Source organism: Diadema antillarum, unplaced genomic scaffold (assembly GCF_040938485.1).
Source record: "Diadema antillarum isolate AM-2024a unplaced genomic scaffold, OU_Dant_1.0 seq00001432_RagTag, whole genome shotgun sequence".
NCBI classification, from domain to species: domain Eukaryota; kingdom Metazoa; phylum Echinodermata; class Echinoidea; order Diadematoida; family Diadematidae; genus Diadema; species Diadema antillarum.
In genome coordinates this window covers 234,348-306,436 of record NW_027272183.1, presented here as the reverse complement: position 1 = coordinate 306,436, position 72,089 = coordinate 234,348, and the positions used below count along the sequence as shown (strand labels likewise).

At 37.7% G+C, this 72,089-nt stretch overlaps 2 protein-coding genes across 2 annotated transcripts; both read left to right on the top strand.

Moving 5' to 3' along the window:
* Positions 1 to 4,219: 4,219 nt before the first annotated feature.
* LOC139709413 (WD repeat-containing protein 89-like) lies at positions 4,220 to 29,706 on the top strand (the record flags this gene model as incomplete). The annotated part of the gene is made up of 8 exons (XM_071621381.1): positions 4,220 to 4,291; positions 11,394 to 11,525; positions 15,351 to 15,437; positions 16,970 to 17,014; positions 18,019 to 18,104; positions 18,926 to 19,031; positions 19,845 to 20,006; positions 29,368 to 29,706. Coding segments are annotated over 8 exons (765 nt in total), but the record flags the coding sequence as incomplete, so codon positions are not given.
* Positions 29,707 to 41,376: 11,670 nt separating this feature from the next.
* Positions 41,377 to 69,056, top strand: LOC139709410 (serine/threonine-protein kinase H1 homolog). Its single transcript, XM_071621377.1, has 3 exons — positions 41,377 to 42,455; positions 65,049 to 65,369; positions 68,546 to 69,056. Exons 1-3 carry the CDS (start codon positions 41,574 to 41,576, stop codon positions 68,792 to 68,794), a joined length of 1,452 nt encoding a protein of 483 aa, XP_071477478.1. The 5' UTR covers positions 41,377 to 41,573; the 3' UTR covers positions 68,795 to 69,056.
* Positions 69,057 to 72,089: the final 3,033 nt, after the last annotated feature.

Below are 72,089 nucleotides of genomic sequence, written 5' to 3'. Positions count from 1 at the left end.
AAAAGTGCGTTGCCATGATAACGGCATGTTATTGGTAAAATATAGGGCAAAATGCTTCATGGCAAAACTGCTTCATCAGTGTTCTTCCAATTCTCATGGAATTCATATTGAATGTTTGTCTTAGGATATAGGTCAGCATGACACATTTCTTGACAGTGACAAAAAGTATGTTGCCATGGTAACAGCTCACATATTATGAGCCAAAATGATGGAAAATTTTGTGTTGCAAACTACTTCCTCAGTTTTTGCCCAATTTCCATGAAATTTGGTACAGATGTGTGCCTTTGGTTGTAGATGTGCAGGACGCATTTTTCGACAGTACCCGAAAGTACGTTGCCATGGTAACCGCATATTAATGGCAGAAGATCAAGGAAAGATCTTGCGGATTTAACTACTTCCTCAGTTTTTTGACCAAAGCTTATGAAATGTTGTTTGGCGGGGGGTATAACCAGTCGCTGTAGCGACATTTCTAGTATTTGTGGAGTAATTAAGCTGTTGAAGACTAGTCCTGAGTATACTTGGGTAAGTGTCTATTGGAGAAGTGTTATAGCAAAATCGGCTCATCATCAGTGGGCTAAGGGCCACAGGGCATTAATACTGTATGAAGTCAAGAGCAAGGGCAACCTTTTTGTGCTCACATGACACTGTCATAGGGCAGTCTTATAAACTTTAATAGCATTATCTGGGTGAGATTTCATCTTGTGTTGACTTCTTTGCTTTTTATGCCCTCTAAACAGGACTTACGATAGAAATGAACTGGAAGAGCCATACAACTCTATGTGTTTATTTGCCTGCCTCAGTTTTCTCTTCCTTTTTATCCCCTTCTATCTTCCTATCTCTCTTTTTCTCTTTTATGATATCAGTTTTTTTTTTTCAAATGACAGCTTGTGTGATGTGCATTTGTACCAATCTGCTGCCCATTGTAAATGGTACAGCAATAGGTATGACTTTGCGACCTTGCCAAGATATATCCATCTGTCTATCTGTCCATCCGTCTGTCTTTATCTCTTTCCGTCTTGCTGTGCCTTCCTTCTTCATGTCAAATAATGTTCAGAAGTGCATTACTGCGAACATGCATGTCCCTTAATCCCATCCCTTGTTTCATCTAAATGGATCTCAAGTCACTTTCTCTCTTCTTGTACCTCTCTACTACCTCTGCAATATTCTGTCCCCTCCATCAGTGATGTTCTCATTTGGTGACTATGCTCCCACATGTGACCTCTGTAGTGATTGCAAAAGTGTCCCATTTTCTGGCACACTTCTCAAGTTCTGCCTCCTCCAATTTCTTTCTCTTATTAAAATCATTCCCCCTCCCACCCCTCCTCAGCATCTGTCTACCTCACTCATTCTTCTCCCCTAACTCTCTGCCTATCAAGTTTTCTCTCACTCAAGCCTTATCTCCCTCTCTATCTCTTTATCTATCCACCTATCTCTATCTTCATCTCTTTCTATCTCCATCTATCAAGTTTCTATCTTGCTCAAGCCTTATCTCTCTATCTCCTTTTCTATCTATTCATCTATCTCTATCTTTATCTCTCTATGTTTATATCTCTCCCTCTATCACGTTTCTCTCTCTCTCTCTCAAGCCTTATGTCCCTCTCTCTTTGTTCTCTTTCTCTATCTATCCATCTATCTTTCTATCAAGTTTGTCTCTCTCAAGTCTTATCTCCCTCTCTCCATCTTTCTCTCCATCCATCTCTATCTCACTCTCTCTCCTCTCTCTCTCAATCCATCTATCTTTATATCTTGCTATCTCTCTTTATCCATCCATCTATCTCTCTATCTCTCTCTTTCTGTTTTGTACTTCAAAATAATGTCTACTAATGCAATGTAAATAATGTAAATATCTCACAGTTTTAACATGTTTTTCTTCTTTTGCATGTCTGTTTTTCTGTCTCTTGTGTTCCTATTTCATCAAGCTCAATTCTCTCAGTGAATATGTAATCTCTTTTCATGTTTCTCCTTCATAGTGAATATTCTTCTCTTCCCTTCTCAATCTCGTAGTTTCTTTACATCTATCTTTGTACTTTTGTCATTAATCTATCTTTCCATCTATCAGTCCATATATTTATCTGGTGATCTATCTATCCATCCATATATACATCTGTCTATCTATCCATCTATCTTTCTGTCTACCCATCCATCTATCTATCCATCCATCCATCCATCCATCCATCTATTTATCTATCTCTCTACCTGTCTGTCTATCTGTCTATCTATTTATATCTATCTACCTATCTTTCTATCATGTTGTCTTTCTATTTATACTTGTGGGGTGTTGTTTTTCTCTGTCATGACCTGTTCCTGCCAGATCAAATTTTGGTCTCATTTGTCAAATGCGGATTCCAGCACCATAGTTTCCCTAATTCCTTTCCGGCCAGTGGGTCAGGATGGTCTCATGAAATTAGAGAAATGGCTGACGGCATGACAGATTGGTGGGATTGAAATCCACAGGTGGCTTGCTGCAAGCATCCACAAACATAATTCCCTCTCTGGGTATGATGTTTGATTTCATTTTTTCTCTCTCTCTTTTTTCTTTTCTTTTTGTGCAATCCAATCGTAAGTTGTCTTTTTTTTTTCTTAGTAGCTCCATCGTGAAAGTTTATGGCATATAAGGTTTAATGAATTGGGATGTTTTTGTTTACTCTGAAATAGAAGACTGTATTTGGCACAAGTTTATATTATTTTCTCTTTTACTTTTTCTTTCTGATAGGTGCAAAGGAAATGGCAAAAAAAAATCTAGTTTCATCCTAAATGCAGTGGCGGATCCAGAGGGGGGGGGGGGGGGGGGGGGGGCGCACCGGGCATGCGCACCCTCTTTATTTTTGGTCAAAATGAAAGAAATAAAAAGAAAAAAATGGGGATGCATGCACCCCCTCCCTTTAATTTTGCAAAGGCACCTCCCCTTTACGGAATTCCTGGATCTGCCCCTGTAAATGTGTGCATCAGTCATCCCATCTTTATAATTAAGCTAGAGATTCTGGTTAAAAAATGAAAATCATAACTGTGATTTGTATTTTTATTTGAGCTTCTTATCTTTTCCTTTGACACTACCCACGATTGTTTTTCTAATTTTCATTGGGGGGGGGGGGGGGACTGTCTCCCTAGTCCCACTCATTAAGATTGAGCATTGGTGATGACAGTGTGTTGCAGCCAAACCGCCATGGCGCATAGGCCCTTTTTCTGTGGTGAAAGAGGAGCTTGGTGTACGGAGCAGGTGCTAGCGTGGAGTCCCATTAGACTTTTCTCAACAGACCTTGTGACCTTTTCATCCAATCAGAGAAATTTGTTCGATGGGGAGGAAAGAGAGACGGACAGACAGACAGATAGACAGAGAGTCAGAAGATTGGAGCTTGTCAAAATAAGGCTCCAGACGTAATCACAGACAGACATGTTTGGGTCTATAACTGGTTTTTGATGTATGTTTGTATCACCCGTCAGTTTCTTAATTTTGCTCTCACTGAATAAACACAAAGTGTGTCTAATAAGACGGTGAAATCAGAGACTTATGATCGGCTTTGAACAAACAAAGAAGGCGTCTCCAAGCTGACATTTTATACTTGGATAAATATTTGCCCATATCACTGAATTTTGACATGACAGCCACAATTAAGAGCACAATTAAGAGCATTTGTAACAACTGCAGCACAATCACACATGGTTGTTGGTGTTAGAGTTTGAATGCTGTTGCTAACTTGTTCTATCAGTCCGAAACGTACACTCTGCTACTGTGTGTAAGTGTATGTATATGTGTGTGTTTGTATTGGCCTGTTTTTGCATGTAGGTGTAACGTGTTGTCAATATAAAAGGTATGCGAAGTCGGTCACAATGGTCTTGCAGAGAGTTTCTGGTAACAGACAAAATGGCCAGCACTGGAGGTAATAATTTGTATTCCCCTCCAGCAGGTCACTCGTGAACAGAGACTCCGGATGTGAGAATGTGGGTTGAGCGACGTGCTAACTTATAACGGTGCTGTGTGTGGACAGAGATGACATTTATGAGCATTCGGGTGTATGATTTCACACCAATGTGCTCATATGAATTCTCTATGAACACTTGATATGCCCATCATTTTCCCTCAATGGTCATATTGTCCTCTTTTATTGAATCATGTTTCCCATTTCTCTCTATCTATCCATCCATTTATGTTTCTATCTATCCATCTATCTATCTATCTATCTGTCTATCTAATTTTTTCTTTCTTTCTTTGTGCTTTGTCTTATACAGGGATAGGAGAAGTACAAATCTACTGGGAACCTACAAGGAATGCCATTCCGATGACATCACACAGGTAAAATTCTTTAAATAGCCTACATTGTTATCCATGAAGTAACCACCCAAAGAAGAATGGTTTCCATACTGAATTTTTGGATCTCCCTTGCAACAACTGTATGTTATCTTTGAACAAAACTAGCAGCCAGTTAACACATTCCTGACCTTACTTTAATTTTCATGCAGTTGGTATTTTATGTTTGACATCATGAGACAAAAATTGTGTGTTTCCATTGACTGGCAACATTTCATTGGTAAAAACAAAGATTTATGTGGATAAAACACAACATGCAAAACATTGACACATTTTATATTTACTTTGTAACACAATTTGCAAAATACGCTAACATTTCCACACTGCATTTTTGATTTACCCATAGTTTTTGTGCTCAGTTTTTTAAAGTAATTTTGGTTTTCTTTCATTCTTTGTCTTTTAGTCATTAATTTTCTCTCTTTGCATTTATATCACATGCCATCTTGACAATAACATAATAAAGTACTCTAGTGATTAGAGAATCATTTACTGGGCATGCAGTTTGGTTGTTATCATCTTTTTTTTTCTAAGAAATAAAAAATGCTGATGCATTTCTGTCATTTACAAATTTGATTGGTTTGGAATTCATTTATTGGTCTGTACAAAAGTTTGAAGTCTTTAGTTGATAAGCAGTATTTTAGGCAAGAGCTTGGCATTCATCAGTATGACGGAAAGTTGAGCCCGTCGCTAACCAATACAAATGAACTTTGGTCCAGAGTGAGATTGATAAAGAGTGAATGATTGTAGCTACAATGTTATTGGATTTTCTAAATCTCATATAGTTTGCCTTATTCTTTTTTTCTTTCTTTTATTCCATGTCCGCCATTGAGTCTGCAGTGTCTGCCGTTTTACTTGACCTTTAGACAGTGTTTTGGCTTTGGCTTAATTTTATAGTTACTTACCCATGGAGAATGTCAGGAGTATTATTGTGTGAGATCAAAGGTTGATACACTTTAATAGAAATGTCCACTTGTATCTTAAGTGACCGGTAGATATATTAGTAAAAGGGAGAAGGCTACTATAGGATTACAGATCAGAGTGCCTCAGTCCTTATGAAAATGATATTATTCCAATACATCTTCAATTCTTTGTTTGAAGGAGAGAGGATCTAGTGCAGAAATACTTTTTGCTTCGACTGTTGTTGTGGATGCAGTTAGCAGTTAATAAAAAGTAGATTTATTTACTTGAGTAATCAAATTCATCAATTTGGCGAGATGACACCATGAATAGGCAATTCTGCCTCTCGGAGAAATTGAAATTGTGTCGTAGGTGACGGAAGCACAAGACTGTGACTTGAGAAAGCAATATATATATATATACAGTATATCAGAAGATTGTATTATGCATTCCATCGGCATCGCGAGAGAAGCAATTCAATACGAGTGGAGCCAGGAACATTTGGAGTTTGGCGAGCAGGTTGAACAATTTTTCCTCCGCTAAATGATAGGAAGGGGGAGATCTTGATATGGCAGCGGCAAATAAAATTATGGGAGAATTACCTGCGATCAGATTGAATGCGATAGTCAAGCTCACAAACAAAATGGCCTACACTCGACTGCACATTCTCAAGAAGCCAGGTGAAATAGAGATGGGGCCAATATTGCAGGGAGCGTATAAATGAAGAATCATTTGCACTCGGAGTTCTCATAGCTGATTCACTGTCTTTTGCTTTAGTTTGTTCTGTTCCATATTGAATATATGTCATCCTAAAAAGATATTCATTCCGATTATTATGTGACCAGTAATTCCACATAGCATCACTTGAGAACTAGGATGGCACTATCGCGTTCTAAGATTTGAGCATGAATAAATAAAAAATCTGTGAATTTTTGTGATATAAAAAGTTCATTTTATCTAAAGTGGGTAGATTTATAAGCATTGTTCCAAATATCGAGGTAAATTAGTGCTCTTGTGATTTTAATTGTTATCATTTCATACTGAAAATGAACAACAACAAAAAATAAACACCATAATGAAGAGGAGATCGAGCTGTACAATGTGATACCAATAGCTCAGTACCCCCCCCCCCCCCCCCCCCAAATTGAGATAACGCCCTTCTGGTACTTAGCTAACAATATGTCACTGCTTCATGTAGATTCTGCTTAGTGGAGACACCCCCTCCACACACACACACACACACACACACACACACACACACACACACACACACACACACACACACACACACGTGCACACACAAAATAAAAGAAATGATACCAATCAAAAATAGTGCCGGGTGGGACAGACATCTACTTGGGCCCTGTTTCATAAAACTTGGTGTTATTAAAAAGGTACGTTAGTTATGAGCTACTGAAATCCTTGCATCTGATTGGCTGAGAGCAACTTTGCTGTAGAAATGTGGCAGTTGTTACTGATAACATGTTTTATGAAACAGACGACCCACGCACTTGTAATGACATATACATGTAGTCTTGAGCAAAGGCCAGATTTAGACAATTGGCTGTGAAACGCTTCAGTGATTCACTGGTAGTTACTTTCAGTGCATTTGTGTTGCTCTGTGAATGAAGCATACCAGTGGCTGTGGCAATCACAGTTCAAAACACACTGAAGGTTAAAGGGATGGTATAGTATTGGTGCAGATGAGGATTGGGCATATCACTTTTGGAGGAATACCAAGACACCTCTTTTATGAAATAGTATAGAGCATACCATTCTAAGAGGTATTCAACGTTTTTTTTTTTAATGAAAATCAGTTTCGGAATGGCTGAGACATCCAAAAACAAAGTAAAACAAAGCGATCATAATAAAAGTTTAGTCCCACCTTTTGTCTGGATCGCTCTATTGTTTGTTTGTTTTTTTGATATCTCAGCCATTTCAAAACCAATTATCATTAAATAAACATTGAATTCCTCTTGGAATTGAATGTCCTTTCGCATTTCATAAAAGGTTTCTCATCATCTCACAAAAAAAGAAAAAAAAGTATAGAAACCTGAAGTTAAGTTTCAACCAAAAATACATGAACCTTTTAAGTGTAATAGTGACATCGTATGATATATTACATTAATATTATTTGTGTCCACTTTAATACCTTGCTATATGTGCATTGCTTCTTTTTCTGATTTGTCTCATCAATGGACAGAACAATCCATTTGTCATACAGCAGGTAATGAATATTAATCTTTGTGATATTATGTGTTGTGTTTGATGTTACCAATGTATTGACGTTGCAAGATTGCTCCTGTCTGGCACCTGCATTTCCAAATCAAAAATCTCTTGGAGCTTATCGGAATCCCAATCTGCCGTGACCCTGTCGCTTTGTGATCGTCGCCTGATGCCCCGTTTATCATTTATTGAAATGCAAAAGTGATAAGGTCATTTCACAAAGGAGAGGAGATAAGAAATTTAATTTTTTGGATGGCAGTACTGGAGGTAGAAGGCAAAGGCTGTCTGTGAATACCGTGTGTGTGTATATAAGCTGTGATGGTAGCAATGATTCCAATATCCGGAATTTAGATAGGCTCATGAATCAACTCCCACAAATGTGCTCCCATACATCACGCGAGGGATGGTTTCAATAACTTACAGTACCGGTACCAAAGCTGGCGTGGCACCAAGGACCTGTATTTTATGACAGCTAAAAACAGAAACAGGAAAAAAGAGTGAGTTAAGCCATCTACTCCTGGGGTTATTTTGCAGCAGAAATATATCTTCTCATCACTAAATTGGCAACTCTACATTACACTGCACATCCTTCACTTGAGAAAGATGATGGAACTAATTACTGAGTACGTTCATTAAGTCTGCCCAAATTTAGGGGAAAAAAAATTGAAACAGAAATAGCACCTGTTTAACAGATACATTAACTATTTAAGGGTCAGGCATAGGTTTAGCAATTTAAAGACTTTTGATAATCCTGTGACTAAAATAATTCAAAAAATGGGGCTCAAGTAAAAGCAATGTTTCTAATCTACCCTTTGGAATATCAGCAATTTACGATAAAAATTGAGATTGAAAGAAACAGTACCAAACCACAAAGATGTGGCTTTCAGGGCTCGATTAGTTATGCAACAAAGTATTGGTAGTGCAAAAGGTCATGATGCTTACAAAAGACTTACAATCCAACACACTGATATCTAAAAAAGAAAATGGGGGAAGTTGTGTAGATCAAGTGCAAATGTGTCTTCCTGTGAAGCATGTGCATAGACAGTATTAATGCTCATCAAAATGTTCAAATCAAGATGGAGTTTTCAAAGAGTAAAGAATTTCTCTGTAAAGATAATTATCTTGAATTACAATGTAGATATCATAAAAAACACTGTTCCATGAATAGACTATTTAATTTTATGTAGCAAAAACAGAAATCCCATCAAATTTCCAATATATCACAATTTCTTGCCAGTAAACCTTTTGATGATTAATGTTGCATTCTAAAAACAGGCTGTTCTGATAGCCATGTACACCTCTTGACAAAAATATAGTGAAGAGCACTCCCTTTTTAGTTTGTGGTCATAATATGTGGTAGTAACTTATGGAGTTTGACATTAATGTTGGGGCATTCAGAGTGATTATTGCTCATAAATTCTAAAACCTATATGTAGTTTGAACCATGGTCTGATATTTAGCACAGCGGTTAATGCCATTTTAATGTATGCCAATTTAATGTATGCCAATTGTTAATCAAATGTCACAAACCATTAAAATGGGCAGGAGTTGGGGTATTTTTAACATGATGACATTTCAAACTTTTGAATGTTTCAAGTGTAGTGCTGGAATAATTCCAAGCACAATTTCACTGCTCTCCTACGTTGAAGACATCAACTATGTTCTTTAAGAAATACTATCTGGATAATATTCTATTCTGGTTGAAAGTTCATTTTGTCACAATCAGTCACAAATTACCTTTTCTTGATGAGACTTTTGCCTACTGGGTCTGTAGGCTTCTGCAGATCAAACATTGTGAGAGTCTTCCCACATACCGATGAATATTCTATTCTGTATAAGCATGACTGCCTATATATTGGATGATTAGATTACTGTATACGCTATATATTTCGCGGGGGTTTTATTTTCGCGAATTTCGCGAGTCGGGAGCTATTCGCGAAATTAACAACACGCGAAAATATTACCTTCCAAAATGAATCCCTTGCCTAGATGATACGAACATTTTAGTACTAGAATACCATGTCACGGCTTACCGAACAGACCATTCTGGCTAAGCTTGTTTACGCACGTCCACGTCTACTTACGAATACTGTAGAGAGCCAATCCATTATAGCAAGGGGACCACTCGTCAGAAATCTAGCGCAATAGACTTTCCACTTCAAAAATGTTGAATTCTAACTTACTAGTTCGCAGAGTTTGGCAAGTCTTTTTCATGCAGTGTATAACTAGTATCATTCTTATATGCTAGTAAGTTGAAAATTCACACTTTCTTTGCCACTTGTTTTCTCTGGTCCCCCAATCGCGAATTTAACCACTCGCGAAAATGTGTGACATCGGCAATTCGCGAAAATTTATGTACGCGAAAATTATAGCGTATACAGTATGTGAATGCTGTTGTATGCATGCTGAGTATACTGTAACTTGGTTGAACATGAAGCATTACTTGGAATATTTGTAGCTGGTTTTATGATTATGAATTTATGTGCTTGTTTCTTTTTGTTAAACCTTTATTTTGCTATGCATGTTATATTTACTGTAACTTGGTTGAAAATTAATCTTTACTTAGAAGATTTGTAGCTATTTTTATGATTATATGATTTTATATACTTGTTTCACTTTGTGAAATCTGTATTATGCTGTTGTGATTTGCGCCATTCCTAGTCTCTATGAATTATTTTCTTTGGAGATGATGATAAGTATTGAATTATAGTTTGCCCTAAATGGGGTATTTATTCTTTCCATGCATCAATGTGATTTCTGCCCCCCCCCCCCCCCCCCCGTCCTTATGTGACAAGTTACCCTTTTATTATTCCCCATGACCCTCGATCATTGCATAATGACTTGTGATGACCAAAGCATTACAGGGTCACTTATCATCTGGACAACACTTATCTGTATTCCCAACTGAGAGGGGAAAAAAAATCATTTTTTAAAGATCTATTTGTGCTGTATTGTACATGTTTGAAAAACTGTTCCCTGATGTTTTTCCAAAAACACTAGACAGTATACTGGTGAGATTGAGGTAGAAGATTGCATGCTATCCGTTTGACATTTCTGTATGACATCGTTTGTGAGTTCATTGTTCCTAAGTATATACTTCTGCACCATGTTGGGGGTTGTATGTGCATTTGATTACCTCATATGCCACAAAGTTGTATGAAGAATCAGGAAAATATTATACTGAATTTTGCTTGAATGAGGAAAATTGATAAGATAATATGAAGGAGAGGAAAAACATATTTTAGTCAAGATATTTGCAGGTATTCTCTCAGTGATTGCTCCATTTTCTGTGGAAAATACCCAGATGCAATCGTATTTCTGTGTCTTTTTGCCTCACTAAGTGGAATCTGCAATCACATTGTTGGTACTGTGAGCAGCTATTGCACTTAATGAACGCTGAACATTGTGTTTGCCTGTTCTCATGTGTTTTATGAAATGATGTGTTGATAGTACATTCTAATGCATTCACAGCTCTGTATTATTACTTAGCCACAATACTTATATTTGATATAAGTACTATACTGATATAAGTGCTGTACTTTAGTTCTTTCTTTCACAGTGTAGTAATGTTCTGTAGTTGCTGGATGAAATGAAACTCAAAATTTGATTAACAGGGTACATTCAAAATGATCTTTCAGTCAAATTACAAGGGAGAGAAAAAACAAATATCACTTTGCAAAGATGCCGAAGATTAAAGCATGTGATAAAATTGAAGCAGTAACACCCAAAAGAGTTTGCAGCATAAGGCATGGCTTAAAATGCCAAAAGCTGTCATCAAGCATGACAATTTAACACTCCTTTACTGAAAAAAAAAACAAGCAAACAGAGAATGCAAACCCCACATAAGATGTGGAAGAAAGGCACAGATTGAGTCTACTAGTTACACACTGATATTGATGCTGATTTATTGGTCAATTGTAGATTACATATTTTTTCTTCAAAACTTTAATACACGTTGTTGTAGGTCAAGTTCCATCCCACCAAATCATCGAGTCTGGCCACGGGGTCTACGGACGGACTGGTGTGTGTCTTCGACACGAGTCAAAACAATGAGGAGGATGCCTTGGTGACGACGCTGAACTCAGACTCCTCGGTGGTAAGCAGAAACCAATCAAAGGAGGGCCAACAAATCAGGGCCCCGTTTCATAAAGCTGTTCGTAAAGTTACGCACGACTTTACGAACGACTGAAATATAAAGTGCCAAAATGTATGCATTTTTTTTTCTTACATCTTAACAAAGTACGACTGTATGTCAATATTTCATCTATATTGAGGCAAAAATGCACTTTCAACTAAAAGAATAATCATTATCATCTGCAAATTTCAACTTTAGCTATTGAAATTAACAATGGTGAAGAAACCCCACTTGGCTTGCCATATTTAAGTCTAACAGCTTATGAACAGCTATATGAAACAGGGCCAGGGCAATACTCTTTAAGAAACACAAACTCTTAAGCTTATTACTCTATAGGGACCATCAGCTTTAACTGAGCATGTTGTTGACTTTTCCACTTATCGGAATATCATTCTCTTGCATATTTTGCTGTTGAAATTTTTGGTTTTTGCTTTTTTTTTTTCTTCGATAATTGATACGCAATCTTCAGAATTAATCAGCTCATACCAAGATACTTCCATCCAATTTCCAGGTTTGCTTTTGAAGCAATAGATAAGGCACGGTCCTGTGAGAACATTTTCCAGGCAACTTGACCTGAAATTTTTTGATATCAACCAGCAATGCTGCTATTTGACCCATGAGTAGTGTGATTGTATGATACACTAGGTCACAGCAATAAAACACTGAAAATTGAGCCCATTTCTGTGAAAGAGTCTGACATGTCCAATAAAACTCTCTCACCCTAACCTCCATGACACTCGTGCCCTTTCCCCTTCTATGACCGCTTCGTAACATGGGCAACTCTTATCAAAGTGTGAATATTGTTTTCTTCTTTGGCCATTTGTTGTTGCTGTTTTTGAATAATGCTGGAAAAGATTGATTGTACCAACCCCAGCTCCAGCTTATCTACAGATCAGGTCCTCTATTTGTACCCCTCAATATTCAAAAGTTAAATGCAGACGGGATATATGACAATTGGTTTGGCTTGGTTGTTGGGGAAGGGAGGCGTGGGGGGAGGCAGTAGAAGACAGCATTGTGAGAAGGGGAGAGGAGGGTGATGGGAACAAGAGGGGTGTGAAGGATGAAGGAGGGTGGCTTGGCATTGCTCTGTCAGCCAGTGAACTCCCAGATGTATCCCAACATCCTGTCTGCCCTCATCTCCATCTCCCAGCCAGAGGAGGAGCCAGCCACTCCATTTATTGACCTAAAAAAATATCTTCCTGTTTGCACATCCTCCTCTGACAGCCATTTCAGAGCACTTAGACATTGCATGGTGGCTGGACGGCCATTAAAAGCAAAGAAAAGCAGCTGCAGTATTGATCCACTCTCTTGAATTGGATGATATGGTCTCCTGCAAAACAAACGCTTGATTTGATGTCATTTTGTGTCCCTGCGAAACGATGAAAATGAGTTTAGCTCCGTCGTTATATGTCTGTCCCCTATTACCGGTACTTATCTCTAGCAATGCAATGTTTCACCACACATTTATTGGTACCCAGTTGACCTATCAAACTTGTTCAGGACAAAGTTCTCAATATGGGATGAAGCTTTGTGCTTTGGATGAGAATTGCACCAGTTCTTGAATCTTCATTCCACAAGCCAAATGATGTAGGCCGTAAAATGACTTACTCAGATAAGAGGAGTGGCTGACTGTAGTTTTGCTTTAAATAAGTCTAGTTTGTTGGTGCATTCATTGGAGTGAATGTCAAGTTTTACAAAGACACACAGATAAGCAGTAATGCATGTCTGTAAAAAATGAAGGATAGAGAGGAGGGGAGGCTGCTAGTTCTGTATGTGTATCTCTCAACCCGTTGAGGACATTTCGATTTTGCTACGACACGTATTTCCCATAGAAGCTTGCCCAAGTATACTCGGGACTCGTCCTCAACAGGTTAAGGAGGTTGTATGCAATGTTGTATGGTTTTGTAGGCATAGTTTGGTTCAATTTGTTTCAGTGAATATAATAATCATAATCATAATATATCAATTCAACATTATTTCAAAATTGTTACAGTCTGAAAGGAAAGTATGCATCAAAGTAAAATCATGATGAAAGAAGAAATTGGCAAAAAATCCACTGGATATCAGGCAGGATCTTGGAGGCAGAAAGAAAAAACACTGAAATAATGAATTTTAACAAGGGATCTGAAGCTACAAAATGTTATGAAATGAGGAGGAGGAAAATGTTGTTTCCCAATCTCTTTTACAAAAGTAAGCAGTCATTCCTCTCTTTTTTCAGGGGTGGGGGTACAGATTGAGGGAAGGGAGAGGGGGTGCAATTTTCCACAGTTTTCAGTCATTACATGTTCAAGGCAAGCTGTAAGTATAATTTGATATCTGAAGCAGATTTAGTTAAAAGCTTGAGCTGTTAAGAGGGGATGTTGTGGTGTTGACATAGGGATGATGGCTACACAATGTTGCCATGGCGATTCTTCAGGGCTTGATTTCTCATGCATCACTCTTGACTTCAGCTGACTCTGTTGATATATGACCTCTACACACAGATGAGAGAATTTACAGGTAGTCTGTTGATAGGGAGAGAGTCAGCTGACAAGATGAGTTTTGATGACTTGAGCAAACATCCCTGACAGGTCGATGAGATACTACACAAATAAGCCGCCAAGAGCGGCTCCCGTTTCGTTTGTTTGCCAGTCCATCAAATTTGATCTCTGTATCTATCTCGTTCTCCAAAACATTCCAAAGCAAGAAATTTTTTAGTTTGCTTTGTCTTTCATCTAAAAGCTTTCGGTTAGATGGTTGCACAGTGAGGTGGGATTGGACAGGTCTAGTTTGTGTCTAGGACTTAAAGCGAAAACATCCATCAATTTTACACCATCTCCAAATGTGCATGGTGCCCTCTAGTGTTCACCAGAAGGGAAGGAAGACCATGACCCCAGACAGAGAGATAGAAAGAATGCTATGGTCTAGAAGGTGGCAGGATAAAGATTAGAGAACAGGAAATGAAATACTAAAACGGAATAATGCAGGATAGTGAAATAGGGGAAAAGAAATGAAAGGGGGTAAAGAGAGATTGTTCAGTCTAGATTTACAAGGTATTGATGTAACAGATATACAATGAACATATACTATCACGTGTATGGCTATTCACTCATATCTCATGCAGTAAGAGCATTGATTGTTGAATTTCCATTGATGGGATAGAGAGTCAAGGATAGTGTTTATATTATGTATGTTAAAGTATGGAGGGTAATATAATATTCTATTTTTTGTATAGATATATTGTTCAAGTATATTTGTATTCTTTTGCATCATTCCTATACTATTCAAAATAGAATAACTTGCTTAAAATGTGCAGTGCTAGTCAGATGCCACAGGCTTTCCATGGAGAACTCAGGAACATTTCTGTGTACATAGGGCATATCAACACCTGACGTTTACAAATTGTCAACAAAGGATAATTCTACACAGGAGATGGATGCTACTTGCTGCATTTACCATGGAAGTGTCTATGAATTGAAACACAAAAGTGACCATGTTCATATAAAGGTCTGAATTGACTGGAGCAGGAAGGAAAGAATGGCATTTTTTCAAAGGCTTTTGTCTCAAATTTATACAGATATTTGGACTTGAAACGGCACATTTAAAGACTTTTATGTGATGACTTCATAAAACGGACCCCTGAATCCTTTGGAGCAAGACACAAAGAATTCAAATTGTATGGGAGGATTTACCTCAGAAATACCTATAAATGCACACACACTAGTGACCTCGTCTTCTGAGATACATTGTATGAATCTCTTGAATGTTAAGTATGTCATGAATGCATGTTTGCCCTCTTTTATGCAGAGTCGCATTGGCTGGTGTGGAACAAACAGCGAATACCTGTACTGTCTGACGCACACAGACACCATCCTCATTTTTGACGCCGTGGAGGTAATTTTGATGAATCATACCGTCGTCTGACCATGGCGGCTAAAATACTTCATTGATGATCATGTCACTAAAGGCAAACAGCGCTGACTGATCGTGACCAATATTCTACCCCTTATGTTTTTTTGCCGACAAATTTGTTTCGGAAGCAATGCAATTAGTGTTTTATGCTCTGTGTAATGGAATGAATTAGCCAGAGTCAAACTTGATGTTGCACGCACAGTTGATTTGATTAGTTTCAACTAAGGCCGTAGCTGGAGGCAAAATCAATAAAGACCAATGAGAAACTTGACTCTCCTAATTGCTGACTGAGCTTTAGGTATTGTGTGACACCCATTTGACCTCCACATGACAGCTACTTTACTGTGGATTAAGAGTACACTGTTCAGTGGAACATGAAGAGCACCCTCACAGTCTGTTTTAATTCTCTCCATCAGCAGTATAAGATTACAGTTGCTAATTGTTCCAAGGAGCATCCAGCATGTTTGTGTCATGAGAAATTAAGATTGTAAAGGTAGATAGATAGATGGATAGATAGGTATGTATGTATATATATATATATATATATATACGTAGATATGTAGATAGATAGATAGATTAATAGATAGATAAATAGAGAGAAATATGATAGATGGAAGAGATGAATAGATAGATAAATAGGTAGATAGATACAGCTAGAGAGAGAAAAAAAAAGATAAACAGACAGTAATATGGATATCTAACATATTGATTGATGGGTTCATATCAAGAATGCTGAATATTATAGAAATAGCGCGCCGCACAGAGTGCGATAGTGTAAGTGCAGTGAATGCATGGTTTCCTTAGATAGGTGCCGCCTCTGCGTATGAGCCGCTAGGCGAGTACGCAGTGCGCACCATCTAAAGATACTGAGCGTCCACTGCACTTACATTGTCACACAACGGGACAAGTGCACTATTTCTTTTATAGAATTGCAAGTTTTGATGAATAACCCCGTCCCCCCCCCCCAAAAAAAAAGGCCGCCTCACACTGTGCGATTCTTGCGATACGATGGGATGTAGCATCGCAAGCGTTCGGTTACATTAACTCGAATACACGATGAATGATAGACAAACTCAAAGCGATATCACAAGCGTGGTATATCACTTTTTTGCGTGACATCTGCACTCCCGTGCAGTGCGCGAAAAAAGTTAAATGCTACATGACACGTTTTGACCAATTACCATGCTTGAAATCATATAGCTATTTTATAAACTGTAAAACATATATATTCACGGCATGAAAATTTCGTGAATTGGAGCCAGCGACCTTTCTCGCGGCATGAAATTTTCACGCATTGCCACTGGCGTCCAATGTATATTGTGTAGGCAAGAACTTTCGCGTGCATTTTGATTTCGCGAATGTAGGCATTCACGAAATTGTGAAATTAAAATGCATGTGAACATTCCTCGTTTTACAGTATGCTAATACTATTTTTTTTTTTTTACACCAAAGATTTTGCTATATGTAATTTTTCTGTGTCTAATGGCAGTTCATTTTCAATTTTTTATTTGCAGTCATCAGAAATAACAAGGTTTGGAGCAATAAGGGAGTCATTAAAAGTAAGTATAGATGTGAATATTTCTGGAGTCATTTCTTGAATTATCAATGTTTTTTCTCCTGTTTTTGGGAGTACAAATTTCTTTCTGTTGATAACTTCCATTGAAGAGTTGCCTTTTCTTTCATAATTTTTAATTGTTGCTGTCACAAAGTATATGGCCCCTTATATTACAATACAACACCTGTGAGAGATGTAGAGTAACAGGGACAGTTGTTTTCACAACTGCAAGATACACAGTAGCTAGTGGAGTATACACAAACTCCACTTCTGTAGGGCGGAATAAGTTACGTGTTTAAGTGCCCTTTTAAGGTTACAATGGAAGCAGTGCAAATGTTATTATTTGTTGTTTTTTATCATAAATGTTATTTTCAAGAAAATGTTGTGTATTACTCTTATGCAGGGATTTTTTTCATATAGACAGCTGTAATATTCATCATCACCAACGTGTATAGAAAAAATGTTACTGTCCTCCCATTCTCAACTACTACATGTATTGTGTGTTTAGAAGCAGAAAGGCATTAACGTTGTGTGAAGCCCACAGTTATTTTGTTGTTGTTTTAAAGAAAAGAATAGAGAGATAAAATGGGATCTTTTAAACAAATAATTTGCCCCAGACAATACTGACATAGAATCAGACCATAATAGATCTTAAGCAAATTAAACATTATTAGATATACAATTTAATGTTCCCACAAAGGAGCTCATAATAAATGTCTCCACGAGAGAGCCCATAATGAACATCTCCACAAAGGAGCTTTAATATACAAATTTTAATTATTAGGATAGTATTCAGTAATAAAAATAATAGTCATTTTACGAGAATGAGCTCATAATGAATGAATACTGTAAGAAGACAGTATCTACGCTGATGAATTACCTCACTTCCGTCACCCAAACACGAGTAGCTAAACCCACAGCAATAACTCCCTTTTGCTTCCCACCTAATTATACTGCTCTGTCGTGTTGTGTCTTCACCCACACTCTGTGATGTCTGCACCTGTTTAGGAGGACTGCTGTCAAGTGGACTACCTGGTAGATTGTTTCTACCACTCCTCCCTCAAGTCTCTAATCGTCCTCGGAGGAACCAACAGGTGAGTCTCCATTTAACCTGTTCCCTGCAGAATTCTGAAATCCCCACAGACATAATACACAGGCCACCAGGTTCCCGTAAGGAATGGGTTAATAGTGGCAGACAGGCACAGAACCTTTGGGGGACTCAAAATCCAATGTCTGCATGTGAAATGAGAATGGGGTAATGGTCATGATTTATTCCATCATGCTTCGCTACTTTTGGTGTGCAGTTATCACAATTTCCTACCAAATGGTACTTAATTGTGTCTCTGCGTCGTCAATCCTGGAGATTGCTGTATTCACCATCATAATTATCGTCCATTTTCTTAGAAGCTGGGAATGACTGTATGACAGCAATACACATCACATTTGTATTCATTTGCAGAAGACAGTAGGAATAATATAGAACTTGCATAAAAGCATACCACTGGTACTTGTTAAACTCTGGTCCCCTGTACCTAGTGTGGCTCTCAGTGAAAAGTTAGCTAATTCCCTCAGTGATGACATCCAGGTAGCATTGGGGATATTAACCCTTTGCGAATGAGCTGATTTTGCTATGACATGCATTTCCCATGGACATCTGCCCAAGTATACTCGGAACTAGTCTTCAGCAGGTTAAGGCACATAAGTGCACATGCATCAAAATGCTGTTGATGGAAAAAAAAATTAAATCATTTATGTACTGACAGCTAAGATTTCAGAAGCAAAAATGCTTATGCATGTTTGTTTGTTTGCTTGTTTGTTTTCATTTCATGCAATGTTTCATTTTCCTCCAGTACCAGTCACCATAGTAATATTTCTAGTTGTTTTTATTCAATGCAATGTATGACTTTTCCTCCAGTGGTGACACACACCTCCTGACGGTGGGGCGTGACAGGTTACACTTTGTGCACCCTCTCAAGGGGATCCACAAGGGGGTAGTCAGGTGTCTTCATTGGGACAACCAGGTAAGTATCAAGCATTGCCAGTCCTTGTCTCTCATTGAGGACAGACAGTCACTGTACATCACCATGATGGCATTTGCCATGGGAGCAAGATGAAACCCTGGAAGCTGATTGGCTATCACTACAGTAATGGCTATGATTGTAATTTACTGAGATAGCGTGTTCTTATTGTTATAGGATCCAGGATTTTAGTTTCTTGCTCTTCCTTTGGAAATGAAGTTGCCACGTGTCCTCCATACTCTTTTAAGTCAAAGAAGTAAGATACTCCTTACGTGGAATGCTAACATAAATTAGTAGTCTTCTTTAAGGAATATATATCACTAATTTTGATTCTTGGCATCAGATTTTACTTGTATCGTCTATGTAATAGCTGAGATAATTACATGCTACTTCAAAGTATATGTACGATAATGGTTTATTCGCCATAATGGCAATGACAGCATCCTTTGGCCTTACTGTTCAAGAATATTACTTGTGTCCCTGGCATAAGCTGCCACAAAGATGATTTTTTTTTTTTTTTTTTTTTTAGGAGAATACAATTTCTGTTTAGAAGCAGGATAGAACAGTACTTCATGACATTGCAGATGTAATGCCCAATACATAAACAAACTAAGATTCTCATGTTTTAACCCATTGAGGACGGGCTGATGTTGCTATAACACCCATTTCCCATAGACACTTGCCCTAGTATACATGGGACTCGTCCTCAGTGGGTTAAAAGATACATGCAGATCATCTATGATATGCAGATGAGAATTTACCACAATAAATCCACCACAAGCCATCAAACTAAAACATTTCAACTCTCGCCATCAGACGGAGACGTTGATAACGGGAGGGGAGGATGGCGTTGTATCGTCATGGCAACCAGACAGGAATGGCAATCAGACGTCAACGACCAAGGAGACCACATCACCGGCACAGAACAAAAGGATTCGGCAAACAAGGAAAGCTGAGAAGAGGTCTTCCCCTCTGAAGGTGAATATGGATTTTATGTTTATGCCTCCGCCACGAAGTGGTGCCGGAGGCATTATGTTTTCGGGTTGTCCGTCCGTCCGTCCTTCCGTCCGTCCGTCCGTCCTTCCGTCCGTCCGTCCTTCCGTCCGTCCGTAATGAATTTTGTGGACAGGGTAACTACCAAAACCTTTTGAGGTATCCAAATGAAACTTGGCATGTATGTGTATTAGGGGGTGAAGTTGTGCCTATCAACTTTTGGGTGCACATGCTCAAGGTCAAAGGTCAAAAGGTCAAGGTCAAATGCTTAAAATTTTACTATTTCCCCCATATCTATGCAATGCCTGAAGATATTTTCTTGAAACTTAGTGTATACATGTACTACCCAATTAAGATTCTCTGGTGAAAGTTTGGGGTCATGAGGTCAAAAGGTCAAAGGTCAAAAGGTCAAGTAAAATGTTAAAATTTCACTTTTTTCTCTGTATCTTGGAAATTGTTCAAGGTATCTTCATGGAACATAGTGTATATGCATCTACTGACTGGCAGTGGTTATCTAGGGAATTTAGGGTTCATGGGGTCAAAGGTCAAAGGTCAAGGGCAATACTTCAAAATCTTACTATTTTCCTTATATTTATGCAATGCCAGCAGGATATTTTTTTTTAAGACTTGATGTATGCATGTCTAACCCAATAGAGATTCTCTGGGATTTTTTTTTTGCCAAGAAGGTCAAAGGTCAAAAGGTCAAAGATCAAGTGAAAGTGCTGAACTTACTTTTTTCTCCATATCTCAGAAGTGGCTCAAGTTATCTTGAAACTTAGTACATGCTGAATTTATGTATGTTCTGCCTGACAGTGCTTCTCTTATAAATCAAAGGCCAGATGAAAATGATAACAATTTACTGTTCAATACAGAAATTGCGCTTTTTCTCCATACCTTGAAAATTACTCAGTGCATAAACTTATGAAATGGTCAAAGTCAAGTTAAAGTTCTTAAATCCCCAAATACATGCTCTCCTATTCATCCAATTAAACATAGGTCAAGGAAGGTAAACAGTCAATACATTTGTGACAAACATGTCATTGTAATATTTTGCCAATTTTGTGAAAATGTAATCACACATTGTCCACATGTACTATAGACCTATTAGGAGAATCATGCATTATGGCGGAGGCATACCAGTCGCCATAGCGACATTTCTAGTTTCTTTCTTGTTTCTATGGTTTCTGTCCTTTATAGCTCTCCTGGAATTATGGAATTATAGCATGGATTCTCATCTAATGAGGACCTCTAGGTCAGGGCAAGACTATATTTCTGTCATCATTAGGAAACCCTTACTACTGATTACCTGGTCACTATGGCAACAAGCAACAATCATTATTTCTGTCAGTATTAACGTCATCATTGCCATTGTCATTTTTCTCTGCACCATCAGTGTTATCGTTATCATCATCATCATCATCATCATCAATAGTAGAGTTATGATTTTCATCACGATTGATTTGCAGTTTGTTTGACATATCATAAACAAACGATACACAGCCGCACACAGCATTACTACAATCGATGCAATAAATTCAGTTTGGATTGCTCAATAAAGGCATCGCTTTCCATAATAGTGCCACTCGAAAGGAAGAAAGGAGAACTGAGTCTCTAACCATGAGGTGCATATTTCTCCCTTCCTGGATGAAATGCTCAAAGAACAGTGAAAAATTACCTGTTCCTGTTACAACATGGACCTATCCTTAAAGTTTCATCATAATCTATTCATAATTCTTTTGTGTTATATTCCTAAGAGGTAAATATACGAACAGATAAGCAAATGCTGGCAAAAAACAAAAATGAACATAATATAACCTCCTTGGCGGAGATGATGATCCAGTTGCATGTGGAAAGACCCTCACAGACTACAGACAGACAGACACACCCACACACTGCTGCTTCAGACCTTTTGAAATATGCAACTACTGTATGGAGACAATTTGAATTAAGCCATTCTACCATGTTACCATTGCCTTTTGGTGTTTCGGTCATGTCATCTTTAGGTCCATGATTCATTATTATAATTTTGTATTCTTGTATTCCAGTTTTTGTTTGCTGTGTCTATGTTTGTATGTCATTGAAGAGCTGTATGTATTCTGACCTATATCTTGAAAGAGAATTTTATATTATATTTACATAAAAGACCTATGTCTTTCAATGTGTCTATACATTTTACTGGGCATCATGCAATGGAAATTATGTTATGTTTCGTATCGTTCAAAAATCACAGATCCACTCAAATAATCAAGATTGGCATATTTCATACTCAAAGCAAGATGTGAGAATCTAATATGATACATTTCTATAGACATCCATGCTCATTCACACAGAAACACACAACCTAAGGAGATTTGGATGATGTATTCAAATCTTGCATTTTGCTTCATCTAAATGCATAAGATGGAAGAAGAATATATCCTAATTGATCTTCCAAGACTTTGCCTGCTCTTCCACCCTGCAAGGATACTGCGCTGCTCCGTAGAGATACCAATGTTGTAGCAACAGTGCTCACAAAGACACTGACATCTGGATGTTGATTCAAACATTCCGCCCCGCGATGCAACCGAAGGTGTGGCAGACAGCCTCACGCTCTCTCTTGCTTGTCCTCACACCACCTCAAATGATCTGTGAAGGTTTTGTGCGAGCCCCTCTAAATAGTCCTCTCAAACTCCCTAATCCCCCTTGAAGAAGCCAAAATTGCCGACTCATCCTGATGGGCCTTAGAAAGGCTTTTTCGTCTTCAAGGGTTTTCATCCTCTGCAGTTGTTGTGGATGTTCTTGGTTTTGCACTTATGCCTACCCATGTTCTTGTTCTTATATTCAGTGTGCTTTTGTTTTTGTTATTGTATTTTTAAAGCAGTTTTGTTTTTGTTTTTATTTTGTGTTCACTTTTCTGTTTTCATTTGTGCTTTGTTTTTAATTGTGCTTTGTGTGAATGGTTTTACACATGAGTACATTTCAAGGGAAGATTTAAATAAAGATGGTATTGACAGATGCGTCCACAATACTTTTGCCTTGATTGGACACCAACAAAAATTATTGTTGTGTGATACAGAGGTGCTCCGTACAGTTTATATCTGTCCATATGTTCAGAAGCAGAGGACTGCAGGGACTGTGTAAACATGTAATGTTAAATAAGTGATGTGCCTTTTTGGAGTCAAAGGTGGCTTATTTCTAGATCATTTGTGGCATCAAGAACCTGTTTCCACTCTACAATTTCAATCTTTTGCATTATTTGGCTAGAGTGGGCGACACATTTGATTCTACTAGTGTATCAAGTTTTAAAGTGTGATGAAAAGAATGCAATTATTTTCTTGTGAAAAAAAAAACCAAAACATTAAGCTCAAGAGCACGTACATGATGTTTGAGCACTACCTTCTAACCCTGATAGTGTATACAGTTTATTGGCTAAAACATTTTAAACCCTTTTCCCCACCTGATCCCCGAAATTCCTGTAAACTTGGCACACTCTTAGGAATTGGTTAAACAGATACAGGACACAAACAGTCTACTTCTATTGTCCTCCTAGACCCCCAGTTTATTTATCTTGTTTCTACTTATTTGTCAAATTCTAAGAACATCAAACAACCATGTGAAAGCACAAAGCAATATGGCAAAAAGGGAACACGCAACCAATACCTGGGGATTAGCTTTTAAAAAAAAAGAAAGAGATTTCTATCTTTAAGTTCTTCTCATTAGTTGGTGAGAATTTTGGATTTAAAACATGTAATTAGCTGTATGGACTTGTTCATATTCACACTGATGAAGTTAAACTATGACTCATCAAGTAACAAAATGTACCTGGTACATCTTGAAGGCAATGTTATTCAAGTAAGCTGAAAATGATAAATGCATTTACACACAGAATGTTTTAAAGGCATATACCAACTGATATGCACAATTTCTAATAGCAACAGTGATCATCCACAAGAATGCTAGATCCGATCCTGGCCATTGTCCCCTCAAACACCCCTCTCCCATCCCAGTGTTGTTGGAATTAGTTGCCATGTAAACAAGTGACCAGGTCATTACTTGAAAAGAGAGGACAAAGAGAGATAATCAGTGGAAGAATGAAAGACAAGGCCCCTTCTTATCAGTTTGTTTGATTTAGCTTTGTACACTGAAGCTAGAAAGTTGAATGACACTATTCACCCAGAATCAGACTTTTTTTTTCCATTTCCTTCTCTTTTTTTTCTCTTTTCCTTAAAAGGGGGTCTTTATTCTCTCATTTTGTTTGAATTAGTCAGTAATGGAATGAAAAGAGCTCAATGGAAAATTTCCCCCGCCTTGTTTGAAAGAGAGCCGCAGCAGAGCGGATCAAGGCATCCAGGGAGGCTATTAAATGTTTGCATGTAGGATCATGCTCCTTGAAGGGGTAATCTTCCGGCAAAGAGAAAAGGAGGGAGGGGGGATGAGGGAGGGAGTTTAAAATCAATTTGACCAAGAAATATGGAGCTGCTTTGATGATTGTATGGGACATGGGGTGCGAACCAGTTGCTTTGCCTTTCTTCATCAATTCCAGGAAATATCCAACTTGATACAATTCACAGCTTCCATTTTCTCACGATTCCTTTTTTTTTCAGGCAATTAGAAATATTCAGCATCAGAATATTCAGGATGCCAGATTTTTTCATCAAATCATCCTCCAATAAAGCGCTAAGAAATTTAGTGGAAATGCTGGATCAAGGAATAAATGTAACACTATTTCTTATTCTCCTTTCTATTTCATGGTTCTGATTGTTGTTGGTAATCTCATGTAACTTTTAAATTGACAGTGTGTAATTGTTATACTAAACAAAAATCAAATATGACTTTGCATGTAAGAGTCAAGAAAAAAAGAAGAAAAATTGGAAAGATTTTCATTTTGATGGATGAGTAACATTTCCGTCGTGCTCCAGATGTGAATGCTCAAGTAATATTGGCCGCCATCTGAGGGCAGTATATCTTTATATGGCCTCAATTCGTGCCATATTGCATGGATTAAAGAGGAGGGCAACACTACTAATTGTGAAGCAGTATATGTCACAGTGTCCTGGAAAAATCATGAATGTCATTCTCATCATCAAAATAAACATCCAAAGTATGGAGGACAGTTTTCATCATTTTGATCTGCGGCTTCTACCAAAGAAATAATAGAATACACAGAAAATGTAAAATCCAGCTGCACCAATAACCAGGCAAACATATGTTCACTAATTTGACGCAGAAACATGTAAGATTAATGTTCACTTGACTCCACAGTGTGTGGTGTGACAGATATCTCACTTTATCTTCATTTTTATATCTACGAATAAGTCACCACATGGGTCATTTTAATTTCATTTAGTCTATTTAACCCATTGAGGATGGGCTGATTTTGCTACAACATGCATTTCCCATAGACACTTACCCGAGTATACTCGGGACTTGTCCTCATTGGGTTAAGGCCAAAAATTGTAGGGGGCGGCTGTCCTCCTAAACCCATCCCCACCGGTTCTGCAGCCCTTATGCCGTGTACAAAACGCAAAGAAATATTTTGTGGAGCCTGTGCACACGAGACATTCCATTCAGGGGAATCACAAAGGATATGCAAGATATTTGTATGTCAGTCTCCATGTCATAAAGATAATATGAACAATGCATTTATTATAATTTCCAGACTATGTGTGCTATGTGGGTTATGATTTGTGACACCACATTTGCTATGGGCATACCATTTTGCATGCCAGAGTCATATTTTGCAAAATCTGTTCTCTGTTGTGCTTGGGACACAAAATGCCCTGCAAAGCAGGCCCAAAATGAAGCAACAAAAACATCCATGTTCACATTCATGTCATTTCACGATCAGACTTTCATGTTCCCTGTAAACACCCCAGCGTTTTTCAGTGTAAGGTTCGTGTTGTACTGTGTTCTATCATCACACTGTCTTTGCCTTGCTGTATGTTATATGTTCTGTTTTTGCTATATGCTACAAGCATGCCAGAGTTTTGCATTCCAGCACTAAGCATGCAAGAGCTGTTTGTGTTATGCGTAGTTGTATTTTGTGAGGTTTCCTCATTCAGATGTATAAGATGAAATTGAGCACACAGATTGAGCAGAAAACACACAAGGAGTTAACCCATTGTGTGCTGTGAGTGCTGATCGGCACAGAAAACCCAATAGCATTGTACACATTGTCCAAAGTCCCAAGCATAGGAAAGGTTAACCGTGCCTACATTTATTGTTTTATTTGATGTGACTGTGACAAAGTCCTATTTACAAGTTATGACTTGTCATAAACTTGGGCAGAATGTAAACTCTATAACTGTTAACTTCAGGAGTTGTTGGCTAGCTGTCTGGCTGTTAAAAAAACTCCGTCACAACATTTCATGATCCAAGTTTGCTCTTTCTCATGATGATCCAGCAAAATTTGGTGTTTTTTTTTTCTTTTCTTTTACTTTTATTGCTTTCATTTTAATTGAGAGAAGTGACAGTGTTTGTCTTTCTGAATACACTCATGATCAAATTAGAAATCAGTGTTACTAATAACATATTCCTCTCCTGACACACAGTAGACTTTTTTTTTTTTTGTTAAAGGCAAATTTACCATTTGCAGATGAAACTAAAACCCAGCATTAGTGCTTCAATGTAGATCTAAAATGTGAGTTAGGGATAGAAACAACCAATGTAAAAATTTGAACTGGTATAATTGATGTCAAGTATTGTTAAATGTACATAATGTGAACAATAGATATAATGAAAATGTTTCCAGACTAAACCGTATACAGTTATGGTTTAATGAGAAAAATAGTGAAATCTCCTTATATTTTAGGCTTCACTGCAAATATTTTATATGGTAGGATGTTTTGTGATACAGCTGACCTACACATATGCATCAAAAGTAATATCTTGAACATTTTTGCAATCACTGCTCCCAGAGGTAAACAGGACCTTTAACTCATTTGTTTTTGGTTTTTCTGAAAAATGAACTTTGAGGAAGGTGCAGTAGTTATGTGGATTTTTTTTTAACTAAACAATTTTTATACCTTCGTCTACAACTATTATGAGCAAACAAGATCATGACCAATTGTTTCATAGTCTAACATCATTCACACTCCTCCCTGTTCAAAGTTTTATCGCCCACTTGTACTACCACTTTCCGTTCTCTTCTTATAATTGTCCCCATCTTTCTCTTTCTCAGTACTTTTCTTTTTACCCATTACCTTCTTCCCCCTTATTGTAAGTTTTTGTTGTGTTTTTTACCCTTTTGTTTCTATAATTTTCTTTTATTTCAGTTGAAAGATTTTTGCATTTGTTTCACTCTTGATACTTTTGACAGTGATGAAAAAATATACATATTGCATAACTACCTTTTATTAAACTGCATTCCTTTGTCATTTTTATTTCCATGTGGAAATCATCATCCATAGAGCTTTCTGTCATAAGGTTTACTCACTTTCATGGCTTTGCTCATTTTTTATTCATTTATTTCTTGTCCTCTAGATATCAGTCAGTGGCTGACTGTAGATGTTTTCTTCTTTTCTTCCGATCTGTATTCAATGTCAAAATTTTGCTGTCGTCTTTTTTTTTTTTTTTTTTGGAGGGGGGAGGGGGGTGGGGAACTTGACAAGCAGCCATCCAAATGTGGAAACTTGATTACTTACAATTGTCAGAGCTGAGAGAGGTCTTCATGAGTGTTGGAATGGCAAGATTGGGGGAAAAAGACAAATGCACAGAAATGTTGACTTGAAGGAGCAGAAAGAAAAGAGATACTCCTTTATAGATGCAGAAGTTTGTTTTTCTGATTTGCCTCGAGTCAAGTACCAGCTCGGTTGTCACACCTGTATAAGTGTGCTTGCCACTCCCCCTGATCCCCCTCGCATGATTTCTCAACTCCCTAGCTGCAAGTCATGCTCTGCAGTGGTTGCCTGGCGACATGAGTGTTTATCTATGTTAATCACTTCTCAACACCTGTGCACATTCTCCTGCCACAAACAAAGTCATAAAGCAAAGAAGAGGGTGAGGAGGGTTGAGAAGTTCAGTTGTCTGGCAGATATTTTAGGGACTGGATGGTGGGTGGTGTTTGGATTTTAAAGGTGAAACATAGTTGATGGCAGAAACTGTCAATTTGTACCTGAATTTGAGACCTGTGCATATAAAAAATATGTGAAATCCAGCACTGTAATAACACGATTTCAGTTGGGTAATATAGATTAATATTGCCCAAAAAGGTATGACAGAAATGTTGCAGTCTCAGAGCATACACAGTTGTGGTTGTTACATGGTGTTTTATGTTTTGTTTTATAATATTCTTTATTTGAATTTCATTCAATATCAGGTCTATGTTAACAATGAAATTGATATGAACAAAAATAAGCTGCATTCTTCTCTCTTGTGCTGCTAAATCATCATCAATAATCATAAATAATCAATAATCATGAATAAAATCATAATCAATAATCATAATTTTATAATCAATTACATTATACCGAGCCATAGCATTATCAGTTGTGCAAGAGTGAATTGCATACAGCTTTTTAGCTGCATGTGATTCAATACTACTGCTAGGGCAAGATTCTATCATCAGGTACTAAGAATGTTTTGCGTACTCACACTAAACGGAGAGGGCGTTTCAGGAATAAAAGTGGAATGCATATGATTGCTCAGCGCGAAAAATTAGTCACACAAAAACATTGACATTTACAATATCTGAACAACATTTGCATGTTGTGTGATCCTCTAATGGCTGATTTAACCCCCTCAGAATCACTGTATCAAACTCCCTGTGCTATTGTGTGCTGTGATCTTGCCATTGGTATGCTGGGGTTAAATGCCAATTTGTGTGTTTCATTCATACTATTAATTGCCTTGTCTTTCTTCAGCATGTGAATGTTGCATACAGACATCACCGTGTTAAATTACACTGATAAACTAAGGTAGCATGCCCTCTAAGAAGGGATGGGTCTCCTTTCTTTTTTCTGTTTTCTTTTTTCTCTTTGTCTATCATGCAAGAGATAGGCAAAAATGGAATAGTTTCTCTCTTTTTTTTTCCTTTTTTTTTAGATAGGACAGATTGTTAACTCTAGTAGTTAATGTGTGAGATATCTGAAGAATAATAAGGGGAAGATTTTAGAATGATCACTCTCTTCTTAACCCGTTGAGGACGGACTGATTTTGCTACAACACACATTTCCCATAGATGCTTGTCCGAGTATACTCGGGACTCGTCCTCAACGGGTTAAAAGAATTTTTGCATTGTTTCTTGCATATTGCATTGTGCCACTGCAAAATGTGTGTTCTGCAATCTTGTTCGTGAAACCTTGCACTGTTTCTTGCTCCTTTACGTTTATTCTCGTTTTCTTTTACTTCTCTGCTTTTGTTTCTCCAGAGCCAACCTGAGAAAATTGCCAAAAGACTTCAGAGGATGAAAATACACCATGGATCAAAACCCTACAAGATGTGATCAAACAGCCACCAACAACTACAATCAAAGACAATCCTCACAAACTGAACATATTCGAAGCTTAAAACAAACCTAGTCCAAAGCAAAATGAATTGCTATTTGTTGTGTGTGTACATACAGTTTGTACCTTAGTGCGTTGATAGCATTGTAGGTGTCATGGTATTTGTATTACACACTGTATAAGGTCAATGTTGATGTGTACAAAACGTAATGTCTGTTGCATGGAAGTCAAGTACCATTGTAGAACCACATATAGGATATGATGTGGGTAGTTGTGTTACTGCTATGCTCACTCCTGACTCGTCACACCTGTGTGTGTGTGCGTGCTATTTTGTCATTGGTTTGTGTGCCCCAGGGATGGTCTCAGTGCTGCTGGAGCTGTTTCCAGGTTTTCTTGAACCCGCGGCCCGAGAAGAAGAAACTCGGCATCATGACAGGACAGCCCGTCTAAGCTCCGCCCACGAGGGTTGGTCGTTCGCAAACCGAACTGAGATTCAAATCAAACGAGGTAGCGTGGAATATCATCATCCAGAATGGCCTTCCCCAGGGACTAAATACCAACATTCCTCACAAGAATGAAATGAACGAAGAGAAAAAGATGATAAGCGATAAGATGATACTACAAGTGCCAAGGTGAAACACAAGTAGCTTCATACCACCAGACGTCGGATATCGGAGTGGGAGCACATACTTCCCATGTGCCGTTTGTACTTATTGTCAATCATGTAGAGCTGTGACTGTAACAAACGGTTGTTTGTCATTAATGTTCTTCTGAGAATATCACCGTGTTGTTGTGTGACCTAGAGATGGCCTCTCCACTTTACATAGCAACCACAGAGGTTACCCCAACAGAAATTCATCACGTCTGTTAAAGTCCATATCATTCCTATGACATGCAAGAAATATCCGAATGTATTTGTGATCACCTGTGAGGATCTAATATCTCAGAAAAATAAAAAATAAGAATTCAAATGTAATCCTGCAAGATTATAAGAGAATCCTATAGGATGGATTATATGTGATATCTTATCAAGAGAAAAGGTTATAGTCCATGATTGAATATCTGATTTTGAGTTCTCAGAATAGATTGGAATATCCAAAAGAGAAGGTTCTTGTGACATTGGTCCATTTTAACTAAAGCAATACAACATTTTACAAAAAGTGGTTTGTTATTCTTGTTTTAAAAAAAAGCCAATTAGAGATGGCAGTGTTGTCAATGCTATTTGATATTGATAATTTTCAACTCCAAAGGAGCAAAATTTAAATGAAGGCTTTGATGTTTTTGGCTATTTCATTTTTAACGATATTGTGGTATTTGGGCAGAAATATGATTAGTTGCATTGTATAATTCCTGTAAATGCAGCATACCTTCAAAAAATGTCCAGTAACAGCCTGACAGCAAATTATTGTTTGCAGTTTCCAAATAGGAGAGCAAATTTTGGACAGCATTGTTGAGCCTGAGGTTGACTTGTCAAAATTTTCTTAAACATGTTAAGCCTTGTTTGTGCCAATGACGAAAGTTGTTTTTCTGTCGCTTTGGATTAAAAAAGATATGTATGAGTTACATATATGATTCAAATATATATATAAAATTATATCCATCTAGTATTTTGTGGGGCTTTAAAACAAATATTCTTGTAGTTATCTGTCAGAGAGAACTTTGGCTCGTGTGATCACTTTTTTTTTTAAGAAATCGATTTTCTGACTAGTAGAGCAATACAGTTGTAATGTATTGTTGTGGATGAGACATCTATGCTTATTGTGTGCAGACCGTGCATAGATGAATACAGTTGAGGGTTTTCTGAGACATTCCAAGAGTCTTATCGCTTTTAGCTCCTTGTTCATATCATGGTATCCTTCAATATAATTAATATCCAAGACTATTTCAAAATTCACATCATACTGGTCTGCTGAATTTCAAGACAAATATCTGATAGTTCTGCTTCTCTTTTATGTCCCCCGGTTACTTCTATCATTCCATGGTATATTGATTTACAAGAGTGGAAAGTGTTTGTTTTGTTTTTTGTTTTGTTTTGTTTACCCTGTATTTCCATTGTAACTGGGTAAGACAGACTTCAAAACAATCAACACAAAGGGCGCCCTCTTGGTGTGGAAGTAGTGGAGCCAGGTTTTCTGAAGTGACTGTGAAATAGTGATATCATGTTACATGTCAGTTTAAACCCACTGGGGACAAGCTGAGTTTCCTTTAACACACATTTTTCATAGACACTTACCACAGGACTAGTTTTCAATGAGTTAAAGCTGTGGAATTACAATATAGAGTTTATTAGTGTTAACCGCTGCCATTCTTCATATTTCTTGTAGACACCCATAACCATGGGCATACTTATTTATAGCCTTTTTTTTCATTACAGTACACCTAAGGCAGGGCTGCACACTAACCTATTTTTTCTACTGGTCTGACCAGTTTTTCCATCTTTTACTGGTCCATTCCTGAAAAAAGTTACTGGTATGACAGCGATTTTTACTTGTCAGGAACTGTCGGACCAGTGCCAGCGTGCAGCATAGCCTAAGGTTAAAAAACGCACTCATTTTTTGAGAAAGAGAGAGACAAAACTGTTCCGCATACATTCCCTTCAAACTGCGATGGTTTTTAGTCCAAAGTGAAGCATTCCTCTTTGTGTTTAACTTTTTTTGTTGTTGTAAATGTGACAAGGAAGAAGCAGAGCTGTGAAGTGCTTTGAGAAAAATGATATCAGATTTCTATTGATAAGTATGATTCTGGTTATTGTCATACCAACCCAAGGAAACAAAATAATCATAGAATATAGAAGTCATCATCGAGAATGATTTGAATTGTTTTTACAGGTGAAGAGCAGATGTTCTTGCCTACACACAGTTCAGATAAATTTCAGATGTCATTTCAGCTGTTATAATTTCAACAAAGTTTTTATTAACTGGAAGAAAAGACCACACAAGCTATTTTCACTTCCCAAAGAAGCATAAATATTTTCGACTGGTTTAGGTCTTATTTTGGAATACATAACTTCTTGTCCTCTGCTAGCTCTCATTTAATGATTTTGACTTAAAATTTAGGAAAAGGACATACTTGCAGTAAAAAGTTGACTATCTTTATTAAAACAGATTAATAAACCAGTGAGCCCTGTATTTATCTGTTGTCAAAAATGTATCGTACTGTGTTAACTTTTGCGCTAATGCATCACTACATAACTGCAAATTTTCATTTTGTACAGATGTGTGACTAATTCATATATCTAAAGAGAAAATCAGAAATATGCAGATGGAAATATGTTTTATTCAGTATTTCAATTCAAGTGTCAGTGCCGAATGCCACAAAGTATTATGCGTTGCATTTGACACGTCTGCAAATGTCTTTGGAAGGATACTTTTATATGATTATACTCATGCATGTGCTTTGGGGAAGGGCAGTTCTGCAGAAATCTTGATGATCTTAGAGAATAAAATGTAATTTTTCTTTCTTTTTTTTCTTTTAATGAATGGCAAATTCATCCCCAAATTGCTGCAAATAGAATCACATAGACACAAAAGCAACTGATCAATGAAATATTGCGATAAAGCAGACAAGTACAAAAAGATGTGTGACTATTCTGTCTCGTTGGATTGTATTCAGATACTGTGTTCTATATATATCGGTTTAAGCAGAATTACTGAAAACCCGTCATGAAAAAATAAAAGGGATATGAAAATGGCAGTGGCATTCCTCATAATGTAAAGTGTTAAAGATCTTTTGAAAACAGCTACAAAGTCAAATGGCCACTTCAGAATTTTCTACAGTCCTCCAATTTTGCAAATGGAGACTATGTTTTAATGGACATTCCAAGTGTGATGAATTTCTTGATAATTTTCCTAAATTGTTTAATGTTAGTTGTTCCTGATTCTTTAGCTTTTATTTGAGAAATATGTTTTTGTGTGCAGTACAGTCTATGTAAATCATTCAATACAGTATGCATGATATGTCTTCATCTGAAAATGGTGTGAAAATTTCAGCTTGTAAAATGTTTGCAGTTTGTCATTGTACCTGTTGACAATACTTTCCTTGTCTTGTGTCTTTTTTTTTTGTTAATATTTATCAAACATTTTATTTTTTGCATTTCAGCATAGTAAGTAAGCTTTGCTACAAATACCAAATTTCCCTGAATTACATCTAATTGATGGAAGCAAACCAGTGTGCATAACACAGACATATTCACAAGTCATTTAATCTTTATATCAATGTGGAATGTCTTCTTTTTCAAAGAAGACATGTACTATATGACGTAAAAATATTACAATGGTACTTTCTGCAATGGTAACCATGAAAGTAATGAATCAATCAAAATGCAATTTCAGGGTGTGAAATTATAACTTATTACTTACATCTGGCAGAAAGCCCCATTTGATTTGCTTCAGTGGTCACAGAGAAGTGGAGATCTTTGGAAAGCATGTCAGGAGTTCCTTTCTTCTGAGTTTTGTAAAGAGATGCGTTGTCCGTTGTATTCATTCCTTACAAATACCAAGTTGTTTATTGTGTTCTCTCACAAACATTTCTTTGTCAAAAGTGACTATTTGTTTCCTTTCATTTTCAACTAAAGAATAAAAATGAATTAACTTCAAAAAGGATACCGATTCCTGACGTTTGCAAACATTAGTAAGGTGTAAAAATGAATAATTAAAGAAAGATATGAAATTATTAACTCATTGAAGACTGAATTAAGGTCTTCTTCCCCTTTTGCCATACTTTTTTGTTTTCTTTTTCCTTTCACTGTTTTTTTTTTCATCAAGATGATCATAACAGCAATATTCACATATTTGCATATTTGTATACTCACATATTGATATAATGATATTCACTAAATTTGAATTCACTTGTTGGTTGCCCTGTCAGTTGTTAGCGAAATATTTTCAGTCATGTGGATGCCCTTCCAAGTGCTAAACTTGGAAGAAATGGACCCATGACATGCATTACAAAGATCCATATTTCTCCATGACCACTGAACCAATATGAATGGGGTTTTCTTCAAGATGTAGGTAAAAAGTTATAGTTCCATACCCTAAAATAGTATTTAGATTGTTCAATTATTTTGAAAGATATCAATGTAAAAATTGCAGTTGTAATTTTTTTTTTTTTTTTTTTTTGGGGGGGGGGGGACATACTGTACATCAAAATAACATCTATGTTTACTGATGTTGTCTTTCTACAGTAAGTTGAGTTGAAGATATTTGTATGAAATATTATGTTGACTTTACTTTATATTGAAAATAATGTACATACTATCATTTCTGTGAATACACACTTTTCTTACTCAGATATGGGATGATGTATGTGTACAGATTAATCATTTCCAGAAAGCTACATCAGATGTACTCTCAATATAGACATAGATAGCACCTGTCTGTATTGTAGGACAATTACCATATACTCCTTATCTATGTTCTTCATGAATAGATTGGCAAGTGTAACCTCATGAACTTCAGAATAAATATTTATGTTTCAAAAAGAAAAAAAAAAATCAGAGCACATGTTGTTTCAGAAAGGGATAATTCATTTGTAAAGTTGATTTTCTTTTTACTAATATAGTTTTCTCTCTTTCTTTTTTTTTCGCAGTGACAATTTCAACTTGTCATTTCAAAATTATGACTTGAGATAAAAACTTCCTCTGATATTTTTAAAGACAAGATTATCTTGGCTGCTTTGTTCTCATTTGGCCACAGTGTGAATTGTTTGTCTAGACATTGTCATAGTATTTTCGTAATTGGAAGTATGAACTGGCGTGAAGCTGAATTAAACTAGACAGGTAGTTACAACTTCATGTTGAATTTTGAAAACTATCAATTAAACAAAAATGATTGTCAATCAAGATTTACAGAGTTTCTATATGAATGCAAATTTCAGTAGAATACATTACTTTCAATAGAATACATTACTTTCAAAATGTCAAGACAGATTAATCATTGAAATACATTGATATCATATTCAACATGAAAATAAGTACTTATTACCTTCACATATGTGTTACTTTCCCACACTGAACTTTCTCCATTATATTATCTTCTCTTATTCGATTTTTCAGATTACCTGTCACCATCATTCAGGGTTATCCACATTTTCCATCAATCAAACAAATAAAAAGAGAAATGTTGGTGTTGATTTTTTTACTCTTGTGGCAGCTTGTTGGAATATGATTACAATGAACAATGTATTATGACTGGAAAGTTTTGTTTTCAAGATATTTGTTTAGAATTATCACAATATCTTTTTTTTTAAGTGATGGTATATTGTAGAGATTTACGTCTCCAAATTTTGATGTATTTGGTATATTGTGCATCTGCTTAAAGACCATTATATTTAAGTAGTAAAACTTTTGCTGCATTTTATTTTTGTGTTGGGTATGCAGAGGGGGAATAATGGGTAATTTCCCTGTATTTCTGCATGTGCAGTCTATTCATGACCCATGTCATGTATCATTCCACTCAAGGGAGTTTATCTTAATTCATGTGCTTGTATCTTGCTGCTGTACTGATATTAATGATCACAGTGTGTTATAAAGTCTTCAGCTTGCCACTGGACATTACTTTAACAAGGCCATTCTACCAGCTTATTGTATGTCTTAATCTATTCATGTGCGTGTACATTTTGGGGAATAGTTTCATAAAATTGTATTACTTTTCTGTTTAAAAAAAAAGCTACATTTTGCCTTCATTTTGTGATTTTTACTCTTATTTTTATGATTTGCCATTGTGAATATTGATTGGTCTGCTTCTGTTGTTGTTTGGGAGCCTGATGTTTTGTTAGGCTTTTACAGTATCAGATGGCATTTCAACCTGTATTTCAAGAATGTCTATGTATCTCTTGAGACATATACATACATGTACATGTACTACAAATGCAATCATTGTTATACATATGAGATAAACATGACCTGTATTGTTATACACATATTTTGTTTCCAGCCCCATTTGTCAGAGTTGTTTTCAGATCTGGTTCATTATCATATTATCATATCTTATCATATTATGCAGGGCTTGACATTATGGCAGTGGCCCAGGTCCACTAAAGATTGGTGTCTGGCCACCTAATTTAAATTTTTGGTGGCCCAGTCGGGCAACTAAGATTCAAAATAGGAGTTTTACATTTGCTTTTATTTCTGGTCACTACCTTTTACAGGCCACCAAAATTTCAGATTTAAAGATTTCAGTGGCTCAAATGGAGTATCAGACAAAAAAGTTAGTGTCAAGCCCTGTTTATATTAGTAATTTTTTCCTCTCTTTTTTTTTTTTTTTTTGGATACCTGAAAGCTCAATCCTATTCTGTGTCCAAGTTGCAGAGGAAAAGACACACAATTAGATGAATCGATATTTCTTTTTTAAAAAGAACATGAAAGTAGGAAATTTAAAAAAAAAGAAATTAAGAAAGATAATAGCAAAAATCATTTTACATCAGTGGGATAAGGGATTGTGTTATCTCCTCTCAAGTCTCCTTTTGACTGACAAACAAATTTTCAGTAAATTTTCTGTGATATTCGAGGAAAAAAAATGACTACATCTTATCAAATCCCACTCCATTTTCAACTTGACTTATACTGTAGTCGGATGAAATAGAAGAGTAACAGTTCATTAAAAGCTGATCCAAGCAAAAAAAAAAAAATGAGAGAAACTTCAACTGTGTCAAATGATGTTGCTCGGAATGTCATACATGTATATGCTGATCTTTCGGCAAAACTCGTGGGCTTGCATGCAAATATTCACCTAAATCTTTTATTTAAAGTGAATTTACAGAAGAATATATATTTTCCCTTCACATTTTACTTACAATGTAGCAGTAAGTGAGTAATACATATAATGACTTGGGAATGAGGATAGATATTAGTGTCATAAGCATTGACCAAAGTATAGACGTAAAAGAAATTTTGTCGTGCATTGCTTAGTATGAAAACAGAAAAGAGAAGTAAATGAGTGATAATTTGGATGGGGGAAAATGGACACAGAAAAAATAGATCGTTAATAAATGTTGAGAGAGCAAGACACATTGACAGCTGTGTATGATGAGGTATTGAGCAGCTTTGCATTATCATAGTAGGCATACACAAAATTTCACAAGTGTTCATTTCTTTTTCTCAGTTGGACACAGAGAACTTATTCGCTTATTTGGTTTTATTATTCTTACTCATCAAAACGTTTGAAGACTGACAATCACGTAAGTGTACACAAGAGTGTCATAAAGATATGACATATTGAAAGAGTGCATTCATAACAGGATTGCAAAGTTGCAAAGCATATAAAACAAAATCACATCAAAAACACAAATCACCTAGGAGAGTTCAGGAGAGAAAAAAACGCAATAAGGGGAGAGAGAGAGATGAGAGAGAGAAAGAAACAAGATATCTAGAACGACAAATATATCTAGAATGGACGATGATAATTATGATGACATGTTTATTACAAACGTATTTTGCGACATTTTTTTTTTTTGTTTTTCTTCTTTTCCATGAATTACCGGAGTTGATTTATTGATGCCATGTCTAAAAACAATAAACCGTAATCAATTTTGCCTCAAGAATGAATTCCCCCGAGCCATGGAACTTTCTTTCAAGTTCACTTATTAATTTCACGTCACCTAATATCTTACCCTCGGACATCACAATTCCGAAAGGTTTTGTGTGACGTGTATAATGTTCTCGTAGAGTCAATAATTGATCCGGCACTTATGGAAAAGAGGCAAAATAGAAACAACAAAGACAAAAACACGACCTGGGAAGATGTAGGCCCGAGCGGATTTTATAGACGAGGCACGGGGAGGAGATCGAAGATGATGAGGAAGAGGAGGAGGAGGAAGCCGATTGATGAGGCGTCGGATAAGTGGTATCATGGATGATGGGGATGATTGGTCGGCTGGTATGAGTATTCACACATTGGTAACAGTGATTTAAAAATGTTCGAGTTATCACATTTTATGCATATGTGTAGATCAGTTGTACATGTATCACAAAATATCCTACCATATAAAAAATTCGCAATAAAGCCTGAAATATAACGAGATATCACTATTTTTCCCAATAAGCCATAACTGTAGACGGTTTATTCTAGAAACGATAATTTTGTATAACTATTCATATTTTGTATATTTAACAATACTTAACATTGATTATATACTGAATAACATTTTTACATTGGTCGTTTCTATTAAAGAATTCTATCCTTAACACACATTTATTTTCTGAACTATCTTGAAGCTCTAAAGCTGGGTTGTTGTTTCATCGAATTCGAATGGTTAATAATGTCTATGAAGTTCAGCCGCCGACAAGTCATGCGACGTGGCGGCATTCTATAAAAATTTCCCAGACACATTACTCTTCCTTCAAATTGACCTGAAGGAAGAGTAAAACGAAGAAGAAAACTATGGAAGTTCGTCAAAATAATGAAAGGAAAATTAACTCAAGAAGAACGTTTGAGAAATCTGTCAAAAGTGATCACAGTATATACTTGTAGTTCCCATAGATTATTGTGATATCATTTGAGGTGATTTCCCTCAAAAACATTGTCCAGCAGAAAGTGAAAGTTGGTGAAGTTACTCGGAAAAGGATCTGTCAATTTATTTCTTCGTTTGAGCCGGAAGTGTTACACTGATATAAGCTGCATCGTTGTCTCGGTGCAAACTTTTATTTCTTTCGGTGAAAACATTCCGAAAACCTTGTCAGACGTTTTCGCTCCCACTTGTTAACCCTTTGACACCTACAATGGGTAACATATTCGTGGACAACAGCAACGGAATTTTGAAATGGTTGTTCGTGAGAGGCGCCAGCTTGGTAGTACAAGTTATGAAGTCCGCCTCCTTGCTAATTAGAACCTAACGATAATCGGAGGTATTTGTTTTGTTTACTACACACGGGCCAGTTTGGGGGTGTTTCTTTTGCACTCCAGTTGTCGTCCCCCACCTTCTAAAAGAGAGGAAAATCCTCATTTATGTACGTCAAAAAAAATGTGAGCCGGTCTCTCTCTCTCTCTCCCTCTTCCTCTCTCTCTCTGAGCCAGGTTTCAGCCTATAGCGTTGCGATCACAAGCGGGCTTTGTTAAAACTTGTGACGCAGGGCATTTAAAACACCCAAGTGGCATTCACATTTTCATAAAAAACCCATCAGTAAATATAGAAACCTTTCTTTGCCATTCTTTCTTCTAACCAACCTCTTTTAAATTTGAATAATAGTCTGCCCGCAAACAATAGATCCGTTACTGCTTACGTAACCGGTATCTACGCGCTTCATGCTGCTTTCCTCTCTTCTCGACTTACTTTTTTTTTACCCTGTGTGGCTGATTGAATGGGGCAAATCAATAGGGCTATTGTATGGCCCTAGCAGTCAACAATAAGCTGGAGGATTTGACGGTATTGTTAAAGATGAAGGAGGCTGCTTTTCTCTGGTCAGTTACGAGCCGCTAAGAGGCAGTACACCTTTTTCCACCTCTTTCGACCATCACATGCCTTTGTCTGCTGAGGTTGTGGGTTACAAGAGGGGCAAGGGAGAGGGGGGGGGGGGGGCTGCAGGAAGAACCGACAAGAGTGGTAAGTGACGAAGAATACAGCCGAGGAGATTTGCAAGCCACGGGACGGGACGGTCAAAAGAAAATCCATCTAAGCATGTCGGGGTGGTGAAGTCTACGAATATAACGGGAGATGATTAATGTTCTTCCCAACATCCAGCTCCCCCCCCCCCCCTTCTTTTTCTTTTCCTCCAGACGATATCGATTGATATGTATCTCCGGAACTTACGACACAGGCACAAATAGCGACACTTGACATGTCATTGGTTTTACCAATAATAAAGAGGTCATTACCGAGCCTTTAAAAATCTGTTCACTCTCTACTTTTTGTTTTGTTTTGTTTTGTTTTAATCAAACTTTTGAATATACCAAGATTTTTTTTTTTACCAATGAACTTGGACTTCACTAGCTGAAATGTTTTATTTGAGCATGGATATATTAAGACACCTAACTATTAGTATATCTGCAATGATTACCGGTTCTGAGATCCACTTATTTACCATGCGTCGACGAAGTAGGTCACCCGCAATCAATACTCTTTTCCCTATTCGGTATCCCCCTCTCCTCTACATCTATTTATCTCCTCTCTAGCAAGCACCCACAAATGAACACACAGGGGCTCTGTGATATACGATAATAATAAAACCAAAATTAATACAAACTCCGAAACAGTTAGCGCTCAAGATGAATTGAAAAACAAACAAACTGAAGACTCATGACGTATATGGCTCATTCATTCATTCCTAAGTTTCCTTTAGCATTCCTTCTTCAACAATATCATATACAGTGAGTGTACATGTATTTCACATGCATACATGAGTGAGTGTGTGTATGTGTGTGTAAGTGGGTGAAAGTCCACTATATCATACAGATTCTTTTTCAGTGATCATCTGATAACTGTACACTCGAGTGACTTGCCATTATGAATTCTGACGATCAGGAGCGCATGGCTACCTTGAACTTCACATAAAAATATGTTTCGTAATGATCAGATTTCGCCGGCTTCGAAATCGAAGATTGATCCATGGAAATGATGCTGAACTGTCTCGCAAAGCGAAATTGGGTTGTCATGGTACGTTGATACTGATACCATCAGTAGCATATATTTGATTTTAACTGAATATCAGCTCTATTTTGGGTATTTTCCAAGCATTAAATTAAAGACACAACATCACACCTTTACCGTGGAAGGATTCTTGCTGGCTGTGTTTACCCTCGCTATTTGCATAAACCTTCGAGCCTTTTCAACAACTTCTGAGATACCAGAGCTGATCTGGCCCTCTCATTGGCTGAAAGCGGTCCGGTGTGCGGCCCAGCACAGGTGCATCTCGCAGGCAGGATGGTGTGTGATGCTACGGTACACGCGGGTACTGCCTAGCATCGAATCAATCGTGTGGACATCGCTGGACGTACCATCCGTAGTATGTAATGCGACCGATCGAAAACTTTTAGGAGGAGAAAAGAAAACCATGTTGATACGGAGGAAGACAACCATGGATGAACATCGGATGTCGGGACAATTGGATTAAATCTTCATCATGTTTTCATGAAGTGGATATTTTGTGAGTTATGTGTCTTTTACACCGCGGGAAAACTGGAGGAGAAAGGTGCTTGCGATGGGTTGTGGGAGCGGCAAGTTAGCTCCCGACTCCCCGATTGTGGACAAGCACATCGACTGGGTGAAAACGGTGGAGACTGGCGGAGTACCGAACGGGTATAACACATCGGCCAAAGTAAGTCAGTACAACCGCATCAATAATGGAGAAAATAGACCACAGAAGAAGGCCCGGTGGAAGGTCAAGTTCGACCCCAGGGTCAACGCAAAATATGACATTAAGGCCCTTATCGGGACTGGCACGTACAGCCGAGTGGTACGAGTGGAGCACCGCTCCTCCAAGCAGCCCTACGCCATCAAGATGGTGGAGAAGAAGAGAGAGGGAAAGCAATTCTGGGAAGTGGAACTCAATATCTTGCGCCGAGTTAGGCACACCAACATCATACAACTCTTGGAAGTGTTCGACGGCAAGGACAGAATCTACATGATCATGGAACTAGCCACGGGTGGCGAGTTGTTCGATAGGATTGTAACGAGAGGGAATTTTACGGAACGAGATGCCACGTATGTTTTGCATATGGTTCTGGATGCTATTCGCTATTTGCATGGACTTGGCATCACGCATCGAGACATAAAACCTGAGAATCTCCTGTATTATCATCCAGGAAATGACTCTAAAATCATGATCACCGACTTTGGACTTGCAAGTTATCGTAGGACGACAGAAGGGCCGGAGAATAACATGATGAGGACAATATGTGGGACACCAGAGTACATTGCTCCTGAAATACTCTTGAGAAAGCCGTACAATCAGTCGGTTGACCTCTGGGCTATTGGTGTCGTGGCTTACATCCTTTTGAGTGGTCGCATGCCGTTTGACGACGACAACAGGACACGGTTATATCGAAAGATACTCAGGGCTAAATATTCCTTCACTGGCGACGTGAGTGAAGTTAATTATGTTTTCATCTATGTCTGACATTCCTTTTCCAGCTTCCTGCATCACCAAGATGTATATTTACTTACTGTACTGTTTTGTTTTGTTTTGTTTGTTTTGTTTTGTTTTGTTTGTTTTGCTTGTTTAGTTTTGTTTTCTATTTTTGCATAAGGATGTGCGTGGATGCATACATTTCATTGTACAGTGCTTTGTAGGTTGACTGACTTTGCTACATTTTTATCAAAATATCTGATAATCATAATATCTGAGCATTATAACGAGGCATATCATATAAGCACAAGGCAGTGCATGCTTTAATCAATGAATTATAGCTCTCAGTGATCCCAACCTCTAACTAACTTAAGTATCCTAAAAGAATCTCAGGTAAACAACAACAAATGAAACTTTAAGAAAACCTTCGTGCCAGGGGGGAAAATAATGGGGGGGGGGGGGGGGGAGAGAAATTTGGAAGCATTACCTGGGTATGTGATGAACCCTCCTAGCATAATTTCTGTGAGTTTAAATGCAAATACCCAAGTAGGTGCATGTGGGAATTGTGAAATGTCATTCTACAACATTTTCATAGGGGTCTAGGGCAATTACCCCCTGGGCAATTACCCCGGACCCTTGCCCTGGCCCTAATCCTAATCCTAATCCTGAATCTAATCCTAACCCTAACCCAAACTCCTAACACTAAACCTAACCCTAACCCTAATCTTAACTCTAACCTTACCACTAACCAGTATTTAGCCGGGTGGTAATTGCCCTCTGGGGGTAATTGCCCGGATACGTTTCATAGAATTGGAGAGTTCATCCAGACCTGAAATGAGAAAGTTTCTCTCTTTTTACTGGACAGCAATTTATTAGCCGCCTTTGATATGCAACACTGACCTTCACTCAAACAAAGCTTCTCTAAGTTTCCCGAATATTACATGAAATGAAAATGAAAAGAGATTTGCACATCATTGATCTGTTTTACAATTAGCTGAGCAACAATGGCAGTTTTATAGAATGAAAGGTTGCACGTGCAGTCGCAAAATTATCAAACCAACTGTTTTATGATAGAGTAGATGTATTGTGCACAAACCAATGTGGAAATTGCAAGTTAATGTCACAGTCATATCACCTCAGGCAGTTAAGTTTTCATTCCGTGGTTGCAACCACTATCAGACAACTCAGTGAAAATGGGTAAACTTGGGGATTCTATTTCAATATTTTGATTTTTTTTTTAAAGTTTGATGACATTTTATTGATATCAACTGTGATAATGGAACAGTGAAATGATACAGCACTTAACAGTGCTTCAGTGAATTTATGCCACAGCAGAAAACTATGTGTAAGAAAGAGACACACCTCCCTGGCTTCAGTACATAAATTGTACATAATTATGCCTGTACATGTATGTATGGATCATAAACCAGACTTCAGTAGGCCCAAAACAGTATTTGCACTATTTAACAGTGAACAAAGATATTTTATTGTACAAAAGATCAACATCGGATGATAGCATGGCTGTGGTAATCATCCAGGTCCTATCTTTTTATGGCATTCTGAGTCATTCTAGATTTTATGCTGTGTAAACCATGAAGCAATAAAAGCATGAAGGCCATTGGTTAATAGAGGCCAAAGTTCTCTCCCCAGGCAATTGAAGACTTGGTAATCTGTCCTTGATGGCTGCCTTTTCAGTGTAAAACAGTTAACCATCACAAAGACAGGTGTTGCAGTGCATTTGTAATGACCTGTTCAACGCATATTATCACTTGTCTGAGTTCTGTGAACTCGTAGTGGAGCGAAACTTTATAACAAGTGGGCAGTGGGTATTCACTGCTGATCAATGTACCCAGCAGTGACCACAGCAGCATCCTCTTGAATTTGTAGTGGGAAATATTTTAATCTTCATGATGTGTTTCTGTTAAATGATATAATGACAATCTGACCATGATCTCTTGGACACACCATCATCCTAGATGCTGAGACAAGTGTCACATATATCTGGCATATAATACAATGTAGGAAGCGGGAGGCGGTCAGCAATCTTTTTCATCCTCAGTACGGGTGCCTTTGGGGAACGTCATGTCAAGAGATTAACAATCCGTAGATTAGCTTTTTGATTTACCATTAGAAAGGTGTAAATTGTACCTTCATTTCATGGAGAATATGGTCTCCTTTTGACTCGGAGTCACTTCAAAATTTTATCTTGAGCAAAATTAAGGATTTTTTCCCTCTTGTTTGTCTAAAATTGTCAATTCAAACCTTGTTTTTGCCATCAATATGTAGGCCACGTTAATATTGTAATGAAGGGTAACATGAATAAAAAGACAATTGATTTTTTTTTTTTTTTTTTTTTTGGGGGGGGGGGTCTTTAATGCCAAAATGAGCTACAGTTGTAAGCTGTCTGTGACATGCAAGTATTTCTCAGATGAAACTGTATAGTTCTGGTGTGAGTTAATAACCCAGTAAAGATAAGTGCTAAGCAAGCATTTGTAGGGGGAAACATTCTGGAATCAATTTGTAACAGGACTGTACTGCGGCAAACTACACTATTACATTTGTGATGTTCGGAAATGCACATTGCCAGTGCCACCTGTCCCTGTACAACTGGGATACAACACCGGCGTAGCACTGGGACAACTGGACAATGTGAATGCAGTACTGCCTGAGAAGTATTGGTGCTTGATTGGCGCTTATACTGGGTAAATTCACACCAGAACTCTACCATTTTCATCTGAGATACTTGCACATCTTACTCTTACTGGGCAAGAAGAATACATGATGAATATCGCTGTCTATTTCTCTCCGCCACTCCCCACCCCCCTTTGTTGACGTAAGTTAGCCACTGTTGTCTTTTAGGTAGCTTGTATTTGTGCAAAAAATTAATCTCACATTTTCCTGTCAAGAGATGTTCATAGGGCATACTACCTCAACAAATTTATCAGAGCACAGGAGTGTGCCATGTAGAACAAAAATTTAGACTGGCCTCGCCTATTTCTTTCAAGAGATATCGTAGACATGCAGCCAAGTCTTGCATTATGCAGTTTTGTGTGAACCCTTTCTTGTTCCCCCTTCTCCTCAACTTTGAATGTTTTGTGCATAGCTAGCTAGAAGTATAATCAAGCACCAGGGCTGCATCGAACAATGAGACATTCTGGTATGTTTTCCCTTTGTTAAACTCTCCTTCGTTGTCGGGAGAAATCTTATCTGGAAATAGTTTCACAGAGTCCTATTTTTTACCAGAATGGTGCCCCCTTCATCACTCCTACACATGCCCCCAAGGGCATGATTTCTTATTCTACCTGCTGTGTACAACTATTCATGGATTTCATTGCCGGTGCAAACAAAGTGAAATGACCATTAGCAAAATGTGACCAGGACAATTGATCATGTCCAAAGCTCAGTTACTTTCAGACAGTCAGGGGGAAGGAAGGGTGTTGTGTATTTGTCCAGGTTGCTCAGGAGGGGGCGGCAAGATCCCAAGGAGGAGAGCAGTTCCTTGGGGCATGGGATCTGCGTGGGGAACCAAATTCCACCGGTATTGTCCAATCGCCATTCAATTAGGTGGTACATACAACAGTTATGTATCCGTTGTTGTATGTGTGTATGTGAGTGTATCTACATGTAGGCCTATGTATTTATTGGAAGTATTCGGATGAGACAAACAACACACACAGGCAGAGAAAGTATGATGAGAAAATTGTGTTGATGACTCAAAGTCATAATTACTTTGTAAACTGACGAAGAGGAAGGAGGTTTGAGAGAGTTCTGTCCCACCTACCAGGTGAGGATTGAACAATTAAAGTGTGCTTTGTGCTTACAATATACATTAAAAAATGAAAGGCATGAAAGGTTGGAATGGATAAGACATCAATGGATTGCATAGGCCTATCATATAACGTTAGTTGTTTAATCACTAATCTACAGTGTATTCATGTAATGTTGGGGGATGCTCAAAATCACTGAACAAAAAGGAAAATCCAGAACCTATATCAGTCTTTTCTGATTATTGATTTCAAAGAATTTCAAAGAAATTACTGCAGTATTATAGGGCCTACATTGTAGGCCTACCTTTTAGTTAGCATGATGTGTGATTATGAACATATAAGTTACACTGTTTGTGATAGATGACTTCATTGCAAGCCATATGAGAAATTCCAATGCCTCGCCTTTGAATGATTGGTCAACCGTCAATTTGATCTTTCACCGTTAGGGTCACTTCACTGTGACCTCCAACTATAGGCCTAAACTTTAGCTACTAGGTCATTGCCAAGACCCAGAGAGAAGATGAAAGTGAAAGTAGAATACTAAGAGCCAAAAATCCTTTGATTCCCTCAAGGCAAGTGATGGCAGATTAGATGAAATACTTTTGGGTCACAAGACTGAACAGGAAATGGACATTACTAAAATAGAGTTTTGACTGAACGGCCACTGCTTATTTCAGAAAAATGACAGAAAAATGTTTAACAAAATGTGTGTTTATATTTTCATTCAGTTTTCAAAAAGGAAATTGATATTACAAGAGCAAGTAAGGTCAAGGTTTAGGTAAAGATTCTGGCAATTGCATTCTAGTTTCTACCAGGAGAATATTTTTTCAGTGAAGAAACAGAAGAACTGAGTGAAAGAGAAAGCATCATACACATGATCAGCATTCCTGTGAAGTCATGGATGGTCTTATCATTGTTGATTTTTCATGTGCTTTTAGGTGTAACGTAATTCTGTTAAATTTACAATAGTTGAGAACTGAACAGAGACATGCCTCCAAAGTTTAGCCCAAATTCTTCAAACATTGCCTACTTTCAAAGTTTTGTAGTAAAGATATTCATTTCTGTTGACTCTCCTGCTGATGCTGTCAAGGCATGGCTAAAGTATGTTTGTACCACCAAGGAGCTTTCCTTGGTACCACTCGCCAAAAACAGGCATTTGGGCAAGTGTCCTTTACGTTTCAACAGTGACTGTGTCCTATAGAGAGGGGGAACAGTTGCCCTAAGGCGAGCAGAAATGCCATGGGGTTTGTTGCTCTCTGCCTGTCAAAAGCAGTTTAATTTTATAATGAAACCCATTTATCCTTTGAGGACGCCTGGCATATGTATGCTTCTAAAGTACATTACAATGAATTTGAACACCTAAATATAAGCTCGAGAACTGTGAGGAAAAGAAAATAATGTGGATATCATGGTATGTGAAGTTTCAAGATATCAGTCAGTCTAATTTGAAATATGATATTTGAGTATATGCCCCTGTTGTGACATTGATCAACATCATCCCTGTGGTCTGTCTTGAGCTTTGTTAGATTTCTGCTTGTCAGTTTGTTCTCTGGATTACTCAAACACATACAATGTACCATTCAATGTAGGTACTGTTCTCATCAAACATTGTGATTGACATGTGGTAGAGAAGAAAGTGAATATGATGAAGGATTTGTTTATAGTGTTGTCCCACAAATAAAATGAAAAAGACAGTATAAAAACTGTAAATTCTTAGCACATAATCAGGACTAAATACCAAGCGATCAAAACAGAACTGTAAGAAGTTGACAAATAATGTATGGGCCCATTTATTAATTGGATTGATGTTATTTTGTACCAAATCAAATGCAGTTTTGATCTGGTAATAATCTAGGTAGGATGATGCATATAGAGAGCTGTTCATATATTTTTTGTGTGCAAACACAATGTTCAGCAGATGGATAAGTTCAAGTGAAAGTTCTTGCATCAAGTTGTTTTAGTCTGGTCAGGTGATGCCTCAATCCTGTTTAGAGTCTCGATAGAATGACCCTGTTGTTTCGAATGCTGTTCTTTGTATCTGACTCAATGGGCATAAATCACCATTTGACAGGCATTTAAGGGTCCAACTGCAGCCTACCTCTTCCCACCTCTGACATATATGACCTGCGTTACCATGGTAACCATAAAACAATGGCTGTCCTGCTGAGGTGAAAGTTGGCTCAGTGCCATTGTGTGGAAAGTTGTGAAGGAAAGGGAGCACAAGTAAAATAAGCATCCCATTGTTTGGTGGACCTTTGAGGTCATGTCGCCTGATTGTGATATACAGGTGTCTTACAGATATTTGCAAAGTTCCCTTTCCTACCAATCATCATGGCATTCTACATATTCTTCTGCATGATTTTTATGTCATTGTTTTGGCCTCTTTCTCTGATGCAGTAAAGGATTTCCATGTGCATTGTTTTTTCGACTTTATGGTTCCCATGTTCCCCCTGCCATGTTTTGAACACTTGTGCTTTGATGGGCTTCATAATCATAGCACAATAGCTCTCTTCAGGAAGGTTTCAAAGCGGGGGTCCTCTGAGTTTCAAGATTTGAAGTAGGCTACGTAGTTCTGTATGTGTGTGAATATGTGCACGGATGTATGTATGTGTGAATGTGAACAGATTACTTTGTTTTATCTATCTTGGAAGAATGCAGAATGCCACCACATATCATATTCTCAGTGGTGAATTGTTCAGGCCTAATTAATTATTTTATATCTTAAAATGGATTCATCACAGTTGTTTAAATTGTATAAATAAGAGAAAAGCATACAAACTGATGTTTGTTTCCTTGTTTAATTGTGTGTTGTTGTTTTTTTTAACCATTTTGGCCTTATTGTCAAAGCAGAATACATGCATGCAGTACATAGGTCTACTGGCTGTGGTATTCCAAAGCTGTGTGAGAGTCCATGTACTGTACTTAGGTGTTTTCTTCTTGTTTTTGTTTTATATTTGCCGCAAGGAGAATTCATTGCTTTTGCCTACTGTATAAACTCGTGAAGAGTTGTGCAGTAGGAAGCTTTTGCTGTCTTGGTCTTTACCATGGTACCCGCAACAATACTGAACAAGATGCCAGCGATATCTGGAACTGTTTGGTATTGAGGTAGAAGAATGTTGTAAAAGTAGAGAATGTACAGCGTCGAGCTACCAGAATGATACGTCCACTTAGACCTTTGAGTTATGGGTCAATCTCAAATTCCCAGTGCATCATGGGATGTCACAGTCATGTGGTGGTTTACAGTAAGTATGCTAGAATGAGATATGGATGGTCCTCCTTGCTGACCACATAGGCCTATCAGTTGTGGGATGGTCTCTGGTCAAGACACAAAGAAACCCTCTGTGCAAAGAGATTGTGTGCTTAGTTTGTGAACAAGTTAAAACTATCTGCATCCCCTTCTCCAGTAAACCCATCCATTCAGAGTTTGAATGCTCCTATTCTGCACATTTAAATGCCATTCAGAAGATAGCTGTCCAGCACTGAACCTTTTTTCATTGAATATCTGGTTGTGCTCCCTTCCCTCTAGCTCCCATTGTACACTTTGTTTGCTCAGAAGAATAAAGATTCTGTGATCCGCTCTGTTTTTCTGGAAGGAACAAAGAGGTGGGGATAATGGGGCCCATAAACGAGAGCACATAGCGCCCTTCTCAACTCTGGCTGGATGCATTGTGTAGGGGGTGATTTAGCAGATGAGGGTGTTGGGGCATAATTCTTCCCTTGTTTTTGCTAACTTTGAGACAGGATAAGCCACAAAGAAGAAGGGTTTTAGAAGGAGACGTCATTGTTTGATGACTTGCCCGTCTTTCACTTCCCTTCGGAAGGGATGAACGTGTACTCACGCTGGTCTGTATGTTCTTTCAACGACTATGAGTGTAGGGAAATTCAAATGTTTGTGACTGGGTAACTTGATGTGAAAAAGAACTGAGCCCTTTGTGCTTTAGTGTAAGGAAACATTGTGTTAAATGTGACATTTTTCCTTCCACGTACTGATTGCATGACGGTCAACACTAAATGCTTTGAACATGGGAAGAATATATATGTGAACTAAAAATAATATCACATTTGTCATTCATTGCTGTTATTTGAGGTGTTCATTTTATATAAACAGCCCAGATAACATTCAATTTTAAATAGAAATTAGTGTAGTTATTTGGATAGGTACAGTGATTATCTCTGGGATATATAGTTTGAAATTTTTGATACACCATTGATGTGCTAAAAATAAAGTGCTTTTTTTTTAAAGAAATTAAGAAGTAAACACGTTGGAGCTGTAGGAATAAAGCAAAAGATTGTTGAAAAGAAACTCCACAGATCTTTTTATTCTTTTATTCAACATGGAGATTACTGCACCAAACAATGATATCCCCAGGTATCAAATGATATGATTCATTTTATCGTAATGCAGTGATACTAAATCGTTCAGTAACTTCAGCAAGTTGTAATTGTCTTGCTATGATATACCAAAACATTTGCCAAGCTACATGCTTCTGAACAGGATATCAGTAAAGAAGAGTTTTAACTTTTTAGCTGTGGCACAGCAAGTACAGTATTATTCTTGATTTCAACTGTTGCTATTACTGCAAAGTTTATTTTTTGAAATTAAGTCTAATTTTAAAGTCAGAGTGTTAGTTATACTGTAATATATGTTTATCACCTCAATTTCACTTGATCTGGAAAAAATGTTTTAGAGAAAAAGAGATACAGAATAACATTTAGTTTTTCAATTGACAGAATAATGGACAGTTAATAAAAAAAAGATGCACACACACAACCAAAAATTGTATTACAGTTTGCAAGGAGCTTCTTTGAGGTTTTGATGAGGGAACGACCCCCCCCCCCCCCCAAAAAAAAAAAACACACAAAACAAACAAACAGACAAACAAAAGCACTCATATTACCAAGACATCTGCTATTGGTAGAGGTTCGATCTCTAAGAAATAATACTGTGATTTTATTTATTTTTTTGCAACACATGTACACTAGTTTGAACATTTTATGTGCAAAAACTAAATAAATACCCTTTCATAACATATGGCCCATGGCAACCCAATGCATACAGTGGTACTCCCTTGTAGCAAACCATACCTACAATCTGTACCTTCATATAGTTGTACATGTAGTGACTAAATAGATTATATTCTATAAAAGAATATGAAGTTGATCTTGTTTATCATTTGCCATATGATTCAGAAACGTCGTGAATAACGTTGGTACACGGGTCTGTTTAAATGTCCTTGCTTTCACTTTGAAAGCAGCATTAACAAACCTTCCATTGTGCCTCGGCCCAGGCCAATTCATGAATATTTAATGAGGTCTAAAAGTCTTTAGCCTGTGTTTTCACACAGCTATCAATCACACAAAAATATCTGGCTTTGAAAGTGTTTTTCTGTACACGTAGGTCTACGTGTTTGTTTGATGGCATGCCACAAACAAGCAATCAATAAGACAAAAACTAATTACATGCAGTATAGCCTGCACGTTACCCTTTCTTCACCAAAAACTCACTTATTTGATTCCAGAAAATTCGAGACAGATCTCTTGGAATGACTGGTTTATATTTCTTCCTTTGTTGAGTTACATCACAGAAATGGCTGAATAAAAAAAAGAAAAATCAATGTTGCATTTGTAGAACCCACATTTTTGTTGTATACACAAAGCCACAGAAACAATGTTTGCACATTGAATTGTCCTCTGTTTATTGGTATATTATTTGAGATAACATTGTTATGATATTTGTTTCTTGAATACAGACATATGGAATGTGTAGTTCTGTTGGTGATTTTGTTAAATTAATGACATGTTATATTCAGACACTATAGGCTGAAAATGAGGTGTAGTCTCCCTGCAATTTCATTTCAGAGTTGTTGCAGGTTGTTAGCGTGTATATAGTTTATATACAAAGTTTCAATAGAGATTTGACCGAAGACTAGCATAGGTGTGTTGGTGCTCCCCATTGCTATCCAGTGGGACACGTGATGTCATCATCCCATTGTGACATCAGATGCCAGAGGTCGTAGAGGAGTGTTATGCAGCTCATTTAAACTATAACGGTACGAGGGAACAAAGGTGGCGATCGATTCTATTGATTGACTTGGTTGCCTTTGTGGAGGAGACAGAATTGGGGCAATGTTTAGCTTTGTAGATGAATTAGGGACACAAGGGGGAAGAGGGAAGGGAAAGGGGATGGCCTTTTGGTGATTTAAAACATCAGTTATATTGATATGGCATGTCTACGTGTACACTCTAGTACATGAGACATACCTACTAGTGTATGAAATATTGTGAACATGGAGCAAACATGTAGCCATGGCAACCAGTATCTCATCTGCTCATGAGAGTTTCATATCCAGATAGGACTGTAGAAGATGAGCATGAAAGAGGTTTGTCACCAACAAGGTCAAACTTACACTGTATTTAGTACCAATATGTAACTTTTCATGTGGTGTTGCCTGTGTGGATTCTGTGTTACATCATTCACTTCAGCTGGAATTTCACCTTTGTGCAGGTCTATTGAAAGGTAATAGTCTGCGATTTCCAAGACATTATTGAATATCTCATTCAAGTGTGCAGTTTAACAGATCGCCACTCGATGAACAAGTCAAAACCAATGATGATGGAGTCTTTATCATTACTACATGAATAGGGGTGTTGTAATGGTTTTCTTTAGTAGTGGTCTGTTGGTTACATGAATGTGGCAACTCCTGCACAGTCCTCTTTCTTTTGGCTCTGAGTGCATAGAGATCAAAACATGTTTGCCCTATAGTTTTCTCATGATATTCTGATAGGTACATGGGAAAACAATATACTATGTTACATAGGCCCAGAAACCATCTCTTTCGACAGACTGTGAATCAGTAGAATGCCATACATTTTAATTGAAACAGATGATGACGACACATGTTTTGTCAGTCCTTCTAGGCTTCTCATAAATATCTGCATCGTACTTGATATGAATATTATTCACATGGCTGTTCTGTTCCTTTTTTGATATCTGGGTAATTTCACAGTTTTCAGCTGTCCAAGTCAATTCAAGTGCCAGAACTTGCATAGTCTTTTAATGAAGTTAGAAATCATCTTGCATTTCTGTAAGACAGGATCACTACCTCACACGTTAATGGAAAAAGAAAGAAACAAAACATTGCAAAACAACCTGTCAAAACCTGTTGTGACTATCAGCTCTTCAAGACTGGAAAACAAGTATTTTACATCCCCCATGTAAACATTTGTTACTCATAATAACTTCACTTTTTTTGGAGGGGGGGGGGATGACAGTCACCAACCCCCATTGTACAGAAATAAATTGCTTTTACAGTCCTTTAGGGAATTCTTCTGTGTAATCTCTGATGACAATTTTTCAGTGACAGCATTCAGGTTTCAAACACGTTAGGAACTACCGGATGAATTCATACCACTATCCTGTTAGAAAAAGAGTTTGAATCCCTCACCAGGGCTTCCATTATGTTGAGGTAGTTTAAACAAACCGTAGGTTTCTGGTTTTGTCAAAAGAGTAGTGGTTTCGATTGACTTTTGCTGCTGTTTACAGTTTGCCGACAAAGGTCTATATCCAGTCAATTTTCCCCTCTGTGCGGAGGTCGACAAATAGAAGATATTTTTCAATTTGCATGTTTTTCCAAACATTTGCGTTCGTACCAAGCAACCTTTCTTGCATCCTTTATCTCTTACTTCCTACTCAAAACACTTCAAACCTCTTCTCTTCGTCTCCTGCCATTGAAATTTGTCATCCGGGCAGACCCAAGTGAAAGTATGTCCTGCATCCCACACGGTCGAATTCAATTACCTGTCACTTAGTCAGCTTTGTTCAAACCAGAAATTATCCTTCATCTATCTGATATTGAGTTGATTTTTGCTTCTGTGAAATATGAAAATGCTCAATACAGAGTGAAAATACTCATCAAAGTGTTTTCCTTATGCAACTACATTTTTTCATGAAGCAAATATGTCCCAATGCCAGCAGTGGAAGACTGTACTTGTGTAGAGGGGGCGGCAGATGCCTCCATTAGCATAAGAGTGGGTCTGTTTGCGTTTGTGTCAGTGGATAGAGGTAGGCGCTGTGTGCCAGGAGGGTACCCACCCTTGGAGTTCTTCATCCCTGCTTCCAACAAGCAAACCATTATACCACCTCCCTGGTCCACTAGAGCCAATCCTAAAAGCACACACCAAATTGCAGACCTGAATGGCAGAAATTCAGTGCACCTGAAATACATGAGTCATTGTTGCATTTAAGCACAGGACTTGGTCTTCTTAAATGGTTCCTTGCTGTACAGGCAGAGAAAATGTATTTACACCATTTGTGAATACATGTTCATCATCTTTGATACTTTGCTGAAATATATACCATGGGTAAATGTACATACATTTGTAGATGATAGAGAGGCTCATCAAATTCATTACTAATGGAAGGCAGTGGGTAATTATCGGTATCAGATAGTCATGTGATGAAATGTCCCATGGGCAACACACACACACACATACACAAAAGCTACCTTTGTATTGTGATGTCAACATAACCTGTGTAAAACTTCACATGGAATGACACACAGTGTTATGCATTTCGGTTTAAATATATGCATGAAAGAACTGTGTTTTATGTTTCTTGGAAAACATAAAAGAATCTGATATTGACATTCATTAATCAAAATCTTAAAGAATTAATTGTTTCTGTCAATTTTTCATTGATATGAATGCAAAGAGAGGATTTACAATGAGCAACATCCCCAGACAAAAATTTTGGAGAATTAGAACTATGCTATTGCAACAAGGAGGCTTTTGCAACTGCAAAGAACTCATTTTTGCATGTATTTCTCAGTATGTATTATGCTAATTGAGGGGTTTTTTTCTCTTTTTTTTGGGGGGGGGGGATTCTAGAAATGCACACTTGAAGTAACTCCTAAACATGTGGCCAATCATGAACCCAAGATTTTTTTCAACTTAGTTTTGCTGAATTCCTTTTGCATGTCTGCAGTCAGAATGCCTCAACCACAAAAACATGGTTGAGATGGTTGGAGGTTATCTATGAATTTGTAAGTACTGTATACACTACCGGTATATATTTTGCAAATTGGGACTTTAAAAAAAATTTGCTAGTAGTTTGATGTATGATGGAGGACCACACTGACAGAATACGAAAGAAGTCATCACTTTTCAAGAGAATAATTGGCAATTTCTCACATGAGAGTTGTTATTTTCTGGTAATATGTGGCATACATGTGCAAACAGTATGCACTTCCACCATGGTGCATGCACATACTTTAGGTAGTTTCTTTTGCTTGTAGGCATAGTAGTACCAAGAGACAAGGGAATATAAAATGCTGTTAGCAGTTTGCTGTTGGGACAGATACTCATTTCAGAGTTTGGATATTTCATAACTCTGAACATGTATTGTTTCAAAATGCATTTTAGATCAAATTGTTGGACAGACAAAAAAAAGAAATGCAGTTGTTTTCTCTCGTGAAAAAAAAAGAAATGCAGTTGTTTTCTCTTTTAAGAAAAAAAGGTAAGTGTTCATCCTCGTACTAATACATTCTAATACCAAGCATTTCCTGGATTTACATCTACCTTACTGTGAAAGTCAAAACTTGATGTAAGTGATTAAGATTTGTTTGTGTAAACTTGTACAGTTGAGATAACAATTAAGATGCTAATTTGGGAATAGGTATAACACACATCTTGATGGCATGATGCTTGATGTATTGGAAAAAAAATAATAAAATAATGAAAAAATAAGAACAAGTTTCATGTCTCAAAATTCTGCTTGTGAATGAATTACCTTGTTAATTGCAGAAGTTAGATTGTTGATTGGTTTAGAACACGTAAAGACTGAGCAGCCCTAAAATTGATGTATGGTTCGATGGTCTTAGAGCATGTCAGTGCTTGATCCAGTTCATCACATGCTGTAATGGTGCTTTAGACAGGTTGAACATGGACAAGAACTTGGACTTAAAACTGTCTGGACTTCTCATGTGGTAATGAATGTTTGACAATGCTGGTGGACAGGAAGATGTGTATACCAAGTACACATAGTATGTTGTGATCTGTTTCCTTGCTCCTTTTTCTTCACTTTCTTTTTTTTTTCTCCAAGAAAGTATGTGACACACCCAATTTTTTTGTTTTCTATTGAAAGTTTTTCGCTGACTTTTTTGAAAGCCCAGTTTGCCATTAGGCTTTTTTGACGAAAAGATTCTTCATCTCCAGCAGGCCACAGCCAGAGGGGGCGTGGAAATTTGCCTTTGTCTTTGTACATCCTCTGTGACAACTGTTTGGGTAAGCATGAACATTTGAGGGTATTCTCAGGCAGTATTCTTCCTCTGTTTGCTGGTTTCCAGGACCACTGATTCATCACCCGTCTCTCTCCCAGTCTCAGGAGTGAATGAATCCCTTCTTCTTAGGAGGAAAGGCTGGCAATTGGAGTTTGTGAGGGCTTTTATTCCCCTCCCTGATTCAAGTCTAGGTTAGACTTATTCATGTGTTGGTTGTATTTCTGGAGGATGTCTGTCCTGTACCCTGTTACATAAATAAATGCAATCAAAAATACATTGTAAGTCAGAAAATCAAGCATAAGTGAGGTATCGGCCAAGGAGAAAGTACTCAACGACTTATGTTTGATTTTCTGACCGATGTTTGATCTCAATGTTTATGCAACAGGGCCTTGGTTTATGAAGTGTATGGTCATGGACATAATTTTCTAACTTTACCGCAACATTTATATGCAATGTGTATTTAAGATTTTTTTAAATTTTTATTATTGCACTCGTAAATGGGTGAATAAAAAGTGGAAAAAGGGAAGGTTCTAGTTTACCACTGTTTATATCTTTATCAATTCAATAAAAATTATTGTTTGTAGCCAGAGCTTGAATTTCTAATAACTGTAAAAGGAGTAATGTTCCCGTGAATTGTAATTTCACGAGAGCCAAGATTCGCAAAATTAAAATGCATTCAAAAGTTCTTGTCTACACTATAGGCCTGTGCGTTTAATGTGTCAACTTGCGACACTTTCATGCCATGAAAATATCGCGTTTTACAGTATTTGACAAATTATGATGAACGTAGATATATAGCATTGATAAAATAACACAATACATGATATAAGGAGAATTCCAAAAGAAAATTAGTTTTCATGGAAAGTACACATTCCATTAACTTGTTACTGACATGTTCAGGGTAATATTCCCCCTGCTTTCTGAAAGAGGTAAGTCAAGTGCTATTTCATTAAGCTGGAAAAGTGAAAATATTTTACAAGTTCTTTATATTCCCTTTATATCATTGTCCATAATGACATCAGTATAGTAGTCTCCTTATCCAGCAATAATGGCACTGAAGCTAAAAAAGTTCATAACTTTTGAATTACTGTACAACGAGGAATGTTCGTGTGCATTTGAATTTCGCGAGCCTCAAAATTCTTGAAATTAAAAAGTTCTTATCTACACAATATGCATTGGATGCCAGTGGCAATTTGCGAAAATTTCATGCTAATTCATGCCACGAATATATCATGTTTTACAGTATTGTAACTGTCTGATTTTCTGAAACTTTCACAAATGCGTTCTGCTAATATTGCTGCTTCACCAATTCACATTCAAATATGGGCTTTGGTTTCCTTTAAAATGTATCATCAAAGTATCAAACGTGTCAGGACATTAGACTACCAGTAATTTGTGGAGATGACATTCAACATGAGTGAAGCAAGGGCCATGATATTCACACTTTTATCAGCTTCTTATTCATACCCATGTATGAATGTTGCTGTAAAACCAGAAATCTTCATGTAGGGCCTACATTTTAATTTCATGAATTTTGCAAGAGCCAAGATTTGTGAAATTAAATGCATGTGAAAGTTCTTGTCTACACTTTGCATGTTCATTGAATGCCATTGGCAATTAAAAAAAAAAAAAAAAGGCTGTCGGCTGCAAATCATAAAAATTTTTATGCAGTGACTATTTGTGGTTTTACATTCTGATGTTAATGTTCATCTTTGACAATGACATGTGAATGTTAGTGTTGCCTGGTAAACAGAATTTCAGCTTCCTGATACTCATTGCAGTGAGGTGATGGAAGTATGTGGGAATATGTACATGTACATGCACACTACAAGGAGTAGAAGATTGAGGATATGTAAGAGGATCTCTTCTCCGATACAATCACAATCCCGCACCCAATGTTCTGAAATCAATGTAGCAGCGATAGGTGCTCCACTCTTGACGCACAAGAAATATCATTCATTGTTCACCGCCACTAAAGAAATTACTTCTTTTCTTACGAACTTTCCCCCCCCCCCCCCCCCTATCCTTTTGGCAGAAGAAAGACTGCTTTTTGGTTGAACCTTGGGGCAGTGCACAACATGCGCCCGAATGGCCTTTGTTGAAGCATTACAAGCAGGCGAGGCGGTGCATTGAGAGTCCGCTGTTCAGGGATAACTTCTAAGGCTTACCTCTGCATGCATCGTACCCCTGAGTATCAGTCCTGCTCATGGGTCTCTGCATTCCTTGACTGACCACACAATTATTTAGTCTTCCACAGACATTCTCAATCCCCCCCCCTCCCCCACAACTGACCCACCGCAGTGTGAAAGCATGCTCGTTTGATGAATGTTTTCTTAATGATGATGATGATGGTAGCACCACCTATATTTTTTTTCTTACTCTCTCTCTCTCCTTTCTTTTCTCTTTGACCCCCAAACAGACACATAATTAAAGGAACATCACATGCTGTGTGCTGCGGGTGGTTATTAGGAATAATTGAGTTGATGATGATTAATGGTAGGACTGGAACAGGCTTCACTGAATTTTGTAGTCTACTTGATATGTGCAATATATTTGCTGTTTACATTACACGTAGGTTAAGCCTCTGCCGTATAGTTCCTTTGATCAAGAGAACTAATGAATTGTGAAAGCATGAATGGTGATGATACAAGATAGAGAACAGAGAGACCAGTAGAAGACAGAAAATTATACATATTAGGCCTACATCACTTGTACTTGAGATGTATTGTTTGCCTTTAAAACTGCAGAGTGAAGTGTGAAAAGTATATTCTCTTTATAGGGTCAAGTATTTGGAATGCATGAACAGAATTATGGGAGCTTAGACAAGGCAAAACATTCTAAATGCTCCCAAAAAAAGATCGAAAAGAAGTAGAACTTTTGATTACAACTAGACCTTCATGCTCAACTATGCTTTGTGAAGGAGACTCATTCTTCGCGTTGTGTATTGTTTTGGTGAAGAGGGTGAATGTTTTCCTTGACCAGACAGTGTGACTATGGCCAGTTTCACATTACCACAGGCTAGTATTCTTCACAAGCACTCAGTGATATCACAAAGGAGTGGTCTTTGGGTGCATTTACCAACTCACTCCTGCCATTGATTATCGTTCCCAAACAACTTTCAGATAGATTTTGGCAGTCAATAAATGCAAAACTGTTTTTGATTATTGCGTTAAAAATGCTTTTCACAACACCAATAAAAAAGTGAGATTGCAAAGGCGTTTGAGCCAGAAATGTGTTTCTGTGGAGTGCATGGTTCAATGCAAAGTTGTTTTGAAAAGCGTTTATAAAACTTTCGGACATGCCCATGCCAACCACTGTGAACTGCATCTCTCTGCTGCTCGGGTAAAACTGGGCAGCAGAGCTGTGCAGTGTCGAGGCCTCGCTCTCGACTCACAGAGATGAGAAATGTAAGAGCTTGAGAATGCGATCAAAAAGGCCTTTGCAAAAACATGTTTTGATAGTGGGCTTTGAAACATGTTTCAAACATGGGAAAGATGATAAACACATGAAGGATGTACTTCAACAATCCCTCACCCAAGCAATCCAAAATGACATTGCTCCTACCCTGTCTTACTCTTGAGTTATATGTCTCCCCTCTGTAGAAGCGTGGGACTTCCACGGAGAAGATAAGATGATTCCTGGCCTTCTTGGCTGTTTGGGTCCCAGAAGGCAATAAATCCAGGATCTCATAGTCATATCTAACCATCTCGCCTTCTTGGACCCAAGAAGTTGAGAAGATGAAGTCTTGAATCTGGCTTTCTTGCTCTCTTGAAAGCAAGAAAGCAAGAAGACGAGATCTTACATCTCATCTTCTTGCTCTTACGGATCTAAGAAGTCACAAAGACAAGATCTTGAATCTTGCCTTCTTGCTTTCTTGAAGAACAAGAGGTTGAAAAGACAAAATCTTACTTGCATCTTGCCTTCCATGACCCCCCCAAAAAGGTTGAGAAGGCAAGGAATCGTCTCATCTTCTTGGTGGCACTTACAAGGTTCCGTACCCCTTCTTCACTGTCTCCCACTCCCACCTTCTCCTCTTTCTATCCTCCGCCTTCTCTTTCTGTCACTGTCTGTCTGCTTCTCTCCCCCTCTCTGACACTCTCTCAAACTCTTCCTTTCTCTCCCATGTTACTCAAGAGAAGAGAGTGGTCACACCTCATGGCAGCCCCATTGGTGTGTTTTTTCGCTCCCCTTTCCATGGCTTCTATTGTTGTGATAATGTCACAAACACTGGACAGAAACAAGCAAGTCTGCATAACAACCTTTTCCCTCCTATATAACGTGCTGGTTGGAGAGAAAAAAGCCAAATCACAAAACACTGTCTATTGTTGTTGTTGTTCTTGTTAGTATCTGAGTCACAGAATGTTGCAGTTCACTGGATCTGGCTTGGCAAGAGTGGCTGAGGCTAATCCTAGGTTTTGCAGCAGGTCACCTGTAAAGTGAAATTGCATGGAAAGTTCACTCTGCTCATGTTGGCTGAGTTTAAGAAGAATAAAGTCAAACAAAATGTCAAAAAAGTGTTAAAAGAATTAAACAAATGATAAGGGAGATATGACATTCTAATGTTCAACATGTTCTTTGTATTGGCAAAAAGCAGGGATATGTAAGTCACAGTCATAAATTGTAATTAGACAAGGCAGTCACATCAATGTCAAAAAGTCTCATACCCCTGGTTTTAACGTTATGAATATTCCATCAACTGCAGCCAAAGTTACTATTGCTAAATCATTGCCACCATATACATTATTATTAGTTATTGTGAATAGTAGTTCCTCTTTCCAGGTCATTTTGGAACAGGATATTTATTGAACATTGGTAGGCAAACAAATGGTAGGGATGTGTAGGGCAGTCTCATCCTTACCAGGTCTGATTTTAGATTACCGTCTCCAATATCATTGCTCTGGAAAGAAAATGAAATTATGAAAACGAAGTGTCATAACTTTCTTCCTTTTTCTCCAATTCTGATGGAATTGGTATGGTCATAGTGATATGTAAGTCAAGTCAATTAAAGTTCTTACACCCTGTATTCTCATACTTCAAATGCACGTCAGGTTTGATTCAAGGTGTTTATATCCTATAAAGAGCAGCCATGTTGCATGGCGACTACTATTCAAAGTTCCCTAATGACTACCGACTGACTCTTCCTTCGTAAGTCTGCGTATTGACAGTCCACACACAAGACAAGATAACAGCCGGTTTATCTCTTATGCCTCCAGCTAAATACACGCATTGGTAAAAAGACCACTTAATTCATTGATTTGAGGATTTGGATAAGAAAAAAAAGAAAGATTTTCAGTTATGTGTTTGGTGGACCATCCTGTGGAAATGAAGTTTCATTGATGGCAGGATTTCTTGTGTCAGGGTGAAGCAAAGTGGATATTGTGTTGTCATTTCCTAGATTGGATAGGGTTGTAATAATGTGTGAAACAGGGAGACTGACGTTTAAAACTCTTTGGTTTGCTTAATGAGATGCCGCAGAGATGAATGACTGTATTCTCAATTATCCCCAAATTGCCGGATTCCATCTTCTGTTCCTGAAACAACATTGTTTTCAAATGTGAAAAGTTTTTACTTAGATTTCAGTGTGATCTTTCATGAATCCCTGCCAATTTTTCAGAAGATGTAAAGTCTTATCAGTAATTACGATCAAGCTCTGGTTTCACAGTTTGATGGATTCTATTTACATTTTTAACTCTCCATTTTATTTTCAGAACCGGTTTACTATCAAAAAAGATGATTTTTTTTTACAGGATAATTCCCCACACTGTTGTATTAGCAAGTTTCAGGAAGGTACTGTTGTACATGGATGGAAATGAAGGTCCCACTGTTTTCATAAAGATCCATGATAAAAGTGTACATAACAGTATTCTGGCCAGTGTAATTAAATACAACATTGTATGAGTTTTTTCTTTCTGTAAACAAACAAGGTACTGGTATGAAGAGAAAATAAAAGGCTTAAAATGCCAGAGCTTGGTTTGCACTTGAAATATATTTCAATGTGGAGCGGAGAGAAACATCAAAGTTTTGTGTTTTTTTACAGAAATTCGGTGTGAAGGTGATTCCAAGATAGGAAGGGAGAGAGTGAAGAAAAAGCGGGAGTCATTCAAGCTGGGCTTTCTCATTATTTCATTTCGGTTCCTAGCATGTTGCGCACGTACACCAACATCTCCGTTCCAGGAAACAAAAACAATCGCTTCAATAGTTGCCTTGAAACAGCACGCCTCGTCAGTGAACCACCTCAGCCGTTTTCCTCCAGGATTTTTTTTTTTTTTTTTTTTTTTTGGGGGGGGGGATCATGGGGAAACAAGGGAAACCCTCTCAGAACTACCATCTTTATTTGCTGTTGATGTCAACATCTCGCAAATAGGATGGGTTAATGTGCACATCATGACACAGGTTTGCTCATGGATGTGAGCAAGTATTTGCAGCATTAAATGCACCCTCATCTTGTCTATTACAATTTCCCCTTGAATCAAAATCATTACTCAGAGTTTTAGAACACTGGAATGGATCCATAGCATTATGAAAGATGTATGAAAAGAGGACTACTCCCTGAAATGATTGCCCCTTGCTTTGCACTCTGTTAACCCGCTGAACACTAGTCCCGAGTATACTTGAGCAGGTGTCTGTGTGACATGCGTGCTGATATAGCAAAATCAGCTCGTCCTCAAAGGGAAAATGCCCCAAGATCAGGCAAGTCTTGATTATTCAAAGAGCGTATGTCCAGAAATTCAAAAGGGTCCCCGAAAACCCTCTCGCTGGTGGTTGTGATAAATGTTTGTTGAGATTGAATGAGTCTAACTCTTACAGAGAAAAGTCTTTTCCTCTGAAAATCTTTTCACTGGCAACCTCCTCCCACCCTCCCTTCCTGGCATCACACTGCAGTATCTCATTACAACCGGAGTTGATGGTGCTGTATTCTGTCAATCATCTCAAGTTCTAGTGTGGGGTTACTATCCTGTATACTTTAGGCACTGGCAAGACAACCAGAAGACAAGACTACTTCCAAAGACTTGTTAAAGATAGGCACTTACTCCCCCCAAACCAGTTTCTCAAGGGATGTACTGCTGTGCCATTGTAATTGGACTTCAGAAGAGATTAGTAGACGTGCTGAAAATATCTTTGTATGGGGTCACTGCTTTCTTCATCTGATTTCCTCCCGCTGCTTGTTGACAGCTGCATTTATGATGATGGTGCTGAGTAGATGTAGCTAAAAGGGAGGAAGCTCAATGTGCCTGAAATTGTTTTTGATCTAAATATATCCTTTGGAAAATGATGTAATGCTGTTGGGATGTTGAAAGAGCTGGAAGCATTCTGGTGATTGAAGATTCAGCAAAGTCCAGCTTCCAGAGAGGCAAAATGATAATTCAGTCATGTGCATGTTGATGGAGTGTGCAATTTGGAATGACAGGTTTTATAGTTGTGTATTGCGTGTTCTCTTGAGGAATTAAAAGGCATATTGGATTCTTGATTCAAGCTTATGCTCACTTTAAAAACTTACCTTCCCCACAACCTTGTGCTTCAAGGTCTGTAACAAGTTTTTGCCTCTGTGACAGTTGATGAATGGGGTTGGGAGATGATATACTTGTGATACCCCCACAATAACTCAAGAGTAAATTTCTCTATACCATTTATCACGAGTGGGGGCAGACTTGAATTTCATGGTGTGTAGAAAGTTGACAGATCTTATCAGGACATGCAGAGCCATTTTAAACTTAGGGTCACACTTGAGAGCGTAGGATGTAAATGACTCAGGTATATGGGATTTTTTTTTTTTTTTTTGGGGGGGGGGGGGGTAGGGGGTTGTGAAACATTTTGTGGTGATAAGTTGGCTCCCCGCCCTGCCTCTGTGTGCCCTATGTTGTGGATATGAAACAGACACCCGGATTGCAACCCTTTGCTGATACTAGTCACTGGGGCTGGGGGTCAGGCACGGAGTGAGTGTCGGTCGTTGACTGACAACTCACTGCAGGGGATAAACATGGTATCGTTCATACCACTTAATAGCTACTTTGGCATTGTGCTGAAAAAATTGACAGTGAAAAGTTGGATACTCCTTTGGAAAATTTTGACTGTATTCGGTGCTTAAAGACTATTGCTTGGGGAACAAAACCATGACTTGGAATGGCATACCAATGAATGTAGGCTCATTAAGTCAATGTCTCTCTGTATTTTTCATGCCCAAGCTGTATTCTGGGCTCTTAGTTCATTGAATATTATGTTACTCTGTCAGTTCTTTTTTTGTGTGCGTACATCAAAAACTCTATTTGATGACATGAGTACCATTTTACAATAACTGAAACAGAATTTTGAATTTACATACTTCATAGCACAATGTGTGATGTGTAGAAGTTTTCCTCAATCACTTGTATGTTTATAGTCAGAAGTTGCTTGTGTTCAGTCATCACTTCTTGTATCTATACATGTAGGCCTATTTGTTTATTTATGCATGTGCTTAACGAATACAGAGATATTAAATGTCCATTTGTGACCCATTTGCAAGGTATACATGGGAGAAATCTTCAAGGACTTAAATCAGATGCTATTATCTTCTTTCAATATTGCAGCCATGGAAAGACGTCTCGTCGGCGGGCAAGGACTTCATCGACAAGCTGCTGGTCATCAACCCGGCGGAGAGACTGGGTGCTGTCCAGGCCCTGAAACACCCTTGGATAGTGACCAATGCTGCCCAGTCCAGCCTGAAGAACCTGCAGCGCTCCATCAGCCAGAACTGGCTCAAGCACACGTCCACCCGCAGCCGGTCCAGTCGCTCGGCCCGCTCCACCCGTTCTAATCACTCCAACAAGTCTTCCAAGTCACTCAGGTCCAACAGGGGTCAGCGGGTCAAAGCCAAGGATCTAGACAAGCTGGTCAAGGAGATGAGGAAGGTAAAAATTCAAGTCAGAGATAATTATTAAAGTTGACCCTCTGATTCATGACTTACATTACCATCATATGAAAGTATTATTGGCAACCAAAATATGCAGAAATCACCAGTTCTGAAACATCCATTCGGGATAAAGAGCAGGAAGACATGAGGAAACAAAAGGTGTGGTCAGTCACTTGTTACTATTCTTTTGGTATTTCTGCAGGTTCATGCATAAAAACAGATAGAAAAAGAGTGGAACTTTCACTTTTTTATCTTTGGGGGATGCACTATGGCACACAGTTTCTCAAACTATGATTTCACCCAGATTGTATGTGTGCTGTTGTTGTATTTGTACTGAGTCTTATTTTTAAAATTCCTTCAATTATTACAAAAAGGGCAGATTTTCAATGATTGTATTTATGTCACATAAGGCCATACTTGTTCATAACTCGACAGAAAACCTATCTTGCGCACAAACCGTACCACCTTTAAACAGTGGCTGTCAGTCAGTTGTTCCTGTTGCACCAAATATTTGCCAAGAACTCCCAACATTGGCCAACTACTCCTGATCCCCTCTGTCTTCAAGTATGTGACCCCTTGTCCAAGTTTCTATTCTGGGCACTTTTTGTCAGTTTAAGGGATTTGACTTTTGACTCTTCCTGGTGTTCCTGGGGAAACAGAAAATAGCAAACTGATGTTTATAGTTTATCAGCTTTTCACTGTGATGAAAGCTGTGTGTGTGTGTGTGTTTGTGCATATGTTTTGGGGCGAAGTTAGGGGGGAGTTATGGGTATATGTTTGCTAAAAACAATTTCGTAGTAAAATGTACCTAAGGGAGCAAGTTGCTGAGAGAGGGGTAATGAAGTGGAAGTTGATGAAAAGAAGTCTGAACTTTGAGAAAAATGGGACAGAGAAGAAGTTAAAAATTGGACACTGTAAGAAAGTTGCTGATGTAGTTTTGAGACCAAGGTTATCTCAGCATCTTGGAGATAGACGAAAAAGACCCATCACAGTCTTGTGATGGTAATGTGAATGAATTTACTGTACTTCACGGGGTTCTTATTTTTGTGAATTTTGCTTTATTGCGAATTCAACAACACACAACAATGGTAACTCTGGTATGAATGCTATGTGCTGCTGTGCACATACTAGTTAATAGTCAATAGCATAGGCCTTTCAAATGAAGCACACCAAATTTTTTCTTGCTTTCTTTTCTAAGGCAAGTCTCCTACAGATGAAGCTCTTTTGAATTAAAAGGCAGATAAGATTGAAATAAGATTTCGGTTCCCATGTGGAGTATCTTTGAGAGTGAATGTGTTCCATGTCTTGTGTTAAATTTATCAACTGTCCCATAATAATAATGATAATAATAATAATAATAATAATATACTTTTATAGCGCAACAGTCCATCAAAAGATGCTCATGGCGCCATGTGTGAAATATGTTTCAATACTCACCATCAAAAAGCAAAATAGCATTTGCCAATACCTTTGCGATGGCATTTCCCAAGTTTTTGCGTTTATCAACTTTGTCTAGACTTGATTGGGAGGACTTTATGTTCACTGTGCAGCTCTATATTGTGCATTTTGAATCAAGGTGTGGAGATGTGTTATAGTTGGCAGTGGTTTTAATAGTGTGGGTAGGTCCAAGTTATAAACTTGTTTCAAACGACTTTGCATTTATCAACTTTACAGAAATGAGGGTTAATGTGTTTCTGGCTCAAATGCATGTGCAGTTACACTTCAGCCTTTTTTTATTTGTTGGCATTTTGGACCTAATCCCATGATCAAAACAGCATTGTGTTTATCAACTGCCCAAAACTCATTGAAAGTTGTTTGGAAACCTGAATTCTGTGCCAGAAGTGAGTTAATGAATGTACCCGTACACAGTAACAGTGAGATGGCGGAATAATGTGGAGGAGGTGGTCTTATCCAGTGCAAGAGTAGTGATGTGTTCTAAAATTGGAGTTCTGATTACTAGCAGACAGGCCACATGAAGACTTGAATGATAAACAAACACCTATTTAAGTACCGTAATTGTTCCTGCAACTGCCAGAACACTTCATGTGTACATTAGCCTGCTGATAAGTAGGAAAACAGATGGACCAGAATACACTATTATGACCTTTTCTTGTCTCTCCTTTTGTTCCTAATTCCCTCATTATCCCAATTTTGATGATAACTGGGGTTTGTTTTTCCTGCAAACCACGGAGAACTAATTCCCTCATCATTCCCATTTTGTTGATGACTGAGGTTTATTTTCCATACAAACCTCAGAGAACTTCCTGACTGACCAGTGAGGTGTTTTTGTTTATGTTAGCAAGAACAAAAGGACAGGAAGGGGTGGGGGTGACGGCGACAAGAGTGCTTGAGCACTGGAACCCAAAGTTTGTCCTGATCTGATGTCCTATGTGCCAAGGAATTAAAGGTCAATGCTCTAGGTCAAATGATAATCCTAGTAGCTTTGGACTATGGGAATTCTGCAGGATATTTTTTTTTCTCTTTCTGTTTAAGTTGTGTGTGTGTGTGTGTGTGTGTGTGTGTGTGTGTGTGTGTGAGAATGAGAGGGGAGAGAGGGAGAGGGGAGAGAGGTTCATAGATTTGTGTTCCTCAAGTCTCTCATTTACAGCTGCACATGTGTTGTTGGCAACAGTAGGTGCATTCACTTTATTGAACTCCCATAGATTACAGTAAATACTGCCATATTTTGTTTGCACCATTCTTATTGGCAAAATACCGTGGTGATAGATACTGCAGTATATGTAGTTAATTTGTTACCATTCTCATTCACGAAATATTATGGTATTTCTGGCAAGAAACTTTGGTCACAGAAGGAAAAAGAAAAATATATTGCATGCCAGCTCACTGCAGCCCCCCGATTGTCACAATTTGCCTTCCCTACACTCTCTGTAAGTCACTTCCCTCCTCCGCTCTCTTCTTTCTCAGGACTTCTTTAGCCAAATAAAACAATGGTCCTTGCAAGGACTATATCCACATGATTTTGCCGCAAACCTCTTCTCCTCACACCATATGCCTATCTTACAATTACAAACTTTTCCATATGTTTGTAATAAATATAGCTTTGTGAAGTTTGTAATATGTTGCTTGTGGTTCCACATGAAAAAATGAGTTTCATCCCTGCTGTATCAGAACGTGTTTTTGAGAGTGATCCTTGTTGCTCTTCTCCCTACCCAGGAGACCAGGTCAGATGATGTGCGATACAGCAGTGGAGGGAGGCCTGATGCCCAAGAGAGGGCGCCATCCAAGTCAGGCATGTCTCAGCATCCAGCTGGCAAGTCCAGCACAAGTCCTCCGCCACTCCTGCCCAGCATCCAGGGAGGACCGTCCAGGACAATGACCCCCACGGACCACCCGCTTACAAGGCCAGGTGTGCTTCCTCCTTTGAACACACAGAGCATGTCGGCATCCACATCACCAAGGTGATTTTATGGAGTAGTGCTATGTGTCCGAATGTACTGCTTCAGACTGAGACTGTGATGGATGGCCTTTTTTATTTGTTACCAGACAACATCCAATGTTCTTCCACTTTTCGTGCCTTTACACATCCAGTGAAATAATTAAAGCAGTAGTGTTACTCTCATCAAGGGCTATGTGGTTAAAGTCATAATTTACCATTTGCAGATGAAACAAAAACCCAGCATTAGTGCTTCAAAATAGTTCTAAAATGTGAGTTAGGGCTAGAAACAACCACTGTAAAAATTTGAATCCGTATAATCCATGTTAAGTGTTGTTAAACACACAAAATATGAACAATAGTTACAATAAAAATGCTTCCAGGCTAAACCGTCTACAGTTACGGTTTATTGAGAAAAACACTGATATCTTCCTATATTTTAGGTTTTATTGCGAAAATTTTGTATGGTAGGATGTTTTGTGATACAACGGACCTACACTAAAGCATCAAATGTGATATCTTGAACATTTTTGAAATCACTGTTCTCAAAGGTAAACTGGACCTTTAAAGTTGGATAAGTGCTTTTGAAGATGTAGGGATGGTATTATGAAGAAAGTCAAGTACATGTTGCACTGACAGTGTTCAAAACCGTCAATTGGTCTGTTGTAATTTCTTACACACCATCACAACTGTCTTCAAACAAAGAGTCATCAATGTCAATGTTCATTTACACATCTACAGGCCATGTCTATCATATTATAAAATATGTTGTCTTTCACTAACTGATCTTCTTTGACAAGATAGTAGCTCCAGAGAGATAGAGTGAGAGAGAGAGAGAGGGAGAGAGAATATAATAATTATGTACGTATATGCGTATATAATTATGTATACATATATTTGCGTCTTGTGAAAGAGAGAGAGGAGAGAGAAGGAGAGACTTTGGAGATTTGGCATTAAGTTCAAAATGAATGTACCTCAAATGATCAATCAGTATTTCATATTTTGTTTCATGACATATAGAATAATCTGTGTAAGATGAAATTCTTAGTGGCATAATGTCTGTAAATATTTGTAAATAAGATCATTATAGCTCTTTATAGACTGTACATTTCCCAAATTTATTTTTAATGCATATCTTGTTTTGATTTAGAACAGATGAATGTTGAAATGTTCACTTCCCTGAAGGTACTGTGTATTCACTCAAGTGTATGTTTAATTCTGTGCTGTAATTCCAGGAGAGTTGCTAGAAAACCTCTCTGATTAAAATGGCAGAATGGTCTTTGATATGACTGAATATATAACCACCGACAACAAATTTCATGCATTTCAGTACAGTATTCTTGGAAGTATGATCTCTGGTGTGACAGATTATATAGAATAGTTTCTATTGCTGACTGTAGGGTGGCTAATTGTTTACCTTGACTTAGCCAGTGTAAATTATGCAGGCAAGACATTGGTTGTATTTCTTTATCAAATTCATGATAAGTGAATACATGAGTCTGTATTGCATTTTACTGATCAGTCCATTGCAAGGGTATGCAAAGGTACCTTATGTAACACCACTATATCTTTTTTTTTAATTCACAGTGCTGCTCTTAATCACTTTTTATTCTTTTTTTTTGGGGGGGGGGAGGGGGAGGGATTATAAATTAATGTTTGCAGTTAAGCTTTAAAGGAGCCATTGGAAAAAAAAAAGTATCATCTGTGATGACAATTGCAATGCCTACTTCTACATATACAATTTTTATATTACTGCTGATGATGTAAATATAGCTAATGATTGAAGAAGCTGATAATTTTGATTAACATACCTTTATTCACCTGAGATCTACAGCCTTTATGACAATATTCATTGGTTCTTATTCTGACAGTGATTTTAACGAAGTGACTGTTCCCCATCTTCTTACATTTTAGTCCGAGAAGGATGTAGAGCTGAAGCAGAAGACTGAGAGTGCTCGGAAAGTTAGCGTCATGCAGCAAAATCATTATAATGCCCCCAGTGAAAAAATCCATACAAATAAAAGTAATCCTCCAGGTTCTTCTGATGTAAATTGACCTGTGTAGGCTTTCCTTTTACTTGGAGACATGATTGATCAAAACTGTCCATGCCCATCAACAGAGGTAATTGACGTTAGATGAAGGAAGAATAATTTTAGGAGTACACATACATGTATTATGACATAGTAGAAATAGTGGTTTTGCCCCCCCCCCCCCACCTTCAACAGACATACATACACTTAGAATTACTGTAATTATCCATTATGCTTTATGAGTACTTGGACATCCACAGATGGTATATCAGCCTTTGTTTTGAGCATGAAATTATATTTTGACAAACAAGAGAGATAAAACTTTTGTTCTAATACCCATACAAATGCTTTTATGTCAGGATGTCTCACAGAGATTTGATCAGAACAAGATGTGTTGTTTCGTTCATAACATATAATTGTAATTGAAAATGTATTTAATTGGATAATATCCTTAGCAGCCCACAGGCTGAATTGTGGACATTTTACAGAAATCAGAATTAATACATTGAAATATATACAAAATAGCAAGAGATACAGAGATTAAAAGATAAATAAATATCAGTCTTAAATATTACATGTAAACTGACCTTTACTGCAAATCAAAAATAGATATCAAATTTCTTTCTTTTTTCTCTTTTTCCCTCCTTAACCTTTGCCACTGCTGCCTTCCATTTCCTTTCCTCCAACCACATCCTATTCCCTGAAACAATCAAATTATAGTTTTCTGTAATTATACATATTTTACCATCATTTCAATAAAACCTCCAATTATGTTATTACCATAACAACAATCAACATTATATTCCCCAAAATATACCATTATTAATGCAAAACATTGGATTTATAACAATAAAAAATGTTTAAGAAATTGAAACAGTAAAAAAATTCATATTTCACATAAATAACACAGAACATACAAAAACATATAGGTACTTATTGCACTCAAACTAAGAGCAGAAATATTTTTTGGGCATATAACATCATATTGAAGTTTCTGATTGATTTGCATGGATGTTAAAGGTACACTTTTCCGACAAGTATTGCCGCCCTTGCAACTTATGTTATTCTTTGAATGATCGGAGTTACACTGGTTGTACCAGTAGGTACTCTTCTGATGTCCTCATACACAGTTCTTGTATTATAGACAAAAATGTAATGATGTTAATTGGTCAAAGTCAGAACATGAATGTTCAATTTTTGTGTGTGTCCCTGTATTGTGTCTCTGTAAATGTAAGTAGATTCATAGTTTGAACCCATCTCTGTTAAAGAAATGTTATATTGTATGAAAATTGTT

Bases quoted from the DNA above. Each gene is read 5' to 3' on its own strand.
- LOC139709410 (XM_071621377.1), top strand. From the start codon at position 41,574: ATGGGTTGTGGGAGCGGCAAGTTAGCTCCCGACTCCCCGATTGTGGAC. The intron at 42,456-65,048 runs GTGAGTGAAGTT...TCAATATTGCAG, and splicing joins AATATTCCTTCACTGGCGAC to CCATGGAAAGACGTCTCGTC. The intron at 65,370-68,545 runs GTAAAAATTCAA...CTCCCTACCCAG, and splicing joins TGGTCAAGGAGATGAGGAAG to GAGACCAGGTCAGATGATGT.